We start from the raw sequence: 51,883 nt of genomic DNA, 5'->3' as shown, positions 1-51,883 counted from the left end.
TCACATGAATAAGATCTTGCATTAGGACGTGAGAATTGATCGACATTTATCGTATATAAAACAAATTATACAAACACATACGCGCCAAAAAAAAAAATGAAAAAAAAAAACAGAGGTGAAATTTCAGAAATTAATACCTTGGTTCATAAGTAGGCATGCGACTAGATTGGGGCATTTCTCGTTGCAGTGCAATATTACTCTCATCGTTATCACTTTGATCACTCTGAAGAAGCCCTATTGCTGCTTCATGAACAACTTGAAGCAAACTTGGGATTTGAAATATGCACTGTATTATTCCTTTGCTTATCAACTTCGACTCTTGCTCGTACAACAACCTGGTTCCACACATTTTGACTTCCACATCTGGGGTAGTGGGCTTAAAGATGACACTTAGACCTTCATAGTTATTCAACTCTTCTGAGAAATACTTGCGGGGGACATGAATTGTAACAAAGCGACTATGTACAGGTATTTTGATCTTATGACACAATATAGGTGACATACTTTTCCCATGGGCGTACAGATCAATGTTAAGATCAACTATTTCTGAAGTCGAATCACCAACTGTGCGAGATCGACGTAATTCACATTTGACATATAATTCCAGACCCAACCATCTCTCATCTTCGTATATATTAGGAGGAAGGTAGCACACTGCTACGTTCCCCACGCTGTGGTGGAAGAACCATGGTGAAAGTATTGGGAAAGGCAATAACAAATAGAAACAGTTGTGACGTGCAAAGCTTCCCTATCGATATTGCAAAAAGCATTGAGTTAGTATTGGAAGGATATCTCAAAGAGGGAGAGAAAGATGGATATCGAGACGACTGACCTGAAAGACTACTGAAAGCAATGAGTATGTTTCGTTTATGAAATTTTTATACTCAATTGAAGGTACACTATCCCAGACGGTGTGATCTTGTTCGGCTTCATTTTGAGGCACTCCCGAACTACTTTCTCCTTCATGCTTGACTGCTGTGATGTTGCCAGAGGCTGCCAATTCATTTGCACCCTCTAATAATTTCTGGCAATGTCGATCAAAATTCATTTCAAGATCCAAGTGGTCATTAGCATTTTGAGCTAGTTTGTCACTGAAGCCTTCCACTTCATGATTAAATACTTGATGCATTCCAAACATTCGTAATTCCACATCTAATCTATCCCTTGAAAATGAAGCTTCAATAACTCTACTCGATGTGCTTAACTGCTCTCCAAACCATTCCACTGGCACATAGCTACAGACCCCAAACGAACCAAGTCTGAAGTGTTTAAAGTTTGCAAAGTCTAGGGTCTTCTCAAGTGGACGCTTATTGATGTAAAAGTGACAGAAGATTTTTTTTAATTCCAACTCTCCATCAAAGTTACCATGCTCAAGTTCCTTCATAACAAAAACAACAAAAAGGGCAAAACCCATCGTTATACGGCCTGTATCCTCACGATCTTCTGAAGATAGTTCAATTTTTATGGGAGACATTGTATTCCAGTTCGTGCACCAAAGAGGAATAGTGGTACAAGGAAAACGGATTTCAAATTGTTTCCCGTCATTAACTAGTCCCTGTAAACACAAACAATAAAGTGAAAAAAATTAGGAAAGTATTTGATGTGTGTACAAGGAATAAAATGTGTGTGTGTGTGTGTGTGTGTGTGTACTGAGAGAGAGAGAGAGATCAAACCTTGAAGAATTTAGGAAGGAGTAAATCAACATGTTCGGTGGGCATTGGTAGCGGAGTCCCAATTGTAGAGTCTTCATCAACACTCGATGAATTTCGGCAATCTATGAACTGGAATCCCTTATTTGAAGTCAATATTGTCATCTCAGTTTTTGAGCAATCGGTTAGCATCGGACAATCTCGTGCATTCACATATCTCAAATTGACCGGAAAGTGTTTTGGCAATGACTCAAGCATGCTACACTTGGACAAGTAAAGATTTTTGAGCTCAGAAAGTTGAGAGATGCTCTCAGGTATGCTGCTAAAGTTGTTTTCAATGAGATTGAGATACTGCAGCAACGATAAGCGACCGATATCATCCGGCAACTGCACAAGTCCACATCCATGTAAAGATAATACTTTGAGGCATTTCAGAAGCACAATGGACGAAGGCAATTTTCTTGTAGGAGTTCCATCTGCGAAAAGATGCTCCAAATTTTCCAAGCTTCCAAGGTCTTCTGGTAATTGGTCCATAGACACACAGCCCGACAGATTGAGACCTTTCAAAGATGTCAGGCCACTAAGAATTCCGCTTCGAAGACTCAAAAGGTTCCTGCAGTTTGCCATGTTCAACCCTATAAGTCCCGTCAAGAGGTTGATTGAGGTTGGCAACTCCCTTATACCTGTCCCATCTATGTGGAGTATGGACAACTTCCTCATATCTCCTACAATCTCAGGGAACTCCTTAAGGTTTGAACATCCAGAAAGAAAAAAAGTTGAGAGACATTTTAGGCTAATCCTTTGCGGTAGCTCTTCAAGATTTTCACAGCCCTTTAAGTTCAGAAGAGCAAGATGTTTGTGTTCTGCAATTGATGGGTGAAGCTTTGATAGTCTTTTGCAATCTTCAAGCACCAACCTCTCGAGATTTGGGACGAAATCGAAGTCGGGTGTCTCGATCAAGTATTGGCAATTGCTGAGATTGATTAGCATTAATTCTTCCAAGTGCTGTAATTAGTGGAAAAAGAAAACAAAACAAAATGAGTACTTAATTATGAATGGCTCACAATCAAAAGATCTTACGTACCATAGTTTTCTTCCACAGTTGTTCAAGGCGGCTATGAGGCATGCTGAGCTCAACAAGCCTGTCCAATTGGAAACTTGACATTATTGACTTAAGAGGATATCCATGCCATTCCAATAGTCTTAGCTCTCTTGAAAGATAGTATTCATGGCTTTCTGAAAATTTCACGTTACAAATCTTCAATAATCTTAGAGACTTCATATTTTCAAATGGATCGGAGAGTATTTCTTCATGATCTCTTGGTGAAGTTAGGAATATGCCTTGAACAACTCTTGTACCCTGTGCGAAAATGTATCTGGTAAGCAAAATTTTGTACCATACTGCCATACTATAATTGTTAAGAATTTCGACGGATTCAAGCACACGAATCAACAATTTGCGAGAAATAAGAATCAAACAAATAATCGGAAAAACAAATTCAATGCGGAATTATACGTAAAGCAAGGAAGAAGAATAACGACACACAAGATTTATCCAGGTTCGGACCTCAATGTAAGATCCTAATCCTGCACTATGGTGCTTTCATCTACTATGATCAATAACAAATGATTACAAGAATGATACCAAGAGTATTCTCCAAAGAACCCTTCTCAATTCTCTCTCACTCTCTCACTTGTTATCTCTGGATTACAGCCACCAAGTCCAACCCTTTCTCTATGTTTCCTAACCCTTAAATACCCCCCAGAGCCCTTTGTGTAGCCTCCAAGACGTGCCCTAGTCAATTGGTATGTTTCCCAACCAAAAAGGAAATTTCGGCCAAAAACTCGCAGTTTCCGTTTTGCTGATTTTACACCAGCGCCGCGGCGCCACTCATCCAGCGCCGCAGCGCTACTTCATGCAGCCCGCAGCACCAAGGCGCTGCCAAACCAGCTCCAAAGCGCTTATCTCTCTGTCCACGCAAAGTCTAACTTAGAGACAGGCCGCGGCGCTAAAGCGCTGCCAAACCAGCGCCAAAGCGCTCACCTCTCTGTCCGCACAAAGATAAACGTAGAGACATTCCTCACAAATCTCCACCTTGGATCTAAGTTGAATCGGAAACCAAGAAACGTCACATAGTAGACTTCCACCAACTATCTGCTCTAGTTGTCATGTGCCGCAACATTGATCAAATCCAAACAATGTTTGAACTTAATCCCTGTCACGGGCTTCATCACCATATCCGCTGGATTGTCATCCGTATGAATCTTCTCCAACGTCACAGTCCCTCGTGAGATAATATCCCGAATGAAATGAAGCTTGATATCTATGTGCTTTGTCCTATCATAAAACATTTGATTTTTGGTCAAAAGTATGGAACTCTGATTGTCGCAGAAAACCTCCACCTCATCTTGCACAATTCCCAACTCACCAATCAAACCTTTCAACCACATAGCTTCTTTGACACCTTCCGTGGCGGCTATATACTCGGCCTCTGTTGTAGACAATGCAACCACCAGTTGTAGTTGTGCTTTCCAACTCACTGTGCACCCAAATAATGTGAAAATATATCCAGACAAAGACCTCCGTTTGTCCAAGTCTCCTGCAAAATCCGCATCCACATATCCTCTAAGCTTCTCACCATCATTCCTCATCCGCTTGTAGAGCAAACCAACGTTCGAAGCTCCCTGTACCCACTTCACCGCTTCCCAATGCTCCTTACCCGAATTGGACATAAAACGACTCACAAGACTAGCCGAATAAGCTAAATTCAATCTTGTGCAAACCATCGCATACATAAGACTATCAACGGCACTTGCATAAGGGATTTTCTCCACACTTACCTTCTCCTCATCCGTCATTGGAGACATTCGTGTAGATAACTTGAAATGACCCGCCAAAGGTGTTTGAACGGACTTCGACTCCAACATGCCAAACCTTTTTAATACTTTCCAGAGATAACCACATTGAGACACAAACAACGTACCTTGCTTCCGATCCCGAATGATCTCCATCCCCAATATCTTCTTAGCCGGCCCCAAGTCCTTCATTTCAAATTCACTCCCTAATTGCCGCTTGAGCTTTTGGATTTCTCCTTTATCTTTTGATGCTATCAACATATCACCACATACAAAAGTAAGAACACCCCCAAGCCTTCTCTAACCCATTTGACATAAACACAACTATCATAGTTGCTCCACACGAACTTGTTCTTCAACATGAATTCATCAAACTTGAGATACCATTGTCTAGGAGATTGCTTTAAACCGTAGAGAGATTTTCTAAGTAAGCATACCTTTTTCTCATCTCCATTCTTGACAAACCCTTCCGGTTGAGCCATAAGGATTCTTTCCTCAAGATTGCCATGAAGGAATGCAGTCTTCACATCCAGTTGCTCCAGTTCTAAGTCAAACTGATTGACGAGAGCAAGTTCCCATTATAATCCATTCCTTCCCGTTGTGTGAACCCCTTAGCTACCAATCTCACTTTATATCTAGGCTTTTCCAATCCCTCAATGCCCTGTTTTCTCTTAAAACCCCATTTGCAATCAACAATCCTTAGATTATTTGGTTTCTTCACAAGTTCCCATGTCTTGTTCTTGTCAAGTGACTCCATCTCTTCTTGCATGGCTTGCTTCCAACATTCGCTATCCTTGCTTGCAACTGCTTCTCGATAGCTCTTTGGTTCCGAATCATCTATGTCATCTGCAGTAACCAAGGCATAGTATACCAAATCTGCATACCCATAACGAACAGGTGCTTTATGAGATCTCCTCGTTCAATCCCTTGCCAATTGGTAAGAGTCAAGACTATCATCCGGATTACCGCCTTCCTCCTCCACCTGCAAGTGATCCTCCTCATTAGTCACAACTTCATCATCCCGTTCCGTATTACTGCTTCCTAACTGCTCCAACTCAATCTCAGCCCGTTCTTTAGCATAATTATCCATGCCACTTTCGTCAGACCCTCCTTGAGTCATTGTTGCCATATAGTACTCGGTTTCTCTGAAGACTACATCCCGACTAATGAAACTCTTTGACGTATTCCCGTATTTACACCAGAGTTTATAACCTTTAACACCTTCTGGGTATCCCACGAACATACACTTCTTGGCTCTAGGATCAAGTTTTCCCTCCTTTTGGTGTGCATAAGCAGTGCACCCAAATACCTTCAAGTTTTCAAAATTTAGTGGATAATCGGTCCACACTTCTTCCGGTGTTTTGAAATCAATTGCCGCTAAAGGACACCTATTCACAAGGTAGGCCGCCGTGTTAACAACTTCTCCCCAAAACCTCTTAGGTAAACTGGCTTCTATTAACATGCACCTCACTCTTTCTAAAAGTGTTCGATTCATCCTCTCCGCTAGGCCATTCTGTTGTGGGGTTTTCCTGACGGTTTTATGTCTAACCACACATTCATCCTTTAGAAACTGATTGAAACCGTCACCAAGAAATTCCAACCCGTTGTCAGTTCTCAACTTCTTGATCTTCTTCCCGGTTTGAACCTCTATCATTTTCTTCCACTCTTTGAACTTCCCAAAAGCATCGTTTTTGTTTTTCAAAATGTAAACCCAAACCTTCCGAGAACAATCATCTATAAACGTAATGAAGTACCGTCCACCCCTTAAAGTCTCCGTTCGCGACGCGCCCCACAAATCAGAGTGAACATAACTGAGTGTCTCCCTCATAACATACGATGACCTCTTAAACTTCACCCGGGTAGCCTTGCCATAAACGCAATTCTCGCAACTCCATGTCTCCTAGCTTCGCTCCTCCGAATAGCCCTTGCTTCTCCAATTCTTGCAATCCTCTTTCACTAACATGACCCAGTCGCTTGTGCCACAGGCTTGCCAAAGAACTTCCTTTCGATTCTGTCACTGTCGCCGCATCACCAATCACGGTACTTCCTTGAAGTACATATAGACTCTTGTCTCTAACCCCCTTCATCACAACAAGCGACCCTTTTGAAACTTTCAAGACGTTCTTTTCACCTTTCCAGCTAAAACCACGTTCGTCAAGCATCCCTAGTGAAATAAGATTCCTTCAAAAATTGGGAACATGTCTTACATCTGACAAGATTCTCTCCATCCCGTCATGAGTCTTAATCCTAATCGAGCCAATTCCGATCACCTTGCATGGTTTGTTGTTCCCTAATAAGACTTCACCGCCAACAATCTCCTTGTAGCTATCAAACCACTCAAGGTTTGGCGTCATATGGAACGAACAACCCGAATCCATGATCCATTGCTTGTTTCAATGCTTCGTTGTAACAACCAGGACATCCGCACTCTCATAGCCCTCTTCATTTTGGTGTACGACCGCAGCTTCACCATCTTTTCCTTGTGTGTTTACTCCTTTCTTCTTCATTGGACAGTTTTTCTTAATATGCCCCTCCTCATGACAATGAAAGCATTTGATAACCTTATTGCCATCCCGAGACTTAGACCTGCCCTTCTTTTTACCCTTCGACTCCCTCTTGTCTGATCTTCCTCGAACCATTAAACCATCTCCGCTATGCTCATCCAGTTCACTCTTGCGTTTCTGTTCTTTAGACCTCAAAGCACCTACAACATCTTCCAAAGAGATCGTCTCCCTGCCATGTTGTAAAATGTCCACGAAATTCTCATAAGACTTTGGCAAAGAGTGTAGCAAAACCAAAGCCTTATCCTCGTCATCATATTCGACCCCTATGTTCTCCAAGTCCATGATCAACTTGTTGAACTCGTCAATATGTTCCTGAATATTCTTACTCTCTGTCATCTTGAAGGTGAAAAACTTCGCCTTGAGATACAATTGGTTCGAAAGACTCTTCGTCATGTACAAAGATTCAAGCTTCAACCAAACTTCGGCCGCCAACTTCATCTTCACAATCTCTCGCAACACTTTATCACTAAGGCTGAGAATCAAAGTGTTGTATGCCCTTTTGAGCACCTCTTGCTTTTTCTCATCATCCATAGTCGTCGGGAGTTTTCACGCTCCCTCGAGTGCCTTCACGAGACCCATGTTGCCTAGATGCGCCAACATCTTCATCTTCCATAACCCGAAATCATTCGTCTCGTCAAACTTCTCAATATCAAACTTGGAAGTCGAAGCCATCCTAATAAGTCTTTTAATAGAATCCCTTGAACCAATGAACTAGCAAAGAAAATAATAAATCCAAGCACTTTCGGACACGTACCTTTCGTCACATTGAAATAATCCAAGCCCTAAACCTAGCTCTGATACCAATTTGTTAAGAATTCCGACGGATTCAAGCACACGAATCAACGGTTTGTGAGAAATAAGAATCAAACAAATAATCAGAAAAACAAATTCAATGCGGAATTATACGTAAAGCAAGGAAGAAGAATAACGACACACAAGATTTATCCAGGTTCGGACCTCAATATAAGATCCTAATCCTGCAATATCGTGCTTTCGTCTACTATGATCAATAACAAATGATTACAAGAATGATACCAAGAGTATTCTCCAAAGAACCCTTCTCAATTCTCTCTCACTCTCTCACTTGTTATCTCTGGATTACAGCCACCAAGCCCAACCCTTTCTCTATGTTTCCTAACCCTTAAATAACCCCCAAAGCCATTTGTGTAGCCTCCAAGACGTGCCCTAGTCAATTGGTATGTTTCCCAACCAAAAAGGAAATTTCGGCCAAAAACTCACAGTTTCCGTTTTGCTGATTTCGTACCAGCGCCGCGGCGCCACTCATCCAGCGCTGTAGCGCTACTTCATGCAGCCCGCAGCGCCAAGGCACTGCCAAACCAGCGCCAAAGCGCTTATCTCTCTGTCCACGCAAAGACTAACTTAGAGACAGGCCACGGCGCCAAAGCGCTGCCAAACCAGTGCCAAAGCGCTCACCTCTCTGTCCGCGCAAAGATAAACTTAGAGACATTCCTCACAATAATGATGGACAATATCTTTAAAAAAAAAAAAAAAGAGATCAAATGTGCTTGAGAATGGTTAGGAAAGAAATTGACTACATAAAGTACATATTATGTAATTTATTATTTATTAATTACTATTCTTACTCGTACTGGTGGAGGCACATTAACCGCACTCCAAATTTTGGAAATTTGATTCTTATTCCCTTTTTTTTTCTAAAATTTCAATTGAATGCTCCCCTACTAATATTTTTCATAGTACTCGTACTGAAAATAATTGCTAGCTTAGCCGCTAAATTTGGACTCCTTATTCACTTAAAAAAATTAAATTTAGACTCATTATACATTCAATACTTTTTTTGTTTTTTTGTTTTTTTTTTGGTTTCTATGGTAGAGAAATTAACTATAGTACTTTTCTTTACTTTTATTTATTTGATATTGTCATATTGTTACAAACGAGAAGTAAACTATATTGTTCTTTTCTCGAGCAAAAAAAAAAAAAAAAAATCCTATATTGTTCTTTACATTGGCATTTTAATCTTTATATTGTCTTTTAAATTTCATCGTCAATACGTACGTAGTTACTTTATTTCATAAAATACATAAAAATGTTCTACTTAATTTCTTTAGTATTTCTCATCACACTATTTTGCAACCTAAAAGAATGCATGTTTCTGTGAAAGCATTCTGGTTCGCTAGCTACGTGAATTTTAAGGCTAATTCTCATCTAATTTGAGAATTGATGATATCCCACCTAATTTTTTTTTTTGGTAAAAAGCATTAATAATGACTTCGAATACCAGTTAATTAATGTGAATGTTCTAATTTTAGGATGATATGCTTTGAATGAAAAAAATAATAAAAAAATAATAATAAGAACTCACAAGCATAATATATCTTAGTAAAGTGGGGTGTAGTACTTTAACTAGAGGTATTTTTAAAGGATGTACATTTTTGCTCCAACATGAAAACTAATTGCGTGCGTTCATGATTAATTAATAATCATATAATAACAAGCAATGTAATAATGTCATACCATATTCTCTTGAAGCACACGAAGGGCATCCCTGTCACGCCACAACCTGCTATGCATCCCTGGATCGCTAATATGGTCTTTACGAACAATTTCCCATCCCATTTGTTGAATTAAATCATGCATCCATACTTTTCCTCCTGTAACAAATATTAGCGATCTAGCAACGAGGACACTTAGACTGCTGTCTGGATGAAAATCGCAACTTTCGAATATCTTTATCAGACGAGATTCGTCCTCTCCTTTGAAGAAACACGCGATATCCAAAAAGGTTTCCTTGGCTTGGTAATTTAGTGCGTCATAACTGAATTGAAGCACTTTAGTAATGCCCTCATGAGGAGTTTCCCGTAAACGTTTTAGTTCTCCTTTCCATTCTTTTTCACTTTTGTGAAGCCGTAAATAATTGCCTAAAACCTCAAGAGCCAAAGGAAGACCATCAGCGTAATTTACGAATTCCTTCGATAGTTCTTCATAAAAACGGCGAGGATAGTGTTTCCCTTCGAATGCTTTCGCGCAAAACAACTGAAGACCTTCCTTATCATTTAATTTCTCGACCTCATACACATCTCTAACACCAGAATCCTTCAACAAGTTCTCATCCCTCGTTGTTATGAGGATTTTGCTTCCTGAGCCAACCTGCCCAACCAGAGCCTCTATTTGTGTTGCATTATCGACATCATCTAGAACGATAAGCACCTTCATAGAAGCTTTGTTGTTCAATAATTTTTCGTCAAGTTCTTTTCTTAAACGAGTCAAACCATCTTCCGTTTCACATTCTTCCCTGACTCTATAAACAAAGTGACTAGCTTGAAACTCGCCGCGGATTCTTTTGAAAACTTCTTCAGCGAAAGTTGTCTTACCAATCCCTCCCGTTCCCCAAATCCCGACCTTGTGAACTTCTCCTGATCTGCAATTCAAGAAAGGCTCGAAATTTCGAATACGAGAATCCATTCCAACTATGTCCTTGGGGTGCAACTTTTCCAAAATCTTTCTAATGATATCCCGAATGGCATCCGGATACTGTTTCCTGTAAATATATCAACTCAAATGTTTTCCAATAAGCCCAGCAGCCATAATGAAAAAAACACATACATGTAACTTTTTTTGTCTTTGTTTCTACATTATATATAGTACTACACTGAAAGTCAATAGATTTACTATTTCGATATAGGGAAATGAAAATCGAGAAATTGATAATTCTCATTTCTTACTTTCTCAGAATACAAGAGAGCTATATATATAGCTTGTGAACAACCAAGGAAGAAAAACAGAAAAACTAAAAATTAACTATTCAGTTATAACTAATAAAATGACAGCTCGGCTAAAACTAATTACATGTAATATTTAATTTAACAAACTTAATACTCCCCCTCAAGATGGACTATGAATATCTTTGATGGCCATCTTACATAAGAAAGAACGAAGCAACGAAGAAGGCAAAGCCTTAGTAAAAGGGTCAGCAAGTTGGTGCTGAGAACGGATCGGCATGAGTCTGACGTGACCTTTAGTAACCATATCACGAACAAAATGACAATTCACCTCAATGTGTTTAGTCCTCTCATGAAAAATAAGATTGGAAGCAATATGAATTGCTGTCAGATTATCACAAAACAGAATTGTTGGAGAAGACAAACCTTGGTGGAAATCAGTTAAAAGCTAGCGGAGCCAAACCAACTCACTCACAGTGGATGCCAATGCCCTGTACTCGGCTTCAGCCGAAGAACGTGAAACCGTTGTTTGCTTCTTGGATTTCCAAGAGACCAAAGAATCACCAACAAATACATAAAAACCAGTGACCGACTTCCTTGAGTCTGGACAAGAACTCCAATCTGCATCAGAAAAAGCTTTCAGCTGAATAGATGAAGAGGCAGAATAAAAAAGGCCATGCCCTGGACTAGCATTGATGTAGCGAAGCAAATGATGAACTGCATGCAAATGGGACTCCCGTGGCTTGGCTAAGAATTGACTCAACTTGTGGACTGCGAATGTAATGTCAGGACGAGTAATAGTGAGGTGTAACAATCTGCCAATCAATCTTCGATATTGTGAGGGGTCTGGCAAAAGAATACCCTCATCGGCACACAATTGAAGCTTGGCATTCATCGGCTCAACAGTTGGTTTGCAGGCAAGATAGCCAGAATCTTCAAGCAATTGTAGAGCATAGTGTCTTCGAGAAATAATTATACCATCCACAGACCGAGCTATCTCAAGGCCAAGGAAAAACTTCAAATGTCCCAAATCCTTAAGCTTGAATTGATTATGAAGAAACTGTTTCAGCTGATCCTATTATTGATTATGAAGAAACTGTTTCAGCTGATCAATAATAGGAAGGTTTGGTCCAGTGATGATAATATCATCCACATAAACCAATAAGGCAAGAAAAGAATCACCACTTCCCATAGTAAAAAGAGAATAATCAGACTTGCTTTGAACAAAGCCAAATTTGACGAGAGCACATGCAAGGTTAGAGTTCCACTGCCGTGAAGCTTGTTTAAGACCATATATAGACCTATTAAGCTTGCAAACAAATCTGCCATCACTGGAAATATGCTCCCCCTGAGGTGTATACCCAAGAGGAAGATCCATGTAAACCTCTTCAAATAAGTCACCATTGAGAAAAGCATTATTAACATCCATTTGGAACAAGTGCCATTTCCGAATTGAAGCTAAGGCCAACAAAACCTTAACAGTGACTAACTTAGCCACAGGAGAGAGTCTCAAAGGAATCAACCCTCCTGTTGAGTAAAGCCTTTTGCCACCAAACGAGCCTTAAATATGTCGATGGAACCATCAGCCTTGTGCTTAATTCTATACACCCATTTACAACCAATGGAATGTTTCCCTTTTGGCAAGGGAACGATCTGTCAAGTCTTATTTTCCTCCATAGCCATTAATTCATCCTTCATTGCATCCCTCCATTCAGCATGTTTAACCGCTTGGTGATAGAACTGGGGTTCCACAACAGAAGAAACATTCATAACAAACTTCCTATGAGAAGAGGACAGTTTGCTATAGTCAAGAACCTTGGATAAAGGATACAAAATAGTGGCCGAAGAACCAATCAACAAACTGTTGCAATGAAAATCCTGTAGGTAGGAAGGGGGCCGAACAAGTCTATTGGACCTTCGTAAGGATGAACCAGGGATCTCAGGAACAATTGGCAGCTGTGCAACAGCAGGAGAACCAAGAACAGAACCATCAACAGAAACCTCAGGGTGATTATTAACAGAAACACTGGGTAAAACTAAATCAGGAAATGGATCAACAAAGGTTTCAGGGGATCCGATGGAATGAAAAGGAAAAATCTCCTCGTGAAAAACAACATCTCTCGAGATAAAGATCTCCCTGGATTGTAAATCCAGCAATCTATAGCCTTTGACACCAGGCGGGTATCCTAAGAACACGCATGCCCAAGCTCGAGGCTAAAAATTCGTTCTATGAGCCATAAGAGTAGATGCAAAGACCAAACAACCAAAAACCCGAAAGAAAGAGTAATCAACCACATCCGCATACAACAATTCGTAAGGAGTTCTATTAAGTAACAGTGGTGAATTGAGTCCGGTTGATCAAAAAAGTTGCAGTGAGAATACACTCACCCCAAAACCGGATTGGAACTCTGGATTGAAAAAATAAAGCCCTAGCAACATTTAATAGATGTTGATGCTTCCTTTCAACAACTGAATTCTATTGAGGAGTGTCTACACAAGAAAACTGATGTAAAATTCCAAGCTTGTCAAATAACTCAGTAAATGCCAATTCCCGAGCAGTGTCTGTCCTAAATCTCTTGATTTTAGCATTAAACTGAGTTTGAACCATATTGCAAAACTTAGGAACTATAAAAATGACATTAGATTTTTGTCTAAGGAGATAAACCCATGTGAAACGAGTACAATCATCAACTAGGGTTAAAAAATATCTATAGCCAGCGTGAGAAGGAACGTGATAAGCACCCCAAATGTCACAATGCACTAAATCAAAAGAGAAGCAGACAAATGGTTATGGGAATCAAAAGACAGCCGGCGTTGTTTAGCTAGAGGGCAAATGTAACAAGGACCATGATTATTAAACTTTGAGGCATCAACATTCAATAGTTTCTGCAAACATACAAGCCTTTTGAAAGACAAATGGCCAAGTCTATCATGCCAAATCTTGGCAGTGACATTATTCACAAACAAACAAGAATCAAAAGTGGAATCTGTAGAAAACAAACCACATTTAGTAGAATCCAGGATGTATAGACCATCCAGCCTATCACCCCTGCCAATCATCTTCTTGTTGTTGATATCCTGAATCACAAATGAATCAGGCATAAAGATGAAAGAGACCTTTGTATCATTAGTTAGTGCACTTACTGAAATCAAATTGAATCTAAATTGTGGCACAAAGAGCACATCTTTAAGAACAATCTCCGAACTTATCTTCACATCGCCACTCATAGAAACAAGAATACTAGTGTGATTTGGTAACATGACATTAGAATTCTGGATTGGTTTCAAAAACACAAAAAGTTCAGCCTTTGAACATATAAGATGTGAAGCTCCAAATCAACAATCCATTGCTTTGAAAAGGATAAAACTGAGTTCAAAGCAACAGATGAACAAGTACCTGTAACGCAAGTGATGTTGGAAGTCTCTGTTTGCTCATTAGCACTTTAGTGGACTATGCCAACTGATTGGATAGCAAAGCTAGCAATTGATGACATTGATCCGAGCTCAACTGTTGAACCAACTTGCCAAAATTCTGGTCACAACTTGAAACTTGATGCACTGGATTATGTTGCTGCTCACCATAACGTGGCTTTGATTTGAACCCTGGAGGAAAACCGTGTAGCCTGTAACACCTGTCAATAGTATGACCACGAAGATTGCAGTGAGTACACAGCGGTCTCTCCTTCTTGTGAAACTTTGCACCTCCACTACCCTGAGCACCGGGCTTCTCAAACTTGTGTTCAACAGTTTTTGCAGCAAACGCCATAGTACTTGCTGTGTCAGGGCTCACAGAACTCCCAATAGAACGTTGGCGTTCTTCTTGGACAGCAAGAGCAAACACTTTGTTGATGGGAGGCATTTGGTCCATGAGCAATAATTGACCTCTGATCTGAGAATACGACTCATTCAATCCCATGAGAAATGAGATTATGTATTCCATATGATAATGCGTATTAAGTGCACGCACTCTACCACACGTACACTTTCCACAAGAGCAAGAAGGGCGAAAATTACTCAGCTCATCCCAAAGTGTCTTCAACTTCGTAAAATAGACACTAATTGAATTCTGATCTTGCGCTAGATTCACAAGCTCACGACGTCTGGAAGATCCGAGGGCCATTGCTTTGCTGAAACCTATCTTTCAAATCCATCCATATCTCATGTGCCGATTCAGAAAAAATCACACTAGCTGATATTTCCTTAGAAACCGAATTTAAAATCCATGAAATCACTATATTATTGTTTCTAATCCAAGAGTTTAACAGATTAGGGTCATCGCCATTCGGTCTCACTAAAGAACCATCAACAAACCCTAATTTGTTCTTGACAGAAAGACCAATTAACATAGCCCGACTCCATGAAGAATAATTGTCTCCCGTAAGAGCTTGAGAGACGAGAATCAAACCTGGACCATCCGAATGATGCAAGAAATAAGGACTTGAAGGATCATCAATGGCGGATTTGCCGTTATCAGTTCTGGAATTCGCCATCCAAAACAAAGCAATAACCAAATCAAAAATCGAAAATCGAACGGAGAAGACAACGATCGATTGAATAGAAACGACAATCGATTGAGAAGGAAAACAACAATCAATCGATTGAACGGATGATCGAAACGAGAAAAGAAAATTCAGGAAAAACGGAGCGTATTCAGCTCTGATACCATATTACGATATAGGGAAATGAAAATCGAGAAATTGATAATTCTCATTTCTTACTTTCTCAGAATACAAGAGAGCTATATATATAGCTTGTGAACAACCAAGGAAGAAAAACAGAAAAACTAAAAATTAACTATTCAGTTATAACTAATAAAATGACAGCTCAGCTAAAACTAATTACATGTAATATTTAATTTAACAAACTTAATAATTACACAAGTAGTTTATGCATTCATGAGAAAGAAAACATCATATAAAGGAGGGAAAAAATGCAGGAAGTTGAGGTTAACTAAGTCTTAATTTGGTTAAAAAGGAGTGCTTTTCTCATTGATCGTTTGGTAATTTTTCTAGTTAATGAATGAAATTTCTCTTTTAATTATTTTCCAGAATATGGAACCAAAATAAAACATGACAATCTATTATCTTTTTCTTAGACTTTTCACCTTCATACTAAAATAAACAGTCCTTTGTATAAATTCTATAAAAATGGAGGATCGAAATACATGAACAATTTTTTCCATTCAAAATCAACTATATGAACAATTTTTTATTTTTTTATTTTTTTTTGAAGTTGGAATTAGTTTTGTATTACATATCTATTTTATCAGACATATTTTGGATGCTATTTCTAATATTGCTATAAAATTAGATTCTTTACAGTAAAATCTTCAAAGATAGGTACTAATTAACAATAAACAACAACAATTAAGGTCTTTTAATTCGATTTAAAATGTCATATTTTATAAAGTTTTTAAATATAACAAAAAAAATTAGATTAAATATAACAGAAAAAATTAGATATATAATTTTTTAAAAATTTTTAACTGTATAAATTTAAAACTAAAAATTTAAATCGTTGAAATCAACGACATCTAAAAAAAGAAATTGCTTGCTAGGGTTGTGTACCTATAATCGGTCAAATGCCAACCAGATACGCTAGCTATCCGATTTAAAGCTTTCCTCCATCTGTCCACTTTTCCCATTTCATTCTGGAAGTCTTTCTCGTGCTTCTTAAAACCATTTTCTACACTCCCTTTCTGCTTTCTTATGTGCGACGGATCCACATCACAGAAAACTGGAAAGACTATGAGCCCCTTCTCTTCTTTGCTCTCGTCAATTCTGGCGAGCTCGTCCAAACACCAACTCGAATCGGCATAGTTTTCCGAGAAAACAACAATCGCAGACTTGGATTTCCCGATAGCTTCGAAGAGGTCAAGAGAAATGTCTCTTCCCCTCTCAAGCCCATCGTTGTCCATGAAGGTCTCGATTCCATTCTTCACCAAAGCTTCGTATAAATGCGCGGTGAAATTTACGCGAGTATCTTCACCTCTGAAACTCAAAAAGACATCAAATTCTTTCGGCTCAGTTGAAGAAGCTGAAGCTTCGGCCATTGAAAATCAATTCGTCGGCACGATTTTTTTTTCGTTTTTCGTTTTTTTTTTTGCTAATCTGTTTTTGGTTGATAAGTTTCGGCCATTGTGTGTGTGTGTGTATATATGTGTGTGTATCTCCAGAAATCAATTCATCTGACATTCAAATGATATCTTACAAACACATTGTCCTTGGTGAAGCTATTAAATATACATGAGACCAAGAAGGAACAGAGAGAGTAGACAGATCTGGCTCCGTATTTTATTGTGAGCCAGTAATATAAAGCTCTTCATTTCATCGATTTAAATTTTTAATTTAAAATTTTTAGAGTAAAAAATTTTTAAAAAATATTATATTTAATTTTTTTTTATTAAAATAAAAAATTTTTAAAAAAATATTACGTCTAAATTTAAATTAAAAATTTAAATTTATAAAATAAACGAGCTCTAAATATTATAAGGCTGAAAAACAAGAAAAATGAAAGTAAACGACAGATTTTAAAATTGTTTTTAAATCTTTCGTCACCAAACCGTGGATCAATTTTACTATTATGCACCTCCCTCCAAGTCCCTCACTCAAACGCCAATCACGAGCCTCAGAAATTCGATTTCGTAACAACCCAGAAAATTATAAGATGTTAACCCTAGAAGATCCCTCCTCAACTGGCACATTTTTTTTAAGCATTTAATCAACCATTCATTATTGCCAAAACAAAAAGAAAGAAAAAAAAAATCAACAAATCCACCTGACTTTTTTTTTTTTTTGCGTCCATGAAACTTTTCTACTTGCCTTCGTACTGTCCTTGAGAGCCCAGGCTCTTCTTCAGTTCATTAACATTTAATTTTATTTGATTTATTCTTTTTTTTATTTAAGAGCATTAAAAAGATAGATGCGGGAGTTTTTTTTTTTTTTTTCTTTTTTAGCTGATGAATGAGAGATTTCATCTGAAAGAGAAAAGATGAGTACGAAAAGAGAAAAGGCAAGGTAAGCTGAGACGGTGAGAGAAAGAAAGATGAGAGAGAGTGTTAAGGCGTACAGAAGAGAGAAAATAGGGGGTAGAAGAGAGTAAACAGATCTCGCTCCATATTTTATTGTCAGCCAGACTGTAAATAGCACATTGTCCTTGGTGGTGAAGCTATTATAGGGTTGAAAAAGGAAAATTATGAATCTGTTTATTTCGCTGATTTGAGTTTATAATTCGAGTTGATATGTGATTTTATGTGAGAATTTTTTAATGTAGTAAAAAAGTTAGATGTAACTGTTTCTGAGAACTTTTTACTATAACAAAACTCAAATTCTAAACCCAAATCGGTGAAGTGAATGAAGTCTATAATAAATAACATATTTTAAAATTATTTTAATTAAATAATAATTTATGTTGTAATTACATGTAAATAATTTATTTATTATTAGCAATTAAAAATAATTTACGTAGTAAAAAATTTTAAAATTTTTTTACTTATATGAAAAAAATTATTTTATCAATCATAAAAATAAAATTTATATAAAAAATATTTTTACTAATTATAAATGAGTCATTTACGCCGTGAATGATTCATTTACTACGTAAATTATTATTTACTTCAAAGAATTTTAAAATATGTCATTTACTTTTTATAAATTAATTATCACGTAAATTGTTATTTACATCAAGTAATTTTAAAATATGTCATTTACTTCAATTAGTTTATAAATCTGCTATTTACAACATTCTCCTGAAAATCAATTGTTCTTGTTAAAATATTTTTTACAGTTGTATATACTTAAAATATATTAAGATTATACTCCATGACTTTGGGATCACTTTCAATTTGTTCCTGAACTTGAAAACCTCTCATTTGGCTTTATGAGTTTTGTAATAGTCTCACTTAAGTCCCTTCTGTTAGAATTTTTGTTAAAAACTGACCAAAAGAGGAGATAGAGTGGTCACATAGTCTTTCTATTAGAATTTATGTTATAAACTAACCAAAAAAAGGCGATATGATCGCAATTAACGCCTCTTTTTAGGAATGATTTTAACATAAATTAAAAAAAATTAAGTGGGACTAATTCAAAATTTAAAAAGTACATTGAAAATTTTTAAATTTTAAGTGGCAAACTAAGAATGATCTCAAAGAATACTAGTGTGATTTACTCAATATATTCGTTGTCTTCTTCCCTGTGCGTTCTATTCTCAGTTCAGCTTGGTATTATTGTGTTATCGTACGGATCATTGTAAATCACGTTGAGGCAAAAATGGCGTAAAATATTGACTCCTCTACTGTCATCAGCAATAATTTTTAGGATGTGTCTATTGACACTCCCATTCTACCTTTTACACTTACACACACATTCTTAAACCACTCCCTTCCTATTTGTTACACACATCTTAAAATTTTAAAAAAACTCTTGTAATTAAATCACCTAACATTCTACTTTTTATACACACATTATTAAGCCACCTTTCATTTTACTTGTTAGCTCTTAAAATTTTAAAAAATCCGTACACCTAAATCAAATTATTTTTATTTAACAAAATTCAAAACGTTCAATTTTTTATTTTTTGGAAAAGATGTACAACATTTTCCTATAAGAATTATACGTGCTAATCATCGTTAATGATCAATTTTCATGCTCTCCTTTTTTTTAGGAGAAATTGTTCTTTTTTTTTTTTTAAAAGTATGATTTTTGTTCACTTATTGTTTTTTAATTACACGTGCTAATCATCGTTAATGATTTCATGCTCTCGATCAATTTTCATGCTCTCCTTTTTTTTAGGAGAAATTGTTCTTTTTTTTTTTCTAAAAGTATGATTTTTGTTCACTTATTGTTTTTTAAGATCTGCTGTCCTATTTCCTGTCTTGGTGGTTGTTCCACCAATTAAAATTTAACACATCGTGATTTGCTTAAGTATTTTTAGTATTTTATTCTTATTTATATGGTCAGATTCTTAAATTTAGATGACCCGGTAAATAATTAGTGGAGGGACAGCCACTGAGACAGAAAAATAAATGCAGTCGATCTGGACTACTTTTATTATATGAGCAAATAAATTATATAGAACAGTTGAAGGTAGCCACAATTTGTTTATATGGAAAAAAACCTTATAATATAAGATCATAAGAACTAATTTTGCCAAACATTAACAAGTGATTCAAAATGTAAAAATCTCAAAATAAACCGCAATACTTTTATGATATTCTAAAAAAAAATACTATAAACGGTGGGGTGTGTAAAGAGTATTTTTTAATAGCGGGTGCGTAATGAGTAGTTTTGTCAAACATTAATAGAAGGGAGTGTAATGAATATTTTTTTAAAATACTATTGTCTTTAAAAGTAATTTTATTAATGGGTATTTTAGTAATATTAAAAAAAAGTGTGTGAAAAATAGAAAAGAGAGTGTCCCCTAATTTTTAATATGTATCTGAAAACGTGATCGGTTATATAAATACATATATATGTGTGTGTGTGTATAATATATTCTGAATAATTAAATGAGGGGAAAAGTCAACCATCATCAAATTAAAAACTCAAACGCATCTCATGAATATCATGTATTGCTAGCAACAAGACTTTTTCTGACTACACCATGTGAGTAATACACGATTATCGCGGAACAAATAAGTGAAGAGAAAATTATTAATCTGTTAAAATTTGAGCTCCATTTGTGAGGTGGGGCTCAATTACAATAAAAAATTTTAATTGTCCATGGTTTCAAGTTTCAACCATCACCCCTTTGTTTGGGTTTTTATGTCTCCTCGTTTGATTAAAAATATAAAAAGTTTTAAGGAAAATGTGCTTTTTCTTTATTCTATTTCTGTGGCTTTCTTTGTTCTATTGTGGAGCGGTCAAACGTCACTATCACTACTGTATAAAAGAGTAGAAATGCCAAGTATTGTGCGTTTTGGTGTGCTTTTTCTTTATTCTATTTCAGTGGCTTTCTGTTAAGGGTCCGGTCAAGGGTAGATTAGTCTTTTCGCTATGATTATATAGTTTCTCCGTTTCTTTTCTTGTTTCATAAGGGTGGAATCCCATTTGATTAATTCTGTGTTTCTTTCAGTTTCCAAGAAATCGGTTATAACCGATTTAAGTTCCCAAGTTGGGAGGAAGGCTTGGCCGCCTATAAGGGTTTGTAAGAAGGCTGGTTGCATTATGAAATCTTATGGAATCTTGTTATCTTTGATAATTTCTTTGTCGCTTGTATCCATCTTGCGCCTTTTCCTTTCGCCAACATAGCTAGGAACCGGTGAGGCCATGGGCGAAGGGTCCCGGAAGCGGCGGTCGATAACAATTTGGTATCAGAGCCAAACATGGCCGACGACCAGCGTTTTCAGCGCCTTGAACATCAGGTCGCCACTCTTAGCATGGGGCAAGAGAAAATGTTGAAGCAGATGACGGATTTCTTCCAGATGCTGCATGCACGGGAAGATGTGTCAGCGTCTAATCAGAGGGAGGTCCGACCAGGAACTATCGGGGGAAGTTCGATGGCTGGGGTTCAGGCAAAACCGGTGAGATTAGATTTTCCAAGGTACGATGGACAAGACGATCCCACGATATGGTTATGCAGGGTGGAGCAGTACTATGAATTTCAAGGTACGGAGACGACGGAGCAGGTGCGGATAGCTTCCTATCATTTGGAGGGGGACGCCCAGATCTGGATTCAAAGGAAGAAAACACTCAAGGAACAGCTCAGTTGGGAGGAGTTCAAATCGAAACTGATGTTACGTTTTGGTACAGCCCCGTTTGAAGACGGTTTTGGAGAGCTGTGTAAACTCAAACAGACTACAACGGTGAGGGAATATCAGAGCCGTTTTGAGTGACTGTTGGGCAAGGCAGGGGCATTGATAGACAAACAGGAAACCGCATGTTTCCTCAGTAGGCTTAAGGATCATTTGCGGGCCGACGTGCGAGCCCAGAATCCAACTACGCTCTCGTCTGCCATTTCCTTGGCCAGGATTTATGAGGGAAAACAGCATGAAGGGAAGAAATGGGCTAATGATTACAAGCCTAATCCAGTGACCAGATATAGCCCCCACCTGAACAACAGGAATTCTGAAGGGGACAGCAAGGGACATGCCAAGCCGGAGGTTCCAACCCGGCGATTTACCCCGGCAGAGATTTAGAAGAGAAAAGAGCAAGGGCTATGCTTCCATTGCGACGAGCGCTACACCTTCAATCATGTGTGCAAATGGCTATTTTTGATTGAGATAGAGGAAGAGGGTCCGCGAAAGACCAGGGACGAAGAAGACTCAGAGGAAGAACTAGAGGAGAAGCCAGAGATCTTCCTGAATTCCCTAGTAGAAATGTCCACCCCGCAAACCATATGAGTCGCCGCCAGGATTGAAAAGACCCCCATCACGGTCCTCATCGAGTCCGGGTCGACCCACAACTTCCTCAGTAGGTCTATGGCGGACAGGACCGGACTTCACGTCGAGGCAAATTCGTCGTTGCGAGTCGTGGTGGCGAATGGGGAGAAACTGCGGAGCCCGGGGTTGTGTCGCGAGGTGACGCTTAAACTGCAAAACTCTCAATTTCAAATTGATTTTTACTTAATTGAGCTAGGGGGTGTGATGTTGTTTTGGGGGCTCAATGGTTGAGAACTCTAGGGCCGATAGTATGGAATTTTGGTAGTATGGAAATGGGATTTACAGTGGATGGAAAGGAGGTCCGGTTGGTTGGGCTAGGCCAAGCTGAAGCAAAACAGGTAGGGGAGAGGACGATGAACAGAGCTTTGAAGAAGGATATGGGGACAGGGATGTTGTTACACATCAGACTAACGGAAGAACGAGGGAAGGTGGAAACAAATGGGGGGAGTGGATGCCTTGGATAGAGAGGTACCCTACGGTTTTCGATGAACTGAGGGGATTGGCCTTACAAAGGAGGCATGACCACCAAATCCTTTTGCTGCCCGGAAGTGGGCCAGTGAGCCTTAAGCCTTATCGTTATCCTCATTACCAAAAACAGGAGATTGAGAGAATGGTGGAGGACATGGTCAAACAGGGATTAATTCAGGAAAGTCAGAGTCCATATTCATCCCCTGTATTGTTGGTAAAGAAACAGGATGGAACCTGGCGGTTCTGCGTAGACTATAGGAGGCTGAATAAAATCACTGTGAGGGATAGGTTTCCCATTCCCGTGATAGAGGAACTTCTAGACGAGCTTCATGGGGCAAGGGTATTCTCAAAGTTAGACCTGTGTTCTGGCTACCACCAAATCCGAATAGTAGAAACTGATATGGAGAAAACGGCTTTTCGCACCCACCACGGCCATTATGAATTCAGGGTTATGCCGTTTGGTCTGATCAATGCTCCATCAACATTCCAAAGCCTCATGAATGAAGTGTTCAAGAAGGTGCTGAGGAAATACGTATTAGTGTCCTTTGACGACATAATGGTGTATAGCTCGAGTAAGGAAAAACATTGGCACCACTTAGAGATGGTCTTCAGAATCCTGGAGAAAAACAAGCTGGTTGTCAAGAAGGAGAAGTGCTCCCTGGCCAGGAGTGAAGTTCATTACCTTGGCCACATTATTTGTGTGGGGGGAGTAAAGGCTGACCCAACAAAGATAGAGGCGATGAAAACATGGACCCAGCCCAAGAACGTGAAGGAGCTGCGGGGATTCTTAGGGTTAACTGGGTATTACCGCAGATTTATTGCGGGATATGGGCAAATAGCTAGGCCCTTAACAGATTTACTCAAGAAAGGGGGTTACAGCTGGGGAGAAGAGGCTGAGGCGGCATTTGAAAGGCTGAAGAGGGCTATGACTGAGGCACCCGTGTTGGCCCTCCCTGACTTTGACTAAGAGTTTGTGGTCGAGTGTGATGCGTCCAAATATGGAGTGGGGGCTGTCCTGATGCAGAATGAGCAACCCCTTGCCTTCTTTAGCACTACACTCAAGGGAAAAAACATATTCATCTCCGCATATGAAAAAGAGCTCATGGCTCTGGCCCTGTCAGTGCAACACTGGAGACCGTACTTGCTGGGGTGACGCTTCAGAGTCTGGACAGATCACAAGAGCCTCAAGTTCCTGCTAGAGTAGTAGATTACCACAGAAACACAGCAGTGATGGATCATCAAGCTAATGGGATATGATTTTGGCATTGACTACAAGCAAGGTAAGCACAACTTAGTCGCGGACGGGTTATCACGCAAGAGGGAGACAGCGAGGGTGTGTGCTCTGTCGATTCCAAGTCCAGATTGGTGGAACTCGGTAGTGGAGCTCAATGAAACTAGTTCAGAAGTTAAGGACTTGAGGCTGAGGATTGAGCGAGTGGAGTTGGGAACGTTTTGGGCAGTTAAGAGGGGGGTTTTGTTCTACAAGGATAGAATATATCTGCCGGAGGACTCCGATTTTGTTCCAATTATCCTTAAGCAGTACCATGATTTTGGACATGAGGGATTTTATAAGACAGTGTTGCGCATCAATGAGTGTTTCCATTGGAAGCACATGAAGGCAAAGGTAAAAGAGTGGATTCGTCAATGTGATGTTTGTCAACAAAACAAGTATGATCAGCAGGCACCTGGGGGGTTACTACAGCCTTTACCTATTCCAACCCGTGTGTGGACAGACATCTCAATGGACTTTGTGGAGGGGCTCCCAAAATTTCAAAGAAAAACCGTTTTATTGGTGGTAGTGGATAGACTATCTAAGTATGGCCATTTTCTGCCTTTGACTCATCCGTATAAAGCCGAGACAGTGGCCCAACTGTTCTTCGAACAGATTTTTTGCCTTCACGGGGTGCCCCAGTCAATCGTTTGTGATAGAGACCTCACTTTCACCAGTCATTTCTGGACAGAGCTATTTCGGCTCCAAGGTACCAGTTTTAATTTTTCTTCTACATACCATTGATAACTCACAGAAATAGAGTTATTTAGCATACTTTTAGGCTTAATATTTGTTTATATTCTCCGGGTAAAATGCCTTTGTGTTAGTATTTTGAATAGCATTTATTAATCTTTTTCCGTGTGGCAGAAAGTTGTTATTTATGGGAAATCTTGCTATATTTTGAAGTTATTCCTCAATTCAACTCATTGCATTGACCCTGGGAACTTAGTGCGTGCTGTCCACAGGAGGTGCTGACGTAGGCTTTTGGTGAGAAAAGCACGGTGGAAAACACAAATGTTGAAATGCCCCCAATGCCATAGCATTGCTGCAACAAAGTCGCAGCAAAAGCAGGAGCAGCCAAAAATTAGCAAGCTGGCGCAGTTTGTCTTTTAGCACTGGTAATGGTCCAAGCACTGATGGGACAGCTGTAAGAGCACCAGGAGGGGGGACCATCAATCATGACTCTCATGCATACACTTGTCACTAGGGCACCTCAACATGCCCTAGTATATAAAGGAAAAGAAGAGTATAGTACAACCAGCCAGAAAAGAAGAGAAAAATTAGTAGAGGCGCACAGAATTCCTAGAGGAGCTGGAAACAGAGACAGAAGAGAGTACAGGAGATTTTGGACGCTGGAGCTGGAGAAAAGAAGAGTACAGCACGGATACACAGGAGTTTTTGACCTCAGCTTTTAGCTTAGCTGTTTTCTCCTTCTCTCTGTATTTACTTTCCGAGACCTTATGGATCTGTTATTTGTTATTAATTCTGATTTTGTTGAACTAAACATGAGCTAAATTCCTTAGCTAGGATTATTGATGGAACCAAAATTGCAATGAAGATCTATTTGCTATTTTGATTGATAATGTAATTTTCATCTGGTTTATTCAAGCATATTTATTGTTTACTTTCTATTAAGTGACAGGCCATCATTTAGTAAGAAAACACAAACTTAAGCTAATTCTGGAAAGGTTGGTTAAGTTAGATCTAGCTTGGATAATGTAAGAGATAGTATAGGAATATACTATTATCTCGTACAACCCATTAAAATTGATGTTAACGTCAGGTTTGTAAACTAAAACACATAGGAATATGTTGGTTTGGTTTAAGGAATTACAAGCATAAATCTGTCGGAAGATGATTATGTAGAATTTTAGGTTGACTAGATGAACTTTGCTACAGCAATCGTATAGCAAATCGTGGTCAGAGTTGCAACCGAGGGAAAATCAGTAATCCTAGCCTTCATCCATCATTAAATCACAGCTCTAAGCTCAGATATTGTTGACTTTTACCTCTTGTCTGCATTTAAATTACAGCCTTTGGCCTTATACATTCTTTTCACTTAATTAATATCAATTTGGCATTCAAACTATTCTCAATCATATTGATAAAACTGGTTTTTGTAATAGAATTCCTCATTAACTCAGTCCCTGTGGAGACGATACTTTACTCATTACTATATTACTTGTTCGATTACGTGCGCTTGCGTGGAGTCATTTTATGCATAGAGTTTTTGGCAAACAGTGACGTTTAGTTTGAAGGTTCAAAGAGTTTGAACTTAAATTCAAGTTTAAACCCGTGTTTATTTTACAAAAGGTAAAAAGTATTTAAATCCTTGATATGACATTTCATAACCCAAGATTCTAAAAAAATAAAAGATTTTTGAATCCAAGTCTCTCATAAATTCTCAAGATTTAGTGGCAGTTCGTCTCTTGACTTTTGGGCAAATGTTCATGTACAACTTCATTTTCGTTTTGTATTGCATTGTCACTTTTGTTATAAGGTTGGACACGTTAATGGAAGCTGTAGCAGTGGTGCCCTGTTTCTGCAATTAATGACGAAGCAAATCAGATGACTGATGGAAATCTAGTGATTGATCTATACTACAATGAAAATTAGAAACTGCGTAAATTCATTAATGGTAGGCAATGTATCACAGTCACATGTAAAGAGAAAATAAGAAAGCAAAAAGACCGCAAGGAAAATGAGTAGGAGAAACACAGGCACACACATTTTGTAAGTACTGATAGCTACAGGGATAATTATGCAGCCTGCCAGTGAAACACGCCGTGGATCGACTTTTGCCACAGAGGGCAAAACTATTGCAAAAAATGCCGGATTGCAATTAATAAAGTGACCATTTTAGCATTTAAGTTTCTTTTAGCAGGGAGTTTATATTGAACCTTTTGAGTTTAAATTTGATGTGAGATTTTGTGAAGTTTGAACCTCAATTTAAATACGTGTTCGTTTAGAACTACAAATGTTATAAACGAACTAGATCATTGTAGAAAATTGACCACGTCTTTGTGCAATCAGATGGAAAAGTTTTCTTCTGTTTTCAAATCACACACAAACACACACACATTCTGTTTTCAAATCACATACAAACACACACACACACACACACACACACACACACATGTATATATCAAAATTTTGCAAATTCTGTAAAATTGAAATTGTTGTTTTCTTCTCAGTTTTTTTTTACCGCGAATTAGTATTTGGTTATTTGATGATACATCATTTAACTGTTTTTTTTTGTTTTTTGTTTCATGATGCGTAAAGTTAATCCGGCAAATAAATGTGTAAAGGATTGGAGAGCGAATTATCAACGGATTTAAGTTCTTTTCTCAAATTATATATTTGTGTATGTTTCAAGCACTAAGTACAGGTTGAAATACATTGTTATCTGATTGCAAAGACACAGCAAGGGAATGGGCTTGTTGTGCCTCTCTAACAGGTGAAGGAATGTCCTCAATCTCTCTCTTGGGTTTAACCCAGGCAGCCACATCAAGCGTCATCAACCCCTATGGAGGCATTACTTAAAGAGTACATGGCAAGGAATGACTCGCTCATTCAGGGTCAAGCAGCTCTCCTCCAGAGTCAAGCTGCATCGTTGAGGACCTTGGAAAATCAAGTGGGGCAGTTGGCTAATGTTCTCAGTAATAGACCCCAAGGATCGCTTCCGAGCGATACGGAAAACCCAAGAAGAGATGGTAAGGAACAGTGTAAGGAGCATTGCAAAGCTATCACACTTCGGAATGGTAGAGAAATTGAACAACCAACTCGACAGACTGCAGCAACAGAGCACTCTTCGATCCAAACCCAGGAAGTCCAGCAACCACCAGCTGAATCAGAACAGGATGTGATCGACCAGGATGCTACAGTAAAGCTGAAGCAAAATAAACCAGAGAGACCTCCACCCCCATTTCCATAGAGATTTCAGAATCAAAAGCAAGATAAGCAATTCAGGAGATTCCTTGACGTGCTGAAACAGCTTCATATCAACATTCCACTCGTGGAGGCATTGGAGCAAATGCCGAGTTATGTTAAGTTCATGAAGGTTATCCTCTCAAAGAAACGAAGGCTAGGTGAATTTGAGACGGTGGCACTAACCGAAGAATGCAGTGCAATCTTGAAGAATCGGCTGCCACCCAAGTTGAAGGATCCTGGTAGCTTCACCATACCGTGCTCCATTGGAGATCAATACATCGGAAAAGCTTTGTGTGACTTGGGGGCGAGCATTAATCTAATGCCAATGTCCATTTTCAGAAAGCTGGGAATAGGTGAAGCGAGACCCACCACTGTTACATTGCAGCTAGCCGACAGGTCTTATGCTCACCCAGAGGGAAAAATAGAGGACGTCCTAGTACGGGTGGACAAATTTATATTTCCAGCCGACTTCATCGTGTTGGACTATGAAGCGGATAAGGAGGTACCGATTATCTTGGGGAGACCCTTCTTAGCTACAGGCAGGACGTTGATAGATGTTCAAAAAGGAGAGTTGACAATGAGGGTCCACGATCAACAAGTCGCTTTCAATGTGTTCAAAGCGATGCGTTTCACTGATGAGGTGGAGGAATGTTCAGCAATGAACATTTTGGATTCATTAGTGGCAGCAGAGTTTGAAAAGACATGTGCTGAGAAATTGATGACAGAGGAGGACGTGATTGATTCAGAGATTAATGAGGACAACAATGATAAACAAGTATCATGGTTGGAGGGTAGGCATGCAGCAACAAAGTCTAGGAGGCATTTCGAGTCGTTGGACTTGTCAACAAAGCCTTTAAGGCAGCATAAGCCCTCAGTGGAAGAGCCCCCCATTTTGGAACTAAGACCCTTACCGGCACACTTGAGGTACGCTTATTTGGGTGATTCCGATACTCTTCCTGTAATTATTGCCTCTGGATTAAATGACATGCAAGAAATACAACTACTGGAGGTGTTAAAAAAGTTCAAACGTGCAATTGGGTGGACCATCGCTGATATAAAAGGAATCAGCCCATCAATCTGCATGCATAAAATTTTGCTACAGGAATGCTGCAGCAATTCAGTAGAGTAGCAGAGAAGGTTGAATCCGATCATGAAGGAGGTAGTGAAGAAATAGGTAATTAAATGGCTTGATGCAGGGATAATTTACCCTATTTCAGACAGCTCTTGGGTCAGCCCAGTTCAATGCGTACCCAAGAAAGGTGGAGTCACCGTGGTTCCAAATGACAATAACGAGTTGATTCCTACAAGAACAGTTACTGGTTGGAGGGTATGTATGGACTACAGGAAACTGAACAAAGCAACCAGAAAGGACCACTTCCCTCTGCCTTTCATCGACTATGGGTCTGGGCCCATAGGGTAGTAGGCACTCGAGTGGTGGGCCTACAGAGGAAAACCGCCCATGAAGTAATTTTTGGACTATAAATGGGGGGACAAAGCCCCGAAAAAAGGATTCGCTTCCTCATATATGTAATCAAAAGAATAGCACAAATATATGTAGAAATACAGTAGATGTAGCTCTTCATTAACAGAGTGAACCACTATAAATTTCGTGTGTCCTTTCATTCAAGCATTATTCTCATGCTTTCAAAACTACAACAAACATTTCATAGCGTAATTTCGAGCATATAACGATTATTAGGCCGATAACCCAACGGGATACTAAGAGGTGACCTGGCGTAATCCTGTTGACGAAATTTCACCGTCAACCATTATGAAATACTTTAAATAACACTCCATTCAATTAAGGCGGCCTATTTTCGATGGCCCACTCTGACCTGTTTAGATCATCCTTTTCACAACGTGTGTCTAAGGTAAGGCATGCTCTGATACTAATTGTTATAACTCTTGGATAAAACTCATCTCTAAAAACTAGCTTGTAGAGAGAGAGTGCCTAAATAATTATAAACCCACGTGTTAAGCTTATACTTTAACAATGTGTGACTCAACCAAGATTCTAATAGAATACACGAATGTTTAGATTTTTTTTTTTCAATTTTTAGTGTGATTTTTTTTTTAAAAAAAAAGGTCCCGAAAAAGTTTTTGTCTAAGGCCTACAAAATATAGAGATGGCCGTGGTTTAGAGGCACTCCTGGAGATGGAGATAAAGAGATTCATGTGGTCCATATTGCCACGAAATCACCTGCCTTTTTTTTTTTTTTTTTTTAACGCTCTCCCTTCGGAATAGTATATTTTCTTTAAGTTTGTTGTAGTGTTTTTAGACTTTTAAACGGATTTTGTATTATATAAGCTTAATTAGATCATTTACCATTTATATTTAAGTTCGTTTAATTGACTGATTCGAGTTGAGATATAACTTTATATGAGAATTTTTTATTGTAATAAAAAATTAAATATAATTATTTATTAAAATTTTTTACTATAATAAAACTCAAATTTTAAACTTCAATCAACAAAATGAAATATGCCTTAAACTCATCAAAGACAGTACTAACTAACAGTAATAGTATAATCAAATCACACAACTAAACGCTAGCCAAAGGTTACACGTTGTCAACTAATGAAAGACAAACTAATTACTAAATAGAGTTACGTACTTAAAAATGACAGTCGCACCATTATGACCTGGGCCGAATATGAACTGTTCTCATTAGAAAAAAAAATTTGGTGCAACTGTCTTGACTTAAAACTTAGTACAGCTGTTTATTATCGTACGTATCATTATAAATCACATTGACTCGAAAGCCGTTCACTCATAAATTTAAATTTTTAATTTAAACTGAAATGTAATATTTTTTAAAAAATTTTAATTATAACAAAAAAATTAAATATAATATTTTTTAAAAATTTTTTATTGTAAAAATTTAAAATTAAAAATTTAAATCGATAAAATAAATGAGATCTTAATTTATTTCGTATGCCGTGTAAGAAACCAGGGGGCAGGACGCAACTGCTTCTTCCCACCTTCCATCTCAAATTGATATTCAAACATTTCTGGTACAATGATTTTTTTTTGCAAAAATTTAAAATTCTCTTCAATTTCTTATTCAAATTTATGAATCAAAAGGGCACGAGATTTTTTAACCATCCCTAGCTTTGGGGTACAAATATTACTAACTTTACTTATCCAGCACCATTACAGAAGACTTAGAGTCTTTAGTTTTTGCATTAAATATTGTCCCTAGCAGTATCCTTAAATATTATATATTTAATATAATTACTTTTTAACATACTATTCCTTATAAAAGGAAAAAAAAAAAAACATAACGAGTCTAGACCATGTCTTGCAGTGCAGGCAAGGACACGGCATTGTTAAATCTCTACCACCATTTTTCTCGGGAAAATTTCATGATAAGACATGTTCCTTTATCCTACCAGCGGAGAAAATTTTATCAGTCATCTGATTAAATTTAACATGATCCATGAGTATTTATGTTAAAAATAATAGATGCTATGATAGAAATGTTCCCACATAAATGATTAGCCCATTAAAATTTAATCAAACAAGTAAAAAAACTTGCTCTACCAAATAGGGCAAAACAACATTACTCTACAGTAGAATTTTCTTTTCCTTAATACACCGGTAACACAATATTTTTGGGTCTTTATTACGACATGCTAATGCTGAATTGCCTAAAACCTCTTGGTCTAGTGGCACGGGAGGGGTTTGTGGGGTGGGGTTTAGGCGGGAAGTTGCGGGTTCAATCCCGTGTTTTATAATAAAAAAAAAAAAAAAAAAAAAAAAAAAACATGCTGATGCTGAACTAAAGTAAACATCTTAAAATTTCTTCTTAGCGTTGTTATATTAGAAATGGCTAAGCTTCACGCAAGGCACGTACAAAACACAAATCCATATCCAAACTCTCAAATTAAACCCAAGAAAAAATGTGCAAATCCAGTTTGCACATTGGACTTGCTTAACTGCAGAAATATTAAACTACATAAACAGACACAAGTAATTGCCATTCTACTTGGAACAAAAGATAAAATAAAAATAAATCACTGACTGCTTAAGAAAACATGGCAGTTTGAAGATCAAGAATGTAAATCATATTTTTAAATTGTTTCCTCCACACCCCGACCCATTACTCCAATCTCCTTCAGCGGAAGCAAAGACATCTCTAACAAAATAACCAAAATTTTCATGTTCCTCACTAACTTCTAAAGGGACCACCTCCTCACAAGTATTAGATTTATAGCCTGGCATGGTGAACTCTACTAGAAATCGATGAACTCTTGAGAGTTTTACCAGTACCTGACTACCTGTGGAAACTGGGTGTTGAAACTGGGAATGTGGTTTTCTTCAACTGATGACCTATAGAGAAAAATACTTTCAAGGAAACAAATCCTGAAGATCAAGGATATCAGCAAGGACACCAGCTGCTGTAGTGTCGCTCCCTGCTCCGGCACCTTGGATAACCAGCGGTTTTTCCTTATAGCAGCGGCTGTATATCTCCAACTGTTGCATTGTTACATGATTGTACAGTATCAGCAAGGGGTATGAACATAAACGGACTAAAATTTGGACCACTTTTAAAAAAAAAACATGTAATTTTTGTTCATTTGATTTATTGTAGAGTAAATCATTGATCAATTCACTTTTTATAAAGCTCTTAACAAATCAAGTAAATGATTGATTTGTCCCAGCTTTTTACTGACTTACGGGCTTAGAAATAAAATTACCAATATTTTTTTTAAAAGAAATGTCTAACGTGGACAATCATCACAATTTGCCCCATAGAAAATGATCAAGCTTCATATGCAGTTTAAGGAATCAGGTATCAGGGAGAAATTGTGTAATTTCCCTTTTGAAAGGTTAAACGTCAATTTAATGACCTAAAAATTAGACAGATATTCAACAATAATTTGGGAAGTCAAAGAATTAAAGAGAGCATTACAAGAATAACCATTGTTTTTCATTATCCTATTATTTATGCCATTAAAAAATATTATGGTAGAATATGAAACATATTATAGTAGAATACAACAAATATGCTGCCAAAAAAAAAAAATCTATTCTAGTAGAGTATGAAAGATATCCGCCAGAATATTGATGGCATAAATGAAAATTTTAAAATTGATGGCATGAATAAAAATAGTGTTAGCTTTTTATTGGCATTCTTGAAAACTTCCCATTAAAAGGAAAAAGCGAGTACTATCCTGAGTTTAACCAACAGAAGCTAACCGACATAATGATTTCACATTTAAAGGAGGGTAACCACGTTATTAGATTCAGTCGAGGGGTATTTTTCTAGTAATCTTACAAAATCCAGTATGAGATAATGAAATTTCAAATTTATCACACGTTCAGTAAAAAGAACTATGTAAGCTTTGCTCCCTAATCAGCCAAATCACTTGGTCTTTCATCCCCTGATAAATTTGTTACAATGAACTAAGAAAGACATGTTCCTCTTCAGCAGAAAAAAAAAAGGGAAATACACTTTCAGATGAAAAGTTCGAGAAGTACTTTTGTTTGCCTGTTGTAATATGTGAATTTACTTAATCAGCTGAGATAAAAGGAATGAAAAGCTTACCACATTGTCACTTCCTTTAAGTCTTCCTAAAGGAGAGTTCTTTGGAAGCTCTTGAATGCCAACTTCACACCTAATAAAAATACACAATAATAACAAAGAAAAGATCGGTTATTACGTGTTAAAGGAGCATCACTTCATTACTTGAAACTATTACCAAACCAGTCTTTTACAATGTTGACACATAAAGACACTTCAGTTGCATTATATATCGATTGGTCACAGTTCCATAACCATTTCAAGTTTTTTTAACCTGTGCCCCCTTCTTTGATGGATAAATATTGAAGCCTCAATATCAACAGAAGTTTCAGACGTTAAATAAGACAAACTGTTATCTACCTAAAAAATCAAAGATCACGGATCCTTGTATGAATTACTGATTAGTAAAAGTAGATCATTGAATGATTCAGCACATAGCATGTTAAAACAGAAAATAGAAAATGAACAAGTCTGTTCATATCTATCTATTCTCTTAAGTAAAAGTTATACAGAAAGATCACCTTGACCCCTCAATCACACAGACGTAACGCAGAACATTTCCATTCAAGGAAGCCTTGTGAACTCTTTCTTGAATATCTTTATCAAGCAATAAAACCCCTTTGTCGAGAAATTCTTCAACAGACATTACATCGGGTCCCATTTCTTCAGGATACAAGCTTTCAATCTAGAAGGAAGAGAAAAACTATCATTTATACACGCGGAAAAAAAATCTAGATTTTTTCACAACTCAAGTTCTATTGCTACAATGTTTTCTCTCACACAAATTCAAATTTTACTTTTTTACTACAGCATTTTTCTCTCACAAACACAACTCAAGTTATGAACTTGAGTTGTGAAACAAACACCCCAGTTTTATAAAAAATTAAAAAGAAAAATATGAAGGAAATGAACTATTTACCTTAATGCTGTCCATGTTCGCGCGCGAGCCAAGAAGTCGGGCAAGTATCAAAGCCTGTTTAAAATAAACAAGAGAAATATTTAAGAAAATACAGGAGAAAATTTTATTAGCAAGTATCAACTAAAAAGTATGTTTCAATGTTTCATATGAAAACATATGAACGAACTTCTTAAGTTTATAGGAAATCACCAAAACCATATGTGCTAATTTATTCCATGTTGGGTATATGGCAGGAAAGATCAGCAACTCTAAGGTTTTAGGGGGAAAAATGAAAAACTAAAAGACTGACTACCAAACAAAGACAAGAAATTATCTTTTAAAGAACACAATTGAAATTAGGTATTTTCAATCCTAAGCTTCTTAGTCTTTACAAATTATCCTCTTGTATACCATCTTTTTACAGAATTGCTGCTTTTTGACAAAATTGACAAACAAAAAACAAAAGAAAGCTGGCATTTGGACAAAGGAGTAAGAGTTCGATACATTTTTTATTAAGAAACATCCTTTCATTGATGAATCGATTCTGAAAGGAAAGGGAAAAGAAGGAGAAGAAGAAGAAGAAGAAGAAGAAGAGGAAGAAGGAGGAGGAGGAGGAGGCGGAGGAGGAGGAGAGAGAGAATAGAGTTGAATGCAGCACATGTAGAAAAAAGGGCCACGGAAAAGGTATACTGGAAACGCACCAAACACAAGGACAGAAGAGGACTATATCTTGCCTAGTGTTGGCTAAAATCGTGCATATTTTTTTCTGATTGCAACAGCTTAAATGTGGTTTAATTCAGGAATTTCAACTAATTAACTATGCTTGAAGAGTAGTTAATGACAATGAAAACAATCTTGACTTGTCTACCACCATGCATTGACTTGCATAAACACATATTAGTTATGATTTTATCACAGTCAGGTACAAGGAATGATACTTAAAGAAGTTAATAAGACAATAAATCTTATGAAGTCAATCAAACTCAAACCTTTCTTGCAACATCCATCCCACTGAGGTCGTCACGTGGATCTGCGATAATTACATCAAGCGGAAATCAAACAACGCGGAGTTGATAATAAATTGCTAAACCCATTTCTTCTCTAAAAACAAGAAAATAATTTGAAAGTCTAACTTCCTGATTGGTACTTTCCCAAATAAATAATAAATAATTTCTAATTCAATTACAAGGACTAAATATATTAACTCAATTAAATTCTTCTTTCTATATTTGAAATAAATGTATGGATGAGTGCTTTCAATTTTCAAATGTATGCTTGTACAGTTGTACGTTTTGGCACATCAAGGAAGCACAATTTGAGAGTACTGGGAAAATATTTGTAATCCATTACAGCTTCCAGCGAACAGTTTTTTTATTGGCTTCAAGATTTGAAAGATAAAATTTTATTTTCTCAATAAGTCATTTTTTCCCTTCTGCTCCTTCTATGACTTAAACTACTAACTAGGCTAAGAGATAACTACTTCTCTCTCTTCTAAATGCAAAACTTCGTTTTACTTACTCCAGAACCTAAAACTTTAACTAGGCTTAAGCAATCGTGCTCTGCAACCTCGAAAACTCACACATCTCCATAAACAATCAATACCCCATTCTAACAACCTGACAAGAACACCTCCAAACCCCAAATGTGGACTCTGTTATACAGCGCTGTCCACCTCCTATTAAATTTTGAACACACGATCGCTAACTATGCATTGAGATTCAATCTTGGCAAGCATTTTCATTACTATTGTTTTTTTTTATATGGTATGTAAAACATAAACAACAGTGAAAAATAAGATCGTTCTAAGCTAGGAATCCTCAATTATTGATTAAGAGCAAAGAAACGTTAATTGAAATAGGCAATGCAAATGTGCAATTTGAATTTAGGAACTTATACAAGCTAAAAATTGTGACAATACCTGGTTCTGTGTAGCCCATACTTTTAGCAGATTTAACAACTTGGCTAAACGGCTTTCCATCTTCAACCTCAGTCATTACATATCCCAATGTGCCTACCACATATGAGAGAAAATTTTGTTAAAAGCCAGAATTTTCATATATGTAAATTGGTGACCTGTACAAAATTTCAAGTAAGGCCCATAAATAAATGATCGGAAAATATTAGACTAAACGACTGAAAAGGTCCTCATACCACTCAAACTCCCAATAATACGATAAACGGGATCTCCAGATGAAAGTATGCGGTTTAAGGATGCAATGACGGGAAGCCCTGCACCAACCTACCAATTTAAAGGGAAAAAAGATTTGAGCACAAATTATAAGGCCATTTTATGACATGCATCTGCTTGCTAAAGGAAACAGATCAAATCTATTTTCCCATCTGCAATGCATACAACGGATTCTTTGTTAGTATAAGAATAAGACATTTATGAGAAAACAAATCGAGGGCATCAACAAAAGAATGTGAGAGATCCTCCTACGCTACAACATGAAAGTGAAAACCATGTACAAAACAAACCAGCAAAGGAAAGCCCTAGCAACCTGTGCTTGAATCCAATACCCAAAACACGGCTATATCACACCTTCCAAGGGTAATTTGATTAAAAGAAGGCATTTCCTAAAATTTCTCTCATGTAAATAGTAACGCCAAATATTTGATTCTATCCCAAAGAGACAACATCTTGAAACCGGCCTTCAATCTTTCTGGCCAAAGAAGTGAAAACAAGGGCAACATCACGCACCTTCACAAAAACTTTCCCTTTCTTGCGATTGCGAAAGAAATAAAAACTGCCAGTGACCTAGAACAGCATGGTCAGGGTGGGGTGGGGACTTGAGTTTAGGAGTGTGGGTTCGATCCTGGGTTGAATAGAAAAATATATATTTAAATAAAATTATAATTAAAAAATATTTAAATAAAAAAATATTTAAATAATATTTAAATAAAATTGTAATTAAAATATATATATTAAACCTCCCCAACAACAAGAGTAATGCAGCCAAGGGATCATCCATGAAAAACCCACCTCCTCCAATCATATCACCAATTCAGACAAACAAGCTAAGATCTTCTCTTTTGCAACACGTCATATATAGAAACTCGCCATAAAGTACATGAAATAGAACCGTAGCAGTAAATACTTGCTCAGATAATGCACTTTCATAAAAATTCATCATCTTTTTTAACACGTGTCCATGATACCGGAGAACCAAATAAACCACCTTTCAAATAGAAAAGTAATACCTTTTCTAGAATAGCTAAAGCGAAAGTCACTTACTGTTGATTCATACCGAATACGACGAGGGTGTGAGACAAGCTTGTCGTAATCCTCCTGTCGACCATAGAAGCAAGTTTTTCTGAGATTTTTTATGTTTTAGTTAAACTAGAGAAGGAGAGAAAAACATTTATTAATGTTGGATGGTGAACAAGGAACACTAGCAAACGTGAAAACAAAATGAAGATGTACATGGTAAAATAATTACATTGTAACGTCTTTATCGATCTGCAGCATTAAATCTGATAGGTATATGAAGAGACCACGCAATAGTGAACATGTCTTAATGTCCCATGCATCACATGTAGACACAATATTTGCTTCTATTACAAATTATTGCAACTACCTAAATCAGTTCATTACCATTTTAGAAGTAACAGGCTTCTTATTTGCCAGGACAGCGCAACAGCCCAAATCCACAGCTCGATTAAGCACTCCAATAGTCTCAGAACTCGCAGAGCAATCCACTAGAGCCAAGCCTATTGCAGGGAACAACTGAAAGATATCAGAAGTTGGAATTAAGGGCGTGAACCATTAAAGGATCAAAGTTCGAAAATGTAACACAGGGTCGTAGAAGCCATATACCTGTACCCAAGAGAGCAGTAGCGTCTACTATTTTCTTTGTTAATTCAGAATCCGTGAATACTTGACATTCACCTTCATTGAAAATTGCAGAAGAAACAACCATCATATTCAGCAAACAAAATATGCTACTTTTCCTTATCGAGAAAACAACGACACATGGAAGTACCAGAACTGCTTAGAGTCAACAGGGATGAAGAATCGGACTTGACCCGACAAACTTCCAACAAAAGTTTATCACTTAACTCCATGCTGAACACGTCCGGGGCAACAACTAAGTATTTACTATCACATACTCCCACAACTCTCAAGCGGATTCCCTGCCAATCAAACGTAAAGCATTGAACCAACACTGTTTCCATGTGTTGCATAGATATACAGCTCTAGAATGCTTAACAACATGATTATGAAATCCCATAATGATTGTAGAACAAGCATTCCCTTACAGTTCAATAACTGCCCACAAAACTTCTAAGTAACAAATGTCACTCTTGAATGCTTAACACCGTGGCATACCAAAATAGAGACCATACAAAAATTGACCCCATTGCTCAAATGGCACCATTAAAGGCAGTGGCGGACCAACATGGTTGAAAGGTTACATGCCCCCACTTAAATTTAAAATTTCGGTTTTGTGCCATTTTTTTCATAAGAAACTAAGAAAGATTATTGAATAAAGTAATATTTCTAAATTTTTCATAGTGCCCCATTAAAGAAAAAAATTCTAACTCCGCCACTGATTAACGGTCTACAAAAGCTCAACCAAAAGTTATTTATACATAGCTCTTGAATGTTTTTTTTTTTTTCCCTTCATCTTTCAATAAATGAAGAGAGTAAGCAACTAAAAACATTAGTAAAAAGTTCAAGGCACACACATAGCATAGGAATTGCCCACCACCAAGCCGAAATTTGCAAAACCAGCCACCCTATAACAAATAAAATTCAAGAAACTAAATAGGAAGATACTCAATTCTAGATTATTCAATTCTCTATAGTTAAGCTACAGTAAAAGTGAAGAAACAAAAGAAAACTAGAAAACCCAGATGGGGAAATTGATAGGTCGCTCGGTGACTTGTTTTTTGTTTTCTGGGAATAGTTTTGTTTTTTATCTTTTGTTGTTATTTGTTCTCGTTTTTGCTTTGAGGACGTCTTCTTGTCCTCTTCCTTTGTATTGATTATCTTTTTCAATATAAAGTTTTTCTTATCGAAACAAAAAGATGGGGGGAAATTGATCAAAGATATGGAAAGAGTTGAGAGGAATTACGTGCTTTGAGTGAAGGGATCGGCAAGACACAATGTGTTGGAGGAGCTGACGCCCAACTCCTCCGCAACCCATGAGAAGCACCGCGATGTTCTTCATTTTTAGTGTATGCCTGCTTCAGCGGTCTCCTTCAGCTCTCCCCTCTTGTGCGCTTTATTTAAAAAAAAAAAAAAGAAAAATACACGGACGAGGTGCATTTGTTGTAAGGCTTATTTATAAAAATAACACTCGTAAAAGCTGTTAAAACTTAAAAGGGTGTTTTACCGCTTTAAATTTTGAGTTGTTCTTTTATGAGAAAACTCAAAAAAAAAAAAATTTTATTTGAATTAGAGTACGTTTGGTTTGAGGATTTAAACCATGTGATTCAAACCATTTTCAATTTACGTAAATTTTTTATGAGAGAAAATATTGTAGCGAACCACGAATCATGATTCGAATCAAGAAAAGAATCCCTCTACCAAACATCCTCTTACTTTATTTACGTTTATATTTTTTTTATAAAATTTGAGTTTAAATTTGAGTTTAAAATTAAATTTGAGTTTAAGAAGACGTTTAGTTCGTAGATTAGAATCATGAGATTAAAACCATTCTTTATTTACGTGTATGTTTTTAAGAGAAAATACTATAGCAAATCATGAATCATTATTTGAATTAGGGTACGAATCCCCTTACTAAACACACCTTAAGTTTTTTCTTCAACTCGAGTTCATAAACTCGAATTCAAGTTAATGAACAATATTTTTTTTATTTTTAAAAATGTTATAAATTTTTTATTTTAATTCTGATTAAGATTATTTTTTTCTATGCATTTACAATGAAAAGACGAATAAAATCTCACCCATATACCCTATTAAAATTTTTCATCACCATTGAGTTTTTATTAAAATATTATCTAAATACAAATTTAAGTTTTGACTCACTCAAACACAAACTTAAATAGATTCTCAATTTAAATCATAACTCAAATGTGCACATCTAAACGCAAACTCAAGTTACAACTTCAACTCAAATTATAACTCAAACTCAACTCAAAAGTATCACTTAAGTCACTATAACTCAAAAATACAAAAGAACAACCCCTTTATATTTCAGTAAGTATAATTTTAATTTTCGACCCCATCAAATACTTTGGGTGCGTTTGGAATTGGTTCCAAAACGTTTTTATTTTCTGTACGAAAATGAAAATGAAAACGTTTTCATTTTCATTTTTGAATTATTTCTGAAAATGCGTTTGGTAGTTTTATTTAGATATTGATTTCAGTTTTAAAAAAAAACTAAAAATGCATTTGGTTTCATTTTTGAAAACATGTAATAGGTATTTAATATATTAAATAAATAATAATTGAATCCTAAATAAAAACACTAATAATTAATAAAATATGAAAATTACAATATATTAGCTTAAATTATTATCGCCTATACGAATCCCACTTTTGATTAGCTAGATGATCCCTAAAATCAACCATGTAATTACGTTGTTGCCGACCATCCATTTCAGATGTTTCTGCTTCTTGTGCATCCATACTATGTTGTTGTTCCTGTTGCCTTTCTTGTTCTCCCTCTCCCTCAATATCTTCTACAGGCAAATCGACCTCATATTGTCTAAATAGGGGATCATCTCGTGCGTGCATCTTAATTAAATTGTGGATCACACAACAAGCTATTGGTATACTATTTTGTCTTGACATCTAATAATTTGTCATATGCTTAAGAATTTTAAACCTTGCTTTCAAGACCCCAAAGCACCTCTCTATGCAATTATTACGCAGTGAGGAGTGATAATAATTGAATAACTCTTGTGGTCCCGTTGGTTGGCCACCGTTTCTAAACTGTTGAATATGGTACCTCTGACCACGAAATGGTGCCAAAAAACCTTGTGTGTTGCTGTAACCGGAATCCACAACGTAATATTTTGGTGGGAGTGGCGCCACGAATGGGTCATCTGGATTTCTTAAAATCTCAGTTAACACTCTGGAATCAGCAGCTGATCCTTCCCATCCGATATTGACATAAGTGAATAGCATATCAAAACTACCCGCCGCCATTGTATTTTGAGTACACGAATGTTTTCTTCCTCTGTAGACTGTCTGTTGATGTGCAGGTGGGACACCCATCAAGTGTGTACCGTCTATTGCACCAATACAAGCCTATTAAAATACATAAGGCGTGAGTTACAATTAATTTAAAATTCTTTGTCATATTAGTAGTATATGAGCAGAGTCAGATTGTACCTTAAACCATGGCCAGTACTTAGGATTGTGTTGAATCTCTGGGGGGACAATGTTCATATTTGGTAGTTTTATAACATCAGGTGCTAACGCAGACAAAGCGGTAAGCATATTATCAAAATACCGGTGTATTGTCTCTCCAGAATGACAAAATCTATCTTGTATCTCTCTATTGCGATCTGAGTGAGCAACCATTCTTAAGAACATCATTAGAGATTCTTCTGCCGAAATACTAGAAGAAGGCAGTAGGTTGCGGCCTCGAATTAACTGAACAATTACTTCGAACGTGTCACGATGCATACGACACATTTCAAACAAATTTTCGGGATGTTCGTGTAATTGTTCTAAAACATATTCTCGTCCTGTTAACGCAGAATTACGACGAGGTTGCCTAGTTCGCCTGTTTCCAACCGACATCAATAATTGGATATAATGTTGTGGTTGTTCATCATCATCTGATGACTGGAGAAAGTCAACCGCTCTGACATCAATCTCACTATCTGAATCCATATTAACCTAAAAAATGAACAAGACTGGAACTAATCAAACATCCATATAACATTAACTAATTAAACGAAGAACGCCAATGTAATTCAATTCAACTAAAAACAAATAACAAAGTCTAACAAACACAAGTTGGAGAGAAAAATCTGTTTTATATGCTCAACAATACTTAAAAAAAAATACGTCCAAGAGGAAACAAATAAAGAAAATAACACAATAATCATTCCACTAGGCTTCGAATCCATGAAAGATACCGATGAGCGGGCATTTTCACAAACATCCTCCTAAGGGAAATGTCAAGAGCCAACTGGTGCGCTGCCTTATTATACGCATTGTCCTCTAAATACGGCTCATACCCATTCAGCAAATCCATACAGGCTTCAATAGTTGTAGTTAGATCCTCTTTCTGAGCCTCAACTAATGCCATAGTACGGGCTTGCCTATCAGCTAAAAATTGCTGAAACAAATCAACCTTTTGAACAGATGTCTCACTACGTAGGGTAGCACTCTTTGCCAAAGCCTCTATGGCCGTGTCAACTGCACTGATGTTCTTGCCCTTCTTCTTGGATCAAGTAGTAGGACCCTAAGACCGTCTGTTTCTATTGTCTTCTGCACTCCGGACTTCATCCGAGTCTCCTGTACCCTCCTCCACCTCTTCCGGTATTGTGGCCGCCCTTTTCGCCGCATTCAAAACATTGACGGCAGTATGTGCATTCATTGACCCCTGTCCAGTAGCAATAGTCCCAAAAAAAATCTGAAAAAGTTGTACAAAGTGCTGTAAACCCCCTTTCTTGAATTTCTTAGCATCAGGATGTTTATGATATTATAAAGAAAACAAGAGTAAATACTCATATGCAATCCAAACACCAATTCAACTCTTTCATATAACATAAAATGTTAAGAACATCAAAACTTACCGCCACATATGAATCTCACACTTCTTTTTCAGCTGTGACAGTGTTAGTCTCAGAATTCCAACCAAATCCTGTTGTTTCAATTAATGCCTTAAACTCCCTCGTGCTTTCCACTTTGCTTTAAGCTAGTCTGCTGTGAAATGCTTACCAAACTTAATTGCTATTTCAATAGCAATTTTCATCCACGTTTTTCTGTCCATAGTGGATGTTTGAATCCCAGTCTTTAACTCTTCGTATATCAGTTCTACATAAAAATCCTCAATTGTGACCGGTCATTTCGTAATATCGTCCTTATCACACATCTAAAACAACACTTTCATCATTAAAATAAATGTCAATTTATAAAGTATATACACACACAGACCATTGGGGGTGATGGGGGCTGATTTTCAGCCCTCATCAGGGCTGATAATCAGCCCCCATTGGGGCTGATGGGGGCTGATTTTCAGCCCCCATTGGGGGCCTCCCAGGCCAGCCCCAAAGGGAGGCCCCCAGGGGTTGATTCAGCCCCAATGGGGGCTGAAAATCAGCCCCCATTGGGGCGGATGGGGGCTGATGGAGGCTAATTTTCAACCCCCATCAGGGCTAACAATCAGCCCCCATTGGGGGCCTCCCAGGCCAGCCCCAAAGGGAGGCCCCCAGGGGTTGATTCAGCCCCAATGGGGGCTGAAAATCAGCCCCCATTGGGGCGGATGGGGGCTGATTTTCAGCCCCCATCAGGGCTGGCAATCAGCCCCCATGGGGGCTGATAATCAGCCCCCATTGGGGGCCTCCCAGGCCAGCCCCAAAGGGAAGCCCCCAGGGGTTGATTCAGCCCCAATGGGGGCTGATAATCAACCCCCATCAGGGCTGATTATCAGCCCCCATGGGGGCTGATTTTCAGCCCCCATCAGGGCTAACAATCAGCCCCCATCAGGGCTTTGGGGCAGACCTGGGAGGCCCCCAATGGGGGCTGACAATCAGCCCCCATCAGGGCTGATGGGGGTTGATTCCTAGGCCAGCCCCAAAGGGAGGCCCCCAGGGGTTGATTCAGCCCCAATGGGGGCTGATAATCAGCCCCCATTGAGGCGGATGGGGGCTGAAAATTAGCCCCCATGGGGGCTGATGGGGGCTAATTTTCAGCCCCCATTAGGGCTGACAATCAGCCCCCATGGGGGCTGATGGGAGCTGATTTTCAGCCCCCATCAGGGTTGACAATCAGCCCCCATCAGGGCTGATGGGGGCTAATAATCAGCCCCCATTGGGGCGGATGGGGGCTGAAAATCAGCCCCTATTGGGGGCCTCCCAGGCCAGCCCCAAAGGGAGGCCCCCAGGGGTTGATTCAGCCCCAACGGGGGCTGATAATCAGCCCCCCATTAGGGCTGAATTTCAGCCCCCACTGGGGGCCTCCCAGGCCAGCCCCAAAGGGAGGCCCCCAGGGGCTTATTCAGCCCCAACGGGGGGGCCTCCCAGGGGCTGATACAGCCCCAATGGGAGGCCCCCAAGGGCTGTATCAGCCCCAACGGGGGCCTCCTGGGGAAAAAGAAAAAAAATGGAAAAAAAACCAGATCAGATCAAGCATAGGATAGAAAACAAACACTAAATCAAATGGAAAACAGCAACCGATTTGGTTGAATAAGCAAATCAAACGGCGAGACAACCGGAAAAGAAAAATAAAAAAAATAAAAAAACAAATTGCTCGACCAAATCGATCGGAAAAATCAAACACGTTCAAATATTTTTGACTAGGGGCATACCTCGGTGAGAAAACAGAGAACGGCGCAGATTGGGCAACAAGAGACCGGATGAGCTCAGGCGAACGGAGGTGCTCCGGTGAAAAGCAAACGGCGTGACTCTTGTGCGAGAAGAACGCCGGGGCTCGGCCGGGAAGAAGATCTCGACTGAAGAACGGAAGGGAAGGAGGAAGAAGAGCTCGGCTGAAGGGTAAGAAAAAATCAAAAGAAGCAGAAACGGGAGGATGATCAAGGAAGAAAGAAGAAGAAGAAACCGAAAATGAAAACAAGAAAACGAAAACGGCTTTTTTACGTTTTCAAAATTCCGGAAAACGACAAAGCCATTTTCGTTTTTGTTTTCTGACACAAATTTTGCCAAACACGTTTTTTATCTCCGTTTTCAATTTTTTGCATCAAAAAATGTGAGAAACGAAAATGGAAATGCTACCAAACAGGCCCTTTAAATTATTAACATAAATTTATACATTTTCTCATTTAATACCTGCAATTTTGACTTTTAAAGTGTCAAAAATACCCTTGAAAGAAAAAAGACAAATTCTAAAAAATTCTAAAAATAAGAAAAGATAATAGAAATCTTAAAAGAAAAAATACGCACCAGCTTTGCTCACCAACCAAATTTCAAACTCTACCTGTAAAAGTTTTACGCTATGTTCACGGGTAGAAATTTGAGATTTAATAAACGTTAATAATTATCGTTTAATTTTAGACGACGGTTAAGAAATTCATCGTCTAATTAAAAATCGTTAAATTGTTGTATAATTTAACAATAATTTTTATCTGTCGTTAAATAAAACATTAGACGACGGTTTATATATAAAACCGTCGTCTAACATCTTTCCAAAATGCCAATTTTAGCGATTAGATAGCACATTTAAAGACTGTCGTTAAAAATATATATATAACAACAATTTTACTTAAAAACTATCGTTATATCTACCTTATGCGCTAAAAAATTGGTGTTATTTTATTGTTTTTTTCACGAGTTAGCTTATTAATCACGTGATTTATTAGCATTTTGATTACACAATTATCACAAGTCACTGAACATAAACAAATTAATATTACATAATAAATTAAATTATATGTCTCTTTATAATATGTTATATGTACCTTTACAATATGTCTCTTTATAATGGCTCATTCATTTATCACTTCTACCAAATGATCATTAATATATGCCTCTATATTTTTTTAGATCACTAACACTGACTCTCATTATATCGCGCATATACTGTAAGATGAATAACCCGTATTCTTTGTTCCCCTCTTGTGTTGGAATTTTCTGATAATAAATAAAAAATTTTAGTACATGAAAAATGGTATTCCTTAAGTTCGAGTAATTCAATGAACGAAATTATGAACACTTACTTTTGGTATGAGAAATTTTGTGAACCCATCAACATAGCGTTCAAACTCAAGCCTTGTTTGCGCCTTCCAACCACGTAATGCACTAATAAATGATGGAAAAAATCAATTAATTAGTAAAGAAAATAATATAAATTAGTAGTTCGAAAGTTTTAAAGAATGCTAAACTTACAGGGCAACCATTCTTCTGAAGTCTACGCGTACTTTCGTCACGAGAAGATCCAACCACACGACCTTATCTTCTGTGAAAGATATCACGGCCAACATCCAATGTCCTCCTCCATTGTATGGCACGAGCAAAGTGCGCCGGGCATGTGATTGTAACAAAAATGTACAAATGGCGTTTGTCCGCTGCTCTTTATCCAGCTGCGCTTAGCCTGGAATGTAGGACGTGAGCATCAAGGACATGAAACTCCAACGTCATAGGACACTCTCCTGATTGCACACATACCACAAGTGACTACATAAAAAATAAAGTTATTATACATTAAATAATAAATAATAATTTATTGTGAAAAATAATAATGATAGTTATATTATTACATGCAAGTCATGATACACACAAGACTAAATTCTTGATAGGTGGTCATCCATTCGATATCATCGACTGTAATGAAGATATGCATATTCTGTACATGAGTCATATCGAATCAAAGGTGAATCTAAATTGTTCCACCAATGCCCATCGATTGTCGCACATGAATCATTAAGTCTTGCATTTCTGTGGGCAACCCGCGCAACTGGTCCGGCTGCGTTTGCATTACTTCCCCGTCACCGGTGGGTCATTGTGTATTTTTCAACTTTTCTTGTTTCTCAGCTTTTTTCTTCGCCGGCTCCAAGGGATTCTCCACAGTTCTTTTCTGGTCGAAGCTTTGCTAACTTTATTCATGGACCCTAGTTCAACCAAATTCCCAAGCCAGGCAACAAATCCTCCGAGAGTGTCACCTATAGTCGTGCTATCAAATGCAGGGATAGGCAGAGGCGCGTCTCTCACATAAGTCGATTGAATAGAGACGCGTACATTTCCCTCCCCAAGTGCGACGCCGTGGACAACATCGGTGGAGCGACTATCCAACTACGCCATCCATGTCGCAACAACGATAAAATCGTTCTTCCCCTCTGTTGGAGCCAGAAGAATGCACTTACTACTATCACTAAGGCCTGATATGGGGAGCTCCGTCGGTGGCGTAGCATTAGGGACAATACAACTCTCTTTAACACTACATCATTGATCCACCGTAGGAGTTCTCATTCCCTCTCCTACAGGTGCTGGAGAATGGCCTTGGGATGATTGCATTGCTTCCCATCTGGCCTCCATTATTTTCACCCTCTTACACAGCATTGCCAACTCCTCATCCCTTCTTAATCTGCCGGTGGAATGAAAATAAAGTCGACTTTTTGACAAATTGAGATTGCCCATGAACATGGCCAGAGTGTTCTAGGTTTCCTAATGATCTAGTGAGCACATCATTAGTCCCCTGAAATTGAAACTTTTCTTGGGACTCTTTTTTGGCATAATGGTCCTACAAAATTTAGAACAAAAATATTACAAATTTCTTAGCATATTTCCCATTGATAGAACAAATATTAAAATGAAAAGTAATAACTCACAATTAATTTACCGATCTCTTCGCATTCTAGAAATTTGTAAGTTTCGTCTAATTTTTTGTGTATAAACTGCCATAAAGTGGCTCGATCCTGCTCCTCGTGATGTTATGCATTCGCATCTACATTCAATTAAAAAGTATATTAAAGATTATAATACAAACAAAAAGTAATTAATATCATTGAAAAAAAGTAATTGAAGACTTACATAATCTTCATCTGCTTTCCTATATCCCCCACAAGCATTCTTATGCGGGAACTTGTACGATCCTTTTCTCTTAGATGCTTCTTCGGAAACGGCACGTCGATTGTCATTAAGTCTATACTCCACAAACTTCCTCCATTACTCCGGGGTAATTGAACGGTAGTTTCTAGCCACTTTCTTTGGGAGTTCAAAGACTTGAGGACTATCCTTTAACGGCTTTACAAAGGTCGTGAATAGGTTCGACTTAAAGTCTCAAGCCATCTTTGCCACACAAGTAAGCTCGTATTTTTTTACGATATCTGGAACCATGAAACTTTGAACCAAATCATGCCAAATTCGACTCAAGTTATCTTTATTTTCTTTATGTTTTCAATCTTCTATTATTATTGGCACGTGCCAAAACACTAACATAACTTTATAGCTCATTTCCCACTTTTTCAATGGGATTATTTTTTTCATCAAATTGCACTTCTATTCTTTCTTATTTATCCCTCATTTTGACAACTCTACGCATTATAGTTGCCCTTCATTTTCCATTGGGTCAAATTTTATTCTTTTCCTAAGTTCATATTGATTTCCCCCATCGGAAGTGCCTTCCTCCACAAATAACTCTCGTGCGGTATTAAGTTCTTCCTCGAGCCTATCACGGCCCGCCATGTTTATGAGAATCAACATATATAGATTTAGTTTCATTCTTAATCCTAAACTAAATAACTTAAAACTAACCTAATCAACATTAAATTAACCTAACCTAATCAATATATACAAAAAATGTACTAAATAACTTAAATGTAGATTTAGTTTCATTCTTAATCCTAACCTAACTAACTTAAAACTTCTTAAATCATATACAACAAATATTCACATTTACATTCAAATATTAATATTAGAAACACAATTAATTTGTTCTAATCCTACCAATCATATAATATTTAAAAAAAATCGTGGTCTAATAGTCTAACCTAATTGAAAATAACCGCCGTCTAATCTATAATGAACATTATTATAAATTTCAAATTCAAAAAATATTATAACTTAAACTGACCAAAAACAAAACTAACCAAAATGAAGACAGAGGATGCTGGTGGCAGTTTGGCGCGGCGGTGGCAGCTGCTGGCAGTTTGGCGACGGCGGAGGCTGCTGGTGGCGGGTCAGCTACGACAATGGCGGCCGACGACGACACTGGTGGAGATAGACGGAGAGAGAGAATGGCGGTGGCGGCGTCGAGTGAGACAGAGAGTGATTTTTGGGCGATGTGTGGCGGCGATATGGTTCATAAGAAGAGAGAGAGAGATGAGCAAAGGGTTTCTCTCGAAATGATGACAGATTCGAGATTAAATTTCATTTTTGAGTTTCTGCGCTCACATTAGATGACGGTTTTGTGTAATATAAAATATTATACGACAATTTTATAAGAAATTATCGTATAATATTTTGTCAACTAGCTCGAGATTTAGACTAGCACATTAGATGATGGGTTCTTATAAAATTGTCATCTAATTAGAGACGTTAAAGTTCAATTTTTTTGTAATGGTTTGGTAGGATGGATGGAAAAGATAAAGAAAAAAAAAGTAAAATATCTAAATGAATGATGTAAAATAGTAGAATGATAGAATAAGATTTTTTTTTTATGTTGTTTGGCAGAAAAAAAGCGAAAAAAGAATGTCAAATCGCATTCTAACAAACACACTATTAAATTCTCCGAAAATCATTTTCAGAGTTACAAGCCTTATCAACGAACTGTGATCCAAAACAGGGCAAAAAAAATTATACTCATTTGCTGCATTTCATCTACAAAAAGAGCCACTCATCTCTTTCTTTATCATCTTCTTATTGAAACCCACATTTACTCTTTCTCAAATCACTTCTACAAACCCCATTTACGAAAAGCCAGCCAAAAAAACTATAAACCACAAACAGCAGAATACGAAAATAAAAACCAAACAAATTTTACCATAGAAGCTTCAAAACCCATGTCCAGAATCAAAAGATCAACATTGATATGTGTCCATAGAGAACTATTGTAAACGAAAAAGTTATATCTCAACAAGAGATAGAAAAGAGAACAAAAAACCCCAAATGTAAGAAAGGATGAAGAAATGGTGGACAATATAGAGCATTGAAAGCATACCCATATGCGGGAGGTCCAACGGGTTTTCTATCTCCGACAAAGAAAGTGCTTGGCGATGGTGCACTGAAGATTTAGGTGGTTGGGGTGAAGAGGAATGGGAAAGGGAAAAAAGGAGTAGGAGTTGGACTAAAGAGTGAGGGGATTTTTTTTTTTTTCTTTTTTAGTTCCTTACCGTCGTTTTTGTTGTTGTTTTTTAAGTTATTTTATTTTGTGATTTTCCTTCTTTTAAATATTTTATGATTTTTCTCTTAAAGCTATTTTGGATATTTTAAGATTTAAAGTTAATTGTTGACCAATAAAAGTTATGCATTTAAAATTTAATGCAATTTAATGATATATATTTGATGATCATTAAAAATCAATGGTATACTTTCTAAATAAATATAAACTCTACCGTGTATAAAATAGTAAATAACCCAAAACTTAATCTTGAAATTATCATATTAGTAAATATGGGTCCCACACATTCACATTGTTCAAAATACCCTTACAAAACCTTAGACCAACTTTCCTTTCTATCTCACATTTAGAGTATGTTTGGTAGGAAAGAAAAATAAAAGGAAGGAAGAATGTGGAGGGATTTTAGGAGGAAAAATGAAAATGTAGGTTGTTTGGTAGGAGAGAAGAGAGAAAGGAAGAAAAAATGGAGCGGAAAATAATACATGTGGGCCCCACTATTTTTTTTCTTTCCACAAGTGGGCAGAAAATGGGATGAAAAATGGGGACAACCCATTAAAATGAGCAAAGTTACTAAACTACCATTTTCTCCATCAACATCCAAGCAAAAAATTTAAGGGTATAAAAGTAATTTACGAGTAAGATTTTTTCTTTCCTCCCAATTTAACTTCCAATACCAAACAAGTGAAGGTAAGCTCATTTTTTTTTCATCTTCTCATACCAAATAACATAAAAGAAAATCAATTTTCTTTTCATCATTGCTATTTTCCATCACTTCCATATTTCCTTTTTATCATATTTTCTTTCTTTCTTACCAAACATAGTTAGGGTTGAAAGTTTGAGCTACCTGGCTCAGCTCAGTCACGACTTGACAACCTGAAGGGATATTCAGGTCAGGTCACGCCGATCTTAAAAAGAAAAAGATCGGCCAGACTCGGACCGATCAGTTCTTCTATAAGTACAATTTAAAAGGAATATCTATAAAATAAAAGCATTTCGGGTCAGCTTGAAAATAGCTATGGGCCTAAAGCATCGGCCTAGCCTGACCAGACGATTTGTGCCGGCCCTTGCGTGGTGACGGGCTTCAAAACGACATGTTTAACTCGACCCAAACTTACAGCTCTATTTTCATCTCATCTTCCTACTTTTCTCTACCGGTTCTCGTCCTCGCTCTCAACCTGCTCCGTTTTGAAATAATATCATAATGGTCACAAGTGCAGTCGTGGTAACAATGGAGGACCGCGAGAGAGGACATAGGGTTTAGGGTGGCCAGGAGGCGTTCTATTCCTTTTCTAGATTATCTGATATAGGCTTATGGTCTTATGCATCCTATGCCCTTCTATTTTTTTTTTTTTTCTGTGACTAAATTAAAATAATATTGGATTTGGTGAGTAGTGATGAAAGACAGAGCTCCAAATAACCATTTGTTCCATTTTTCATATAACCTTAAAAACGTATTTACTGAAGTAGTTTCAATTATCGTCTTTTGTATTACCCTCACATTTAACTAATAGAAAGATTACAATGATTGTTGTAATTAGAACATTGAATTATAATGATAATGATAAAAGTAATAGTGACAAAAAAATCAAAACAGGAGCGAAATATATATATATTTTTTTGCCTATTCTCAGAAGTGAAATGAAATATATTTTTCCTTCGTCCTCTTAAAAAATTAACACCTAAGCAATTCTTCAAAATTTAGACG

General features: G+C 37.5%; 5 protein-coding genes and 1 long non-coding RNA gene across 8 annotated transcripts in view; 1 reads left to right on the top strand and 5 right to left on the bottom strand.

Moving 5' to 3' along the window:
- Positions 1–9,799, bottom strand: part of LOC21392707 — a 10,831-nt gene extending 1,032 nt beyond the window's left edge. The window contains exons 1-5 of the mRNA XM_024166616.1: positions 9,563–9,799; positions 2,734–3,009; positions 1,674–2,654; positions 833–1,555; positions 139–748 (exon numbers count right to left, since the gene is read on the bottom strand). Of these exons, the coding sequence (XP_024022384.1) occupies positions 139–748; positions 833–1,555; positions 1,674–2,654; positions 2,734–3,009; positions 9,563–9,685 (2,713 nt within the window). The 5' untranslated portion in view covers positions 9,686–9,799. The remainder of the gene's footprint in view (positions 1–138; positions 749–832; positions 1,556–1,673; positions 2,655–2,733; positions 3,010–9,562) is intronic.
- LOC112091882 (TMV resistance protein N-like) lies at positions 9,720–17,032 on the bottom strand. Its single transcript, XM_024166595.1, has 3 exons — positions 16,335–17,032; positions 9,816–10,586; positions 9,720–9,747 (listed from the first exon to the last, which is right to left on the bottom strand). The coding sequence occupies exons 1-3, from the start codon at positions 16,817–16,819 to the stop codon at positions 9,720–9,722; spliced, it is 1,284 nt and encodes a 427-aa protein (XP_024022363.1). The 5' UTR covers positions 16,820–17,032.
- A 10,376-nt stretch (positions 17,033–27,408) lies between these two features.
- On the top strand, positions 27,409–28,941 carry LOC112091881. Its single transcript, XM_024166594.1, has 2 exons — positions 27,409–27,765; positions 27,877–28,941. Exons 1-2 carry the CDS (start codon positions 27,409–27,411, stop codon positions 28,939–28,941), a joined length of 1,422 nt encoding a protein of 473 aa, XP_024022362.1.
- A 2,758-nt stretch (positions 28,942–31,699) lies between these two features.
- LOC21392706 (bifunctional aspartokinase/homoserine dehydrogenase 1) lies at positions 31,700–39,487 on the bottom strand. 2 transcript variants are annotated; one of them, XM_024166614.1, is made up of 13 exons: positions 39,317–39,487; positions 38,928–38,978; positions 38,222–38,372; positions 38,056–38,127; positions 37,834–37,949; positions 37,474–37,527; positions 36,390–36,477; positions 36,157–36,249; positions 35,228–35,268; positions 34,260–34,313; positions 33,862–34,025; positions 33,365–33,434; positions 31,700–32,289 (listed from the first exon to the last, which is right to left on the bottom strand). In XM_024166614.1, exons 1-13 carry the CDS (start codon positions 39,410–39,412, stop codon positions 32,164–32,166), a joined length of 1,176 nt encoding a protein of 391 aa, XP_024022382.1. In that variant the 5' UTR covers positions 39,413–39,487; the 3' UTR covers positions 31,700–32,163. The 2 variants fall into 2 exon arrangements, with proteins under 2 accessions (XP_024022382.1, XP_010097936.1); XM_010099634.2 differs by lacking the exon at positions 38,928–38,978.
- A 1,235-nt stretch (positions 39,488–40,722) lies between these two features.
- On the bottom strand, positions 40,723–42,051 carry LOC112091880. Its single transcript, XM_024166593.1, has 3 exons — positions 41,545–42,051; positions 41,159–41,460; positions 40,723–40,915 (listed from the first exon to the last, which is right to left on the bottom strand). Exons 1-3 carry the CDS (start codon positions 42,049–42,051, stop codon positions 40,723–40,725), a joined length of 1,002 nt encoding a protein of 333 aa, XP_024022361.1.
- Positions 42,052–42,311: 260 nt separating this feature from the next.
- Positions 42,312–49,403, bottom strand: LOC112091886. 2 transcript variants are annotated; one of them, XR_002902339.1, is made up of 6 exons: positions 48,929–49,403; positions 46,230–46,492; positions 46,061–46,142; positions 44,696–44,875; positions 42,963–43,203; positions 42,312–42,799 (listed from the first exon to the last, which is right to left on the bottom strand). It is a non-coding gene; the product is annotated as an uncharacterized LOC112091886 (long non-coding RNA). The 2 variants fall into 2 exon arrangements; XR_002902338.1 differs by lacking the exon at positions 48,929–49,403 and adding an exon at positions 46,601–46,723.
- Positions 49,404–51,883: the final 2,480 nt, after the last annotated feature.

Source organism: Morus notabilis, unplaced genomic scaffold (genome assembly GCF_000414095.1).
Source record: "Morus notabilis unplaced genomic scaffold, ASM41409v2 Scaffold1604, whole genome shotgun sequence".
NCBI classification, from domain to species: domain Eukaryota; kingdom Viridiplantae; phylum Streptophyta; class Magnoliopsida; order Rosales; family Moraceae; genus Morus; species Morus notabilis.
Note: the sequence above shows the minus strand (reverse complement) of the source record. Positions and strands in the feature narration are given on the sequence as shown.

What these genes read in the sequence shown, in the direction of transcription:
- LOC112091882 (XM_024166595.1), bottom strand. Translation starts at nt 16,819, where the DNA reads ATGGCCGAAGCTTCAGCTTCTTCAACTGAGCCGAAAGAATTTGATGTC. An exon ending in TGGCATTTGACCGATTATAG is followed by an intron (nt 10,587 to 16,334) that starts GTACACAACCCT and finishes ATATATTTACAG; the next exon opens with GAAACAGTATCCGGATGCCA. An exon ending in GAAACCTTTTTGGATATCGC is followed by an intron (nt 9,748 to 9,815) that starts GTGTTTCTTCAA and finishes ATTTTCATCCAG; the next exon opens with ACAGCAGTCTAAGTGTCCTC.
- LOC112091881 (XM_024166594.1), top strand. Translation starts at nt 27,409, where the DNA reads ATGGAGGCATTACTTAAAGAGTACATGGCAAGGAATGACTCGCTCATT. An exon ending in TGATCGACCAGGATGCTACA is followed by an intron (nt 27,766 to 27,876) that starts GTAAAGCTGAAG and finishes GTGCTGAAACAG; the next exon opens with CTTCATATCAACATTCCACT.
- LOC21392706 (XM_024166614.1), bottom strand. Translation starts at nt 39,412, where the DNA reads ATGAAGAACATCGCGGTGCTTCTCATGGGTTGCGGAGGAGTTGGGCGT. An exon ending in GTTGACTCTAAGCAGTTCTG is followed by an intron (nt 38,128 to 38,221) that starts GTACTTCCATGT and finishes TTTTCAATGAAG; the next exon opens with GTGAATGTCAAGTATTCACG. An exon ending in TGTGTGATTGAGGGGTCAAG is followed by an intron (nt 33,435 to 33,861) that starts GTGATCTTTCTG and finishes TATTTTTATTAG; the next exon opens with GTGTGAAGTTGGCATTCAAG.
- LOC112091880 (XM_024166593.1), bottom strand. Translation starts at nt 42,051, where the DNA reads ATGGATTCAGATAGTGAGATTGATGTCAGAGCGGTTGACTTTCTCCAG. An exon ending in AGTACTGGCCATGGTTTAAG is followed by an intron (nt 41,461 to 41,544) that starts GTACAATCTGAC and finishes GTATTTTAATAG; the next exon opens with GCTTGTATTGGTGCAATAGA. An exon ending in GCACCATTTCGTGGTCAGAG is followed by an intron (nt 40,916 to 41,158) that starts GTACCATATTCA and finishes TCCCCTATTTAG; the next exon opens with ACAATATGAGGTCGATTTGC.